Source organism: Cnephaeus nilssonii, assembly GCF_951640355.1.
Source record: "Cnephaeus nilssonii genome assembly, chromosome: 2".
Classification (NCBI taxonomy): domain Eukaryota; kingdom Metazoa; phylum Chordata; class Mammalia; order Chiroptera; family Vespertilionidae; genus Cnephaeus; species Cnephaeus nilssonii.
The window spans coordinates 68,421,279-68,493,367 of NC_137073.1; positions in this window are offsets into that span (position 1 = coordinate 68,421,279).

Consider the following 72,089-nt stretch of genomic DNA (forward strand, 5'->3'; position numbering starts at 1 on the left):
ACAGTCCCTTAGCCCTCTCTTTCACAGCAATTGTGTGTCAGAGTAATCATTCACCTATTGCTCAGGGTCTGCTGGTCAGCCCCAGCATCTATGTAGGTAATTAAAAATGAAAAGAAGTCCTTAAACTATATCAATTAAACATGACCATTTTCTTTTTATTTTTCTTATTTAAAATTGCTAGCACTTCCTTGCAAACAAGTTACAGTATGTGCCAAATATTTTTTAAGAAACATTTTTTTAAAAAGTAAAATATTCACCATTTTATCTCTATTATTATTATTATTACTATTATTATTATTATTTGTTAATCCTTACCTCAGGATATTTTTTCCATTGATTTTTTAGAGAGAGTGGAAGGGAGGGAGAAAGAGAAACAGACTGAAGAGAGACACATTGATTGATTGAGAGAAAAAGAGAGAGAGAACATTGATGTGAGAGAGACACATCTATTGGTTGCCTCCTGCCCACACCCTTACTGGGGCCAGGAATCAAACCTATAACCCCTACAACCCAGGTATGGGCCCTTGACTGGGAATCGCACCCTTGACCCTTTGGTGCTTGGGTTGATTCTCTAACCACTGAGAAATCTCAGAGGAAAGGGAGGGAGAAGATTAACCAAGTAATTTATATACATATATGCATAACCTGTGGACACAGACAATTATGCTGTGAAGGCCTGGGGAGGGAGCAGGAATCGGGTGGAGGGGGTCAGTGGGGTAGGAAGGAGGACATCTGTAATACTTTCAACAATAAAGATATATTTAAAAATTATAATAAAAAATTTAAAAAAGTGCCCTGGCCCATTTTGCTTAACAGTTAGAGCATCGGCCCACAGACTGAAAGGGTTGCAGGGATTCAATTCCTGGTCAAGAGCATGCATGCACCTGGTTTGCAGGTTCAATCCCAGGCCCCAGTAGGGATGTGTGCAAGAGGCAAATGATTGATGTGTCTCTTTCATGTCAATGTTTCTCTCTCTCCTCCCCCCTTCTTCCCCTCGATTCTCTCTAAAAAAAAAATCAATGGGAAAAATATCCTTGGGTGAGGATAAAAAATACAATAAAAATAAATAAGGATAGCCTTACTTGCTTAGTGATAAAATTTTGATACTAACCCAAAGTGTTGGGATATGCTTCCTCTCATAGGATACATCTGTTCCTCTCATAGGATGTACATCTTTTCCACTGGATGAAAACTTAATGACCACTAACTTGCATACTCATACATACACACAGACATATACAACTCTTCTACCTGAAATTATTATTTTTTGAAAGATAAACCATTTTGTTGCCACTATTTTATTCTCTTGCAATCTAGTTTTGACTTTGTCTATTAAAAATACAATAGCAAATAACTTTATCACAAATTTATTGGCTTTTTAAAAAATTTCTTTATTGATTAAGGTGTTACATATGTGTCCTTATTCCCCCATTACTCCCCCATCCCCCCACTCATGCCCTCACCACCTGTTGTCTGTGTCCATTGGTTAGGCTTATAAGCATGCATACAAGTCCTTTGGTTGATCTCTCCCCTTTATCCCCACCCACCCCTACCTTCCCTCTGAGGTTTGATGGTCTGATCGATGTTTCTCTGTCTCTGGATCTGTTTTTGGTCATCAGTTTATGTTGTTCATTATATTCCAGAGTGAGATCATGTGATATTTCTTATTCACCATTATACTCAAATTCTTTTTAACATTTTGTACTTGTAATCCAAACTCTTAAGTCTCCTCTCACTCCACATTTCTTAGCATGATCAATTGGACACTTTTCTTCTTTTAGAATCCCTAGACCTCTCACCTGCTTCAGGTATCAGTTTCTCTTGACTGAACTCTGATATTGTCTTCTTGACTGACCTTGCAGTTTCCAGTTTGTACCCACAGCATCTTAAAATCCACCCTCTCCTACACATGGAGGCTGTAAAACTTAGTGGTCAAGAACTCAAACTCTGGAAACATTTTCTGATTTGAATCCATATTAAGAATTCAGTGGGTGATTGCTAATATTGCTCTGACAGGATACTCATTTTAAAACACAAGTTTGAATAGGTGCAATCAATTGATTTGAATTTTTCAAAAACTATTGTTTCTGTGTTTTGTTACTTGCTCCTGCATAGATGATTGGCATTTAAACTTGAAATTAAAGACCTGTTTGTTTTTATCTAACAGCTGAGACTCCCCCAAACAGTGCTAGTTTTTTTCACCCTAAGTTTTGACATTATATCAAATCCTAGTACATTGCTCCTCATTGTTTGGTCTGTGTGACATTCAGCCAGATTATTTTTAATTTTAAAATCTTCTTATTTACATATATTTTCCTAATTTTTTGCATGATTATGTTTACATCTGAGTAAGTAAGTGTAAGCAAATATAAATTTCTGGCCAAGCTGATAGGCTAGCGGATGACAATAAAGTGAATGAAATTGACTTCATTGGCTGATCAACCATTCATTTTCACATCTGTTCTCTCTTTCCTGACTCCTCTATGGCTATATACTTGTGCTTTTTTAGACTCTTATGAAATGAAGAGTGGCAAAGATAAGCAATGTGACACAGTTCTAGTACACTGTAGTAAGACTCTGTTGAGGGTTTTCTAACTTTATTTTCCTAATAAAAGCTGTAGACATTGCTATTTTGACCTCTTGCTTTTCAGCCTGAATGAGAAAATTAATAAATTGAGCTGAAACAGCTATATTGGTACTGAGGAAAGAGCCAGGATGACTGCAAAGATTCTAACCCTAACATGAATTAACTGCTAAACCAATTCCAGCAACAGTCTATTTCCAGACATGTTTTTATTTTTAAAATGTACAACTCAATCTATGTTAAATAGGTTTTCTGTTGCATAAAGCTAAAAATATTCCTAAATTTTGCATTACTTAAATTACTTAAGACTCAGTTGTTCATCAAGAAAATGTTATAATACACAAACTTCAGAGGAGTATCTGAAGATTAAGTAATAAGAAGCATTTCAGTGTCTTAGCTCAATGTGTGATATGTTATATCAGTAAATATTTAAAACAAAGTAACTAACTTTTAAAAACTGGACTCTGGAAAGGGAAGGGTACTTAGTGAATGTATTTGTGGTAATTAGCAAATGTAAAATAGCTGTCAGTAGGACAGTGAGAAAAGAAGCCTAAAAGATAAAGGGGGAATTAAAAATTAATCATTTTATTATTAATATCTACCATATTACATTGTAAACTCCATAGATCCAAGATGCATAGCTTATTCATATTTTATATACAGTATTTGGAGCAATTAAAATTTCAAAAAATATGTGGGAAATTAAGAAGAAAGGAGAAGGACAAGAGAGACTGGGTGATAGCAACTAGCATAATATTAGATGTGTGCACTTAAATTTGCAAATTCTAATAAGTGTTTTTAGTTAAGTTAATGTAGGAAGAATATTTTATATTCAGCAAAATCTTATGACTATGAAAATTTATTTTCTTAATTATTTTACTTTTTAAGTATGTTAACTAGGCAATCATTGCCTCTACCACTAGATTAGCAAGGATGGGGACATTTCATGACCTTTTGCTTATATTAAGAAATAATAGAAAAGAGTTTACCCATCTAGAATTGTCTAAAGCCTTGGAAAACAGAGAACTAATATTACTTTCTATTAATCTTTTCTGCCTTTTGAAAAGGTCTTTGATTAATAGAGAAATTACAAGTTGAAATTTTCCTTCCTTATTAGTACAATCTCAATCATGACATATACTCTCCCTATTGTGCAATAAAGAATGCTTGCCACGTTAGTATGATCAAAGAGGAGTGAAATTAGGTCAGTATCTATTCTACTCCAACTCCCTCTTTCAGAAAATGGAAACTAGGCATCTTTGTGCAATCACACACTTAATAGAAAGATCTAACAATTCAAAAAGAATCCATATATTACTTGAGGGAAGTAAGAAAACTAACAGAAATGTTTTACTCAGAGTAGTTCTCAAATGAATGCAGAACAGACGTCTGCTATTCAAATCCATATAGCCACAATTCATCAAACTTACTTTCTGAAAAACTATAATCCAGTTGATATTTCTTAAAACACAGATCTTATTCCATGTTATATCTAAGCTATAAAATTTGAACCTAATACATATGTATACATGTATAGAAAGCTTCTTAGTAATCATAGACAATTCATCCAGAGGGCAGTAGTTGGATGTAATTTTAAAATTATGAGTTTCACTCATATTTTGTTGATAGGTCTTGTGTACATAGCACTAGTTATATTCTTTTTGGAGATGTTATTTAAGTCCCCTGCCCATGAGCTCTCAATTTAAAAATGAATGCAACTGGGTAATTTTAGTGAACATGACAGAGAGAGGACCTCTGAAAATTCACCCCACCATAAAATTTATAAAAAAAATGGAGTGGACAAAAAGTATCAGAATCAAAATGTTTAGAAGTCTGGAAATTAACCAAAGATGTTCAGCAACCAAGGTGCATTTAGTCAGGAAGAGTGGCTAAATCTCAGTAAAAGATTTAAAAAATAATAGCCTACATTCCTGATACTAGATGAAGAAAAGTGGGCAAAACTTCATCCTCAAAGAAAATTCATCATTTGACTTCCCTGTGCTTCCCTGAAGACCCAAAACTAAAGAAAGGTCTGTCTTTATTTGACCTGGCAATAAAAACTTCCAAGATGGGAAATTGCTGCACATTTGTCAAACATATTAACACCATAGACGAAGGAATAGCTGCAAAATATGCTAAGGAATAGGATGGCTATCAGAGCTTTGAAAAACTGACATATTCCTGGGAATCTTGAGGCCTCATGTATAAATATAGCTGTGCACATATCAGGAAAGACGTAAGAAAGTCTTAATCTCTCAACTGTGACTGAAGGTGAAGTTCTATAAAAGTAAGAAGTAAATTAAAGCAGAATTATAAACTGTGTTGAAGGCATGCACAAACATTTATAGAATCTCTCACAAAACAAGGAGACTTATTGCTCCCAGACACAAGGACATTTTTGACCAATCATTAGCTAAACACTAAATGAACCAAGTAAAAACTCAGTTGCTACACATGGCAAATATATAGAATTTATAGAATTAGACAGGAAAGTCACTAAACAATAACTACCATATCTATATTTTTAAAAATAAGAACTCAAGTCAATAACCTAAGCTTTCACCTTATGATAGTGAAAAAAGATGAGCAAATTAAACCTAACATAAACACAAGGAAACAAGTAATAAAGATTACAGTGAAAATTAATGAACTTCAGAATAGCAAGACAATAGTGAAAAATATCATCCAAAATAAATTGTTTCTTTGGAAAGATCAATAAAATTGAAAACCTTTAGTTAGACTTACCAGTAAAAAAGAGAGGAAGATTTAAATTACTAAAATCACGAGTGAAAGAAGGGAGGTAGCCATTGATATTACAGAAATAGAATGGACTATATAAGAGTAACGTGAATAATAATATGCCAATAAATGAGATAATCTAGATGAAGTGGACAAATTCTGAGAAAGACAAAAGCTACCAAACTGTCTCAAAAAGAAATAGAAACTTTAAGTAGACCTATAAAATGATTGCTATGGTAATCAAAACTCTCTCTAAAGTATCTTCACTGTAATTCTACCAATTAACAGTAATTAAGAATTAACTACAATCCCCACAAACTCTTTTAAATTTTTTTTTAAAAAAATTATCAAGGAACACTTCCTAACTTATTCTTTGAAGTCAGTATTTCCCTTAATTCAAAACCAATGTTGTGCTAATCGAATGAAGTTTATTTTTCTGACTAGGAAAGTGTTCTGTAATTAGATCTCGGTGATATTTATACACCTTGTGAACATAGTAAAGACCACTGACGTGTACTCTTAAAAATGATGGGTTTTATGGTATGTGAATTGTATCTCAATAGAAGAATAAAAACAAAAATCAGGTAATTGCATGATTAAGTTTCCTTCCAATTCCAATATTTTGCTTTTGTGATGTGATGAAATATACAAATTCTAGAATAACATTTTAATGAAATATATCTAAGACTGAAGAGAGAAGTTTGAAAGAAGATGAAGTAGAGTACTGCAAAGAATTATTTAAAATTAACATGAATGCATGGAGAAGAAAAACAGTATACATGTAAGCAGTATATTCAGATAAGTCAGCTTTGTGGTTTATCCGAGTAGGATTACCATCTGTATCAATATTTCATATAATCCATGAAAGGACACAGCAGATACCTAGCAGAAGAAATTGGAATAGTTCTAACCTTACTAAGGATAGATTTTATACAGTAGACTGATTTAGAGTCTTGGTCTGCCCAACTCTTCTGAAAATAGCTCACCATCTTCTCCTCTTAGCAACATCTTGATCCATTATATGTACTTTCATGACCTTATATTTTCAAATTATTTTTTATTTTATCTGTGTATTGAGCATTACAAAATAGTACCCACTCCTACTTGCTATTTCAACTATATCTGATTATCTAGAAGAAATGAATGCCTTGGAAATGCTCTAGCTTCTTGCTGATTCTGTAGATTTTTTTATCATTTCCCTTCCTTCCTTCTCAAATTTGCTGATGCTCTAAAAATGTCAAGCTGAGTCAAATTAAACAAGAAGCTGCCATTTCCATCAAGCTCATTTAGTAAATCAATATTCAGTAGGGTGTGATTTCTTCTTGGATAATTAATTATATCTTCACACACAGACTAAATGAGACTTTGTCCCAGCCAGTGAATTGAAGAATCCATGGTGAGGGTAATTCAACTAAACTAGATCAATCAATATTCTACATAATGACATGTGACACATATGGTATTTGACACAAATAGATTAGCAAATTTGGCCCAAAGCAAATCTATAGTTAAGTTTTCCAAATGGATTGTTTAATTATATTATTCAGAAATTTTCCTCTAATAGGAAGGGGGGGGGGGATAAAAATATTTTACTCCAAAGAAAAAGAGACTTCTATGCCAAACAGCTTTAATATCTCCCTCATCTCTCTGGATTGCTGGACAATACAGATACTGATAAATAATTCAGGAGTTAAAACAGAAAAACTTGAACTGCAAAAGTGAGGACACATCTAAATGAGTTTAGTTTATAAAAACAATGCTGCAGCCCTAGCCGGTTTGGCTCAGTGGATGGAGCATCAGCCTGCAGACTTAAGGGTCCCAGGATTGATTCTGGCCAAGGGCACATGCCTGGGTTGCAGGCTCGACCCCCAGTAGGGGGCATGCAGGAGGCGGCTGATCAATGATTCTCTCTCATCATTGATGTTTCTCTCTATCCTTTTCCCTTCCTCTCTAAAATCAATAAAAATATATTTTTAAAAAATGCTGCAAATTTATACAACCATTGTAGGGGCTAACAAATATCCATGCTCAAAAAAGTCATCTAAAGTGCATGAGCAAAAAAATAAATCTGTTTTATAATAATTCTGAAATAATCGTTGGATGGATATGCCAGAATTTCTAATTCTCACAAGATTGGATAAAATTTGAACAATAATTCACTAAAGAAAGACAAGTCAATATCAATACAAAAATGTCCCTGGCAGCACACTAATAACATTTTCACAAGTTCTTTTGCAACTAGAAAAATAGAGAACAGCATCAGGACTCAGTGTATATTCTCTTTTATTCAATTTTGAGTATAAAAAAAAATCTGTGGATGTTTTTGTGTGGGAATGAACTGAATATCATAATTTTATTCTTAGGCAGGCATTGTCTCTGTCAGGAACACTTAGCAGCTCTGGGTTTATAATATCAAGGAAATAACCTCAGTAGAAGGATTTAGTCCCTCCCAGTAGTTACAGGCACATCTCAGGCAAACCTGCACTTTTTGTTTTGTAGGGACAGCTTCTTATGATAGAGAAGACAGTGAGGATATTGAGAGGTAGAGCAAGCACACTGGGGGGAAAAAGCATATTTAATATATTGATAATGAGAAAAATAATTTTTCCTGAACAAAAATCAAGGTCATGATGAGTAATAAAAGGAAAGGAGAAAATTAATATAGTTATATTCTGTATTAAGAAAACAAAACCAGATTGTGCAGGATGGCAATATCTAAATTAGATATGCTCACTCTTTCTAATAGACATCTTTAAACTTGAGCCTTGAAAAATTTAACTTAACACTAATCTGCCTATGAAATCCAATGAGATGAAACAAATATTGCAACAGGCAGTTTAAAAAAAAAAAAAAGCCAAAAGCTGAGGGAAAGCAAAATACTGAGTGAGAAAATTAAAATGGGAAATATACCACCTACAAAGCTTAAATGGCTTAAAACATTAACAATGGACAAATATTTAAGAAGGTAAGAACATTTAGGTGACTGAATATTGCAATTATATATGTGTTTAAAATATTAGGAGTAAAAAAAAAATTATATTTGCTTCACCTGGAATAGGGAATAATGTAGTTAGTGTACTAAGTGATGAAATGACTAACTGGAAACAAAATAATTATCTCCTCACCTGGGTCAACAGTTGTACTACATGAAGTAGAGTGAACTTATTGAAAAAACCAACAGCATTTGTTTACTGAACTATTTGGCCACTATGAGGAGCCAAGGTACATAATATTTAGCATAAGATATTAAACAGTATGTGTTAATGTCCTTTACAACTATATATTGGAAGCATATGATTTATAATATACTAGAGGCCCATTGAACGAAGAGATTCGTGCAATAGGCCTTCCTTCCCTTGGCTTCCAGCACTGGTTTTCCTCCGGCACCCAGGACCCAGGCCTTCGCTCTGGCCAGAGTCTGCCTTCTTCGTCTTCACTGCACACTCCGGCCGGTTCGTCTTCGCTGCTTCGCTGCAGATTCCGGCCGGGGTCTGCCGTCGTTGTCTTTGCTGTAGACTCCGGAGTCTGCAGTCTTGTCTTCGCTGCAGCACTCCGCTCCTGTAGATCTCTTCGCGTCCCCTCCCACCCCGCTCTCATAGCAGGTGTCCTGCCCTGCCTGGCCACTCCGTGCCTGGAGCAGCTGGGCGGCTGCCATCTTTGGCCTTCTAATTTGCATACTCACTCTGATTGGCTGTGGGCGTAGCGGAGGTACCGTCAGGTAAATTTACATGTTTCTATTATTAGGTAAGATTTTAAATATAAACTAGAAATTACTTTTAATTTAATCCAAATGAATGTATTTTTAAATTATATGATACTGATTAAAAATAAGCATATTTAATATAAAAATTATAGCATAAACATAGAAATATATAGAAGTAGTGAAAAATAAATGTCATGCCACATTTGAATGACAGTCTGTTTGAATGACAAACAGATTTAATTGAATTGTTGATACCAAAGTAGATTTGTCAATTTTCTTATTGTGTGTACTTCATTTGTCAATGATAGTAACAGAACAGTAGGAGTGCTTTCAAATGCTTTTTAAAAATTCTTTTTCTTCTATGATGAATTCATGCAGCTATAATCAATGCAAATTAGTTCCTGCAGTATTAGCATTTAGTACTTTTCTTACAACATTCAACATATTTCTAACTGGAATGCTTAAATATAATCACAGTTAATATGCTATTGATTGAAATAAATACCGAGAAAAATAAGTGCTAAAAATGACTCTCATATTAATATTTATTCACACCATGTAATCATAATTCTGAACTAAATCTTGAACCTTTCTATCACAAGTCTTATCCAAAACAGATAAGGGTTTTCATTATCTTAAGGGTACACTGTGATTTTTCTGACCTTGTCTTCTTCTATCAAAGATATTTCCTAGTACAATGTCAGACTAATGGAACCATTAATTAATAACACTTATATTATTGCAGCTATGTGTAAGTCTTTAGATGAGGTAGTTTGTTTCCTCTATGTTTATTCTTATTGGAGATCATTTTGTGCAACTCTACTTTTTTGGAGTGTTATAATAATTATCAATTTTATTTTTAAAACTTCTGGGATTTTTAGTATATACGTCATTTGGAATAATAGACATTTTAACAATATGTAGTCTATCAATGGTATATTTCTCCATTGCATTGAATTTATATCCTGTTATTTTATTTTTTTACATTTCTACTTGAGGTCTAGTATTTTTTTTAATCCATAGATTTTCCAATATACATATTATGATGACTATATAATGGAAATTTTATATTTGCTTCTTCAATGTTTATGTTGTATTGTTTATAAATGTTTATTGTAATATTTGGTTGGATAAAATTGGTGAAAGACATAGCCTTGCCTTCTCTCCAATCTTCAATAAAATGGTTTCAATGTTTCTACATTAAATGTATTTTTAGTTAGATTTTTTTGGAGGGGTAGACAGGTCCACCTTACTCTTACTTATCTGAGAATATATAATACTAAAGGCCTGATGCACAGAATTTGTGCAAGGGGCTTGGCCCTCGAAGCCCGGGCTGCCTCGCAGTCCCACCTCTCTTGCCCACTGGTTGTTCCAGAAGGTCGTCCCGGAAGGTCGTTCTGGAAGGTCATTCCGCCATCTAGTCTAATTAGCATATTATCTCTTTATTATATAGGATTAGTAGTAATAGTAGAAGTTGTAGTACTAGTACTATCAGTAGCAGAATTGTGACTGAGTTTTGAATTTTGTCAAATGCTTTTTCTGCATCTCTTGAGATGGTCATATAATCATATTCTCTCCCTAGTGAGTAATAATAACAAAGTCAGCAATGGTTGTTCAATTATGGCTAATTGAACAGTTAATCATAAAATTTGTTGCTCTAAGGATCTAAAGAAGTTCCTATATTTTTTTGGAGGAAATCTGTATTTATTTGTATTCTGATACATAGTTACCAAGGCAAACATATTAATGTTTAGAACATTCTTAGAAAATGTTTTTATTTTTCTCTCCATACTGGTAGTCTGTAATAAGCTGTGTCTGTTATAATATGGGAATTAATTATGCAAAATATGTAAAACTGGTCCAGAGCAACTGTGCAGCATATAGAATTTTATGATTAACAGTTAATCATAAAATTGTTGAAAGTCTTAAGAAGTAATTTTTACTCATCATAAAGGAGGGTCACAGATCGATAATCAGAAGAATATTTAAGACAAATTTAAAACAGCTTTGTAGGAGCATTTTGGAATATTCTGAATCTTATCTATAATAATAAAAGTATAATATGCTAATTAAACCAGTCAGCTGGACCACCTTCCAGACGTCATTCCGGACATGTATTTCTGGACAAAGCCACAGTGTCAGGGGCAAGGCAGAGGCGGCCCCCACGGTGGGCAGGGCCCGAGGGCAGTTAGCAGTGATCAGGCAGGCAGGCAGAATGGTTAGGGGCAATCAGGCAGGTAGGTGAGTGGTTAGGGATGATGAGGCAGGTGGGCAGAGTGGTTAGGAGCTAGTGGTCCCAGCAGTCAGACATGCCCCAAGGGTAAGGTGACCAGACGTCCCGCTTTTGGCAGGACAGTCCTGATTTTTAACCATTTGTCCCGTGTCCCGCGGCATTTTAAAAAAGTCCCGATTTTTGGAAAGAATGCACGACAAGCTAGGGAACAGTGGGAGAACGGGAAGGGAATATACGGTTTTCAGCAGCCATGTGGCTATTTAGCCAGGACATGAGTTTTATATTATTTTTGTTAATTTTATAATGTTAAACTTTAATAATAAATAATTGTTGAGAACTGATTATCGAGAACTGCTTATCAAAGTTCGCATTGTTGATCAGTTGTTAGAATTCGACCACCATTGTTTGGACTTAATGAACAATGGCATTTTTGGGGATTGGCAACGATGAAAACATTTTGTAACTGTCTCTCAGACGATACACATCGTACTGCGTGCTAGTAAGCTAGTTAAACAAGTGATGTCATTACAAATCAGCTATTCAGATAATTTAGGTAAGTAATTTATTTATTTATTTCATAAATACATAAATTTTCTTGAATTTAGCAGATAGTACTCGTATTATTTATATTTTATAGTGGCGGCAAAAAGTCTAGCACCGGCCTTGAAAGTGACACTTACGACTTACGTTACGGCAAATTCAGAGGAAAAATAATACAAGTTAGTATTGTTATTATTTAGAAAGAAATATAGGATTAAAATTAAAATAATTTTTAAAATATAGTTACTTTATAACAATCAAATTAATTTAATTTATAAACTAACAATAAAATATGTTCATGTAATTATGTACCTACTTACTGTGTTTTTAAGCAATATGTATATAATAATTTATAATATAATTTTAAATTTTTTTTTAGATTTTTAACATGAGTAAGAAAAGAGGATGCAAATTCAACAATGATCTAAGAAATGAATTTCCTTTTATTAAAAAAACCAAAAGCGATTACAATATAGACCAAATTTTTAATCAAGAATCCCCCCCCCCCCCCGATCAATGGTGTCCTGCTTTACCAATATTAAAATCTGGTCACCTTACCCAAGGGGTCCCTGATTGGAGAGGGTGCAGGCTGGGCTGAGGGAACCCACCCCTCTGTGCATGAATTTTGTGCACCAGGCCACTAGTCTATAATAATAAAAGCATAATATGCTAATTAGACCTGACATCCTTCCAGACTAGAGGCCCAATGCATGGAATTCATACAAGAGTAGGCCTTCCTTCCCCCAGCTGCTGGCACCAGCTTCTCTCTGGCACCCAGGACCCGGGCTTCCCTCTGGGACCTGGGCTTCCCTCTGGTCACCAGCAGCAGGCACCTGGGACCTGGGCTTCCCTCCCAGCCCTGGCTTCATCCAGAAGGTTGTCCGGAAGGATATCAGGTCTAACTCACTTTTATATGTGATTTTTTAAAGATCCAAATAAACTAAAAGTTTTGCAGAATAATACAAGAGTTAGTCTACTTATAAGTTGGGGAAATGTCCTGCTTCACCCAGGACTCAGGAAGAATCTGCTAGTAAATCTCATAATTGAGACAGGAGATTTTCTAAAGATTTGGAACATTTTCACACAAATTATCTAATCTAGCCTCTACAGTATCTTTAGTGGAAGGCAGAAATTATATGTTCATTTTTGTAAAACAAGATGGAAAAGTGAATAGTAAATATAAAAAGGAACCTTTATTTGCAACAATGCTTGTAACAAATAAAAACTAATTTAAAATTCATAAATAAAGATTATTGGAAAGTCTTATGTGAATTTGATTCATATTTATTAGAAATGTAATAACATAGGATGGTATATCATACTATTAATCATACTTTTAATTTCTGTAAATGAATGCCTTAACATCCAGTTAGGGGACTATTAGCTTCCCTTAACCAAATTGTGACTCACCCATAGACATCTGGAGTCCTTTGTTTTAAACTATATGCTTTAACAGTAATAGTGGATATAAATATTGTGAGGGTGCTACTTTCAAACATAGCAAACCAATTCTGAGTCTGTTTGCCCTTCTTCACCCTTTCCTTCCCACAGAAAGCACAGTAAAAGTGCTTGCGCACAGATCTCTTTCTGGCTTCTGACCAACTCCAGCACCTCCCCCATCAGTAGCCCTGACTAGCTTTTTGTGCTTTTCCCGGGGAGCTATGAGTATAATAAACTAATAAACCTTTACATGTTCTCTCTCTCAGACTCCCTGACCTTAAATTAAACATGGTAGTGCAGAGCATGAGAGTGAAAATGTAATTTCTGGGAGGGGTGATGGGGGATTCAATTTTTATCCAAGGATTCTATGGGGAAAATTAATTCTTGATTTATAATAAGTAGTTCCCATACCTGAATTAAGGTGGTGACAAAATAAAATGTATTATGTCTGAACAAGTATACATTATTGGAAAAACATCATGTAGTTTTCAAAAATCTATATTTAGTGGATAATATCCCTATTGTTTCCCATATATGGATTTTTTATAAATATCTATTATTCTTTGAAGTTCTATAAATTAGATACTATGAAAAAAATTATTTTTCTGGCTACAATGTGATAAATGAAGCCACTTTGCTTCAGCCTCCAGGATCATCAATTCAGTGCTGATTGAGTTGAGTTGCAACTAAGGTGGCCAGATGCTTTTTTATTATGTTGAAGGAACAGCCAAACTGTTAGTCATAGAAAAAAAAAAAATAGCTGAAAGAATAATCAGTTTAGAACAGCTAAAGCTATTTAAAGACATATAAATATTTCCAAAAAATAATCATCAAAATAACTTTTATGGAATATATAGAATTAAATTTATATAGAATTAAATAAATTCAAATTGCAAAATATTGCAAATATGAAATCTAATAAAAATAACAAAATTTATCATGTAAATGACTGTAAATTGGAAATAAGAAATGTACTTGAAGTACTTCCATGGTAAAGGAAATGTGAAAATTTTGCATTCCTCTCACCTTAAAGTTCAAAGTTTAATGTCTGCATGGGGCTGAATGAGAAATATTAGGTAAGATCTTTCAAAATTCACAGTGTGCAATATACTCTATTTTTCTCTGAAGTCTCATTTTATAGGCTATTATTGGAAGCAAAATAGTCTACTTGATGGAGCAATGGACTGATTCAATGTGTCAGATTCCATGTTCCTATCCAGTAGACTGACAAAAAGTCACAGGAATTTAATTTAAAAGAGGGCAAACCAAGCATTGCTTTATAAAGACCATTTGCATGTCATGTAGATTTTAAACAAAAGTGCTTTTGTGGTTATCCAAGCACATAAGTATCTGGGAAACTTAAAACCTGAACATCTTTTTTCCCCTATTAAAATTATACAATGAAGAAAAATATAATATTTTTTTTTCACTGTTAAAACATACACTGAGTGGCCAGATTATTATGATCTCTGAACACATAATAATCTGGCCACTCAGTGTATATCCTATATAATAAAAGGCTAATATGCAAATTGTCCCCTCGACCAGGAGTTCAACCAGCAGGCAGGCCAGCCAACCACCCATGTCCCCTACCCTTGGCCAGGCTGGCCGGACCTCACCCATGCACGAATTCATGCACCGGGCCTCTAATATATATACACACACACTGAGTGGCCAGATTATTAATGCATTCAGAGATCATAATAATCTGGCCACTCAGTGTATAGTATAGTGCGAAGAAAATAAAATAGTATTTGTTCTACTTATGGTTATAAGTTTGCAATATAAAGTGAAGATAAATCTGAAAATAAAGTTTAATGAATAGATTTCTTGTTTTCAAATCATTACAAGAGCTTAATCCACTTAGTGGGTATGGAATTATTGTAATATCTTATACATTTTATTCTTAGAATAGATTTGAGGATTTCTTAGATTTATCCACCTGTATGCCTATAATACATGTATGTATTTGTATATATACAAAATAGAGGCATTCAGTATCAATTGGAAATTAGAAAACTAATGAAGAATACATTAATTCTGCATTAGACTATATATATTGTTTTTGGTTAATCCTCACCTGAGGATATTTTTCCCATTAATAGAGTGGGGCAGAGAGAGAGAGAGAGAGAGAGAGAGAGAGAGAGAGAGAGAGAAAGCATCTACGTATCTATGTGAGAAATACAGACACATTGAGCCCGGCCATTGTGGCTCGTGGTTGAGCATCAACCTATAACCAGGAGATTACAGTTTGATTCCTGGTAAGGGCACATGCCCAGGTTGCAGGCTCAATCCCCAGTAGGGGGCATGCAGGAGGCAGCCCATCAATGATTCTCTCTCATCATTGATGTTTCTATTTCTCTCTCCCTCTCCCTTCCTCTCTGAAATCAATAAAAATATATTTTTTTAAAAAGACACATTGATTGGTTGCCTCCCATAGGCGCCCAAACTGACTGGGGCTGAGGATCAAACCTGCAACTGAGGTATGTAACCTTGATCAGAAATGGAACCCAGGACCCTTTAGTCTGTGGGCAACACACTGGCCAGGGCTAGAATATATTTTAAAGCAAAACAGATATATACACTTATACGTCTTCATTTTATATGTAGTTATAAAATGTTTTTTATTTTTATAATTGTGATCAGATACAAGACACAACTATATATCTTGTGTTTTGTATTGTCATTAATTCAAAATGTAAATTTGGGGGAAATATTTTTTAAACATCACCTGAATGAGAAAGTTCCTCCTATTAAATATATGTTCTCTGTGAGCAGTTACATCCATATTTGGGAAAGAAATGTGGAATATTACTGGCATGGTCAGAAACTGTTTTCACAATCAAATAAATGATATTATTCTTGTCCTTCTGCACATTTGCAGTTTTGTTCTGCTCACCCATTTTCTTTTTGTGTGGTGGTGGCATTGTACCTCTGCCCTCCTACATTCACATTAAGTGCAGCTGCCCCTTTAAATTATAGCCCTTGAAATAAACAAATGGTCAAATAAAGAAGAAATGGAAATGCAGAACAGGGAGCATCATACATGTTAATGTTTCTCTGTTTAGGTATTTATTTTTGAATAGTAAAAAGATGATACAATAAGAAAAAAAGAAGTAATTTGGTTCTGGGGAACAAATTATACACCAATAGAAAAGCTTGTCAATTAAAGAGAAGCTTGTCAGATAAAGAGAAATAGACAAAAAGCAAAATATTGATCTCTATTGCATTAATCAATTGTATGTTATACTTTTCTGTATAAGTTTAACATGTTCTGTTTAATTTAATGGTGAATGGGATTCAAGGTTCTCAGATGACCTCTCTTAACATGTTCATATGAATAACATGTTCATGATATGTTTGTATGGAAAATAATACAATAATTGATGAATAATAACACAAGAATAAACTGTTTCCCTTACTCACAAACTGTAAACCTATTTTTGCCCCACCCTGTATTTAAGAAAATCTCTAAAGCCATTGATGCAAGCTGGAGGGAAAGCCATAAGGAATACTTCTAATGAAGAGAAGTTGTATTTTCCTATAGCAAAACATACACATTACAGTTGACATAAATCAATCATTCTCCCAACACATTTCATTTTCTTACCACTTTCTTAATATTTTTAACTCTATTTTTATTGTTGACACTATTACAGATTTCCCTATTTTCCCCTTTTGCCCATCTCCACACAGTCCTCACTGCCCCCCACCCCCACCCCCCGTCCCCACCTTCCCTCTGGCCATAACTCACTGTTGTCTGTGTCTGTGGATTATGCATATATATTCTTTGGCTGATCTCTTCACCTTCTTTCATGCAGCCCCTTCCCCAACTCCTCCCCTTGGACAGCTGTCAGTTTTTCCATGTAACCATTCCTCTGGTTCATTTTGTTCAATTAGTTTATTTTTTCATTACATTTCACATATAAGTGAGATTGTATATTTGTTTTTCTCTGATTGACTTATTTCACTTTTCTTTCCACTTTTTAAATCTCTCCATCTTTCTCATATACAAGCACTCTTGTTCCCACTCTTGTTCTCATGTACACACACAGTATAATGTAAATATTTCTAATTCATTGATAATCCGGACACGTAAATGTAAAGTGATTTTCCTAAATTTTATTTAGCTTTAACTGATTCATGCATACACACATGCACATGCATACACACACACACAGAAAGAAAAGTATTATAGATTAGAGTAATCATGATGTCCAATTCACCCAATTATCTAAGTTATTTTTAAATGGCTGTAAAACTGATAGATAATATTAGTGTGAATAATAATATGTCATGCAAAATGTAGACAAATTCTCACTTCACAAAAAATACCAGACAGAATAAATATCAGGTTTTTTTAAATCTTCCATTGAGATTTGATTTTTTTAAACTGTAACAGAGAACTTAACAATTTATATCCTAAGGAAAATAGAAAATATAAAATAACATATATTAATTAAGGATATGAGGAAATAGACACTCTCAAATGTTGTTAGTATAAATTAACAAAATCACTTAGTGAACAATGTACTGCATTCTATGAAAATTTTAAAAGTACATATCCTAGGACCCAACAATTCTACCTATTTATAGCAGGTCTAGAAACAAATGTGTTCAAGATGGATGATGCTACTTTTTACTCCCAAGTCCTTTGAAGGTTGTTTTAGAAGAACCATTGGGAGACCTTTAGAAGTGTTTTCCTGCACTTTGAAAGATGGTGTTTTACACTATGAAGGAGAGAAGGGCTCTTTTATTATACTCCCAGTCCTAGCATTTGTAGGTATAAGGGGACCACAGGTTCTTCCTTTAGAGGACTTTTGGGACATGAGAGAGAGCACTGATGTGAGATCAGCTTGGATCTTATCTAAGAGGGCTGCCTGAAGGGAGACCTCAGCAGACAGAGATGGTGGTAAACAAGGAAATGCCCAGAAGTGAAGGAAGAATAAAATAAATTACTCTGAGGAAAGATACTTCATGTTAGAGAACTGAAAGAGAAGGGCTCAGCTGGGAGCCTGTAAGGTGCACAGGAATGTGCCCCAGGAGGGCTAGCGTAACATTTAATTATCTGTCAGTTTCAGAAAGTTCAAACTGCAAAACTAAGTAAAAACTGTCTAATCCCCTTTTATCTTCCCGTCTCCTACTTGACAAATGGTTCTGGCTGAATTTGCTGCTGGCCAGTTGGGGAATAGATGAGCTTGGAGATCTTAAATTTATATTAAGAAAATAGAATCATCCTGCTTTCTTTCCCCTGTGGCTTCAGCCTGGGCCAATCCCAAATGGTTAAGACAAGAAGATTTAAACAATTACAAAATCTTGGCTACAACATAGGTCTGGATATGTTTTCTTCAAAATTGAGATATTTTCATGACTAAACGTGAACAAATGATATTTTATTACCAGAGAATGACCAGTTCAGTCTCAGGTCTGTTTAACTCGTCATCAAGATGCAGAGGATATTTACAACGTAGAATAACATTTAATAAAACATAAAGAGACAAAAATTATAACTGTTTTTATTATAATTCATGCATAATGTTTGTTTAAAACTTCATTTACAAGTAAAAAGAACAAGTTGTGCAATAATACAAAGAAAAGGACCTCATTTATATTTTTAAAATATAGTGATATCTGGTATCAATAGATATATTATATAAATACATATCCTCCACAAATACAAAATGAAAGGCCCTACTGAGTCTCTATTTTAAGCAGTTAAGAGAGGTCTCTTCTGGACAGGAGGGAATGAGTCCTGGGACAGGAGGATAAAGGACACTTGGAGTTGTGTACAGTATTTTTTTTTTGCAGGGATGTATTGATGTATTGATATATTTTTGTGTTTTTATTAATTCATTTAAAATTGTTCAAATGCCCTTGGGAGAACTCTTAAAATTTTAATATTTTGAATTTTAATTATTATAATAAAGATAGATTTAGGAGGTCTTTAAAACTGGCTTTTACAATATTACTTATTACTTTTCTGAATTATCTGATACTCAATTACTGACTATCCATTCTGCAGGTCTTCTCAAAATTCAAGTTTTCTTGACATTTATCTACTGCCTTAAAAATACTTCGTATTCTTTAAGTAACAATTAGCTGGCATTGTAGACTCATATTCACTTGATTTTAAGAAAAAGACTTGCTCACCTCTATTTTTATTCATCAGTGAAACTTTTAAAATTGCTGAGACTAGTCAAATAATTTAGTAAGAAAAAAATGTCAGGCTAGCAAAAGATAATATCAAATAAAAGCTAAGATGACCTATTAAATTTTTTGTACTGTTATTTGATTCATTCAGCTGTGGAACTTGTTTGCTCAAATCTGTTTTATGGGTTAGCAAATCTCCACAGGTAACAAGAGATTGGAAAATGCCAATGAATTTAGGTATCTTGGCATTATCTTTATCAATTCATAATGTGCACTTGCTAGATTTTGAACTTACCCAGAAGTTAACACTGGTATGCACCATCTCAGGTAGGATTTTTCCATATCAAAAGTTAGGAAAACAGAGTTCCAGTATGATTCAAACTCACTTACTTTAAAATGATATTCCCATATTTTCCAGCTAAAAGGAGTTTTAGTTATATATTGACAAACAACATCAATGATTTTTAATGAAGATGGCAGTGACATATCACATGCACATTTGCATGTTATGTAGCATATACAGAAAGACTTTTAAAACAGCTTTTGGTACAATTACAGAGACTGATAGCCTTAGATACAGGTCACATGGGAAGAGTAACTTTCAAAATCTATTTATATTTAGACTTTATATGATTTCTATAATTTCACACATTAGATTAAATTTCACACAGTCTTATAAATGAGATTTCTGCTATGCACTTTTCAAAATGACATCTAATCTTTAGGTCTAGCCTTAAAAATTATTTTATAATCTTACTAAGGCTTATAGAAAATTTATAAAATATGGCATTACATAGAGTTGGTAATAGGAATCCTATATAATAAAGATATAATATGCAAATGGTTATTACGCCATGACTGCGTAACAACGGGATCTGTAACGACTGACTGCGTAACAACGGGATCATGGATTAGCAGGAAGGTGGGGCAGTGAGCTATAAGTGGGTGGAGGAGAGCTACAGGAGGGGGCAGGGCAGCAAGCTATGGTGGGGGCAGGGAGAGGGGGGGGGAGAGGGGAGCTACAGGTGGGCGGGGCAGCAGGCGGAGAGCTACTGGAGGGCGTCAGTGAGCTACTGGCAAGCTACTGGTGCACGGATTTGTGCACAGGGCTACTAGTACCTAATAAGGCTCTGGAAAATTGATATAATAGAAATAAAATGGAAAATGTTTAAGCACAGGCAGAACAGACCCTTTAAAAAGACACATTTTTAAAAAGAATAAATGTTGCAGGTACATCCAATTGAATTGATTGCTCGTTTATTTTCTTCCCCAAACCTCCTTTGGTCTTGTCATGATCCCTGGCTTTTTTCTGGGGCATGGACATGTTCTTTGATGCTTGTTTTGCCAAATGCTCATTCTTGTCAGTGGGGATTCTATCTGTGTAGCAATTTTGGAAAATACCTTCAACAAAATGCTGAAAGTACCCATTTGGCTTCTAAAGAAAGAAGATAGCCTCAAGCAGAAAACAAAGATTTTATTTTATTTTATTTGAGTAGGAAACAGTGTTTTTGTTTTGTGTGTGTGTTTGCTTCAAAAAATGTTTTAAGTTCTGTGTCTCCTCTTCAACAAAAAGCATTTTTTTTCAGAAGCCCAATGACCTGAAACAGACAACAGATAAACTTGACAGTGTTATGTGAAGAATGCATAATGAACTATCTGGCTTAAATTAGTATATTTCCCATACCTAAGAATTGACACCTTTTCATTTACGATATCATAAATATAGTAAAAATACAGATATTTCAGTGCTCTGCATTTATCAAAAGGGTCAGAATCTTTGGGCATTTCCAGCACACTTTGCTATATCATGTTAGTTTTCCAATGAATTTAGTAAACTAGCAGGATATAAAATCAACATATAGAAATCAATGGCTTTTCTATTCACTAACAAATATCTGAAAAATAAATTACAGTTTGAATAGAAAGGCTTTATGTCTTACAGTTTTCTTTTTTCAAATTTTGGTGAGTTCTATATAAATAATGAATGTGAAAAAAATTTTTTTAAATATATTTTATTGATTTTTTACAGAGAGGAAGAGAGAGGGATAGAGAGTTAGAAACATCGATGAGAGAGAAACATCGATCAGCTGCCTCCTGCACACTCCCTACTGGGTATGTGCCCGCAACCAAGGTACATGCCTTTGACCGGAATCGAACCTGGGACCCTTGATTCTGCAGGCCGATGCTCTATCCACTGAGCCAAACCGGTTAGGGCGTGAAAAAATTTTTACTGTATTTTGAAACAGTGCATGGGTTTTCTGTATAGAACATCTACATATTTCTGAAAATATTCACCCTTAACCTTATTAATAAATCTAGCTGTACTTCATCAGCATTTTTACTAAATAACACTTGACATATGCAATTTAAGAAAGAAATATAGTTAATTAGATGCCAAGGGTTAACTACATATTAAGTAATAACCTGAGTTGATTTGTTCTTGGGTCATTAAATATATACTGATTTAATATGTATTTAAAAAGCAATTAAGTTTATACTTGTATGCCAAATGCATGTTGGTGGATGTGATTACACATTTTTCTACTCTTATTTAATACTAGAGGCCTGGTACACGAAATTTGTGCACTGCGGGAGGTGGGGGACAGGGCGGGAATCCCTCAGCCCAGCCTGTGCCCTCTCGCAGTCTGGGACCCCTCACTCCTTACTACCCGCCTGCTTGCTGCTCTTTAGCACTTGCCTCGGAGGCGGGAGAGGCTCCCACCACCGCCACTGGGCTCACCAGCTGTGAGCCCAGCTTCTTGCTATGTGGCACTCCCTCTGGGAGCACACTGACCACTAGGGGTCAGCTCCTGCATTGAGTGTCTGCCCCCTGGTGGTCATTGCACATCATAGCGACTGGTCGTTCTGCTCGTTTCACGGTAATGGTCGCTTAGCCTTTTCTTATATAGATGCAGGTTAGTTACAGGCTATTGATTATTCCTAAATTTCTTTTGCTTTTAAATTTTCATTGGGTTTTATTATATAGCCAGATTATGATAGCATTGTAATGTCTTTATGAAAATTTCTTAAATTCAGCTGAAGTTAAAGTAAACAAATAAGGATATAGATGTATAAGAAAGAATTGTACTAAATTATTTGAACCAAAGCAAAGATGTTATTTTGTATGTGCAGAATTATGTGTTAAATGCTTTTCCTACCAGAATAAGTGAATATTGACTCTTGCTTTCTTTGTTTTGTTTTATTTCCTATCATGTATATTTCATGAATAATATATTGCTTATCATTATTTTCTTCACGTCCTGTAAGTTTCAAGCCTTACCATTGAGAGATCCTAGTTTCTTTCCTAGAATGTTGTTTTATAAATCAAGGGGTCCAAAATTTGCTGCTTACAATTATTTCTTCTCAAAACTAAAATATGAAGAAGGTAGCTTAGTTTTTTTAGAATACCACTAAGCAATTTTAACTTTACTGCCATTATTTACTATTTTGATAGAAGAGTCAAACAATTAAGGGTTTAGTTTGAGTGAAATTTAAAATTTTTGAGTAATTACTGTATTTATTACCATTACTGCTTGTACCCAAGGAAGAATTCAATAAGAGCAGCATGTACAACCTTTACCTTCGTGAATGCCATATAATTGTTTTGGCACAACATATGTGCTTATTTTAACTAAAATTAATATGTTCAAGGGAATATATCAAGTACAATAATATATGTGGGTTAGGTAACTACTGAGGCCATTAAGAATGTAGGAAAATCACACTAACCAGTTTGGCTCACTGGATAGAGCCTTGGTTCACAGACTGGAGGGTCCTGGGTTTGATTCCCATCAAGGGCATGTATCTCAGTTGCAGACTTGATCGCCAACCCTGGTTGGGGCATGTGTGGGAGGTAACCAATCGATATGTCTCTCTCACTTAGATATTTCTCTCTCTGTCTCTCCACTTTGCTTCCACTCTCTCTGAAGATCAATGGAAAAATATCCTCGGGTGAGGATTTAAAAAACAAAGAAAGTAGAAAAATAATGATAAGGAATTGATTCATGAATGTTTTCATGAAAGAGTTGAACTATAAATACTGTTTGGAAAACTTAAGGGGTAGATTATCTTGAGGCAGAGTTGGCAAATATTTTCTGTAAAGGAACAAATGGTAAATATTTTAGTCTTTGTTGCTAAATTATCTCTGTCACACCTTTTCAACTCTGATGTTATAGCATGAAAACAGCCATAGATAATATGTGAATGAATGGGTGCTTTGTTTCCATAAAACTTTATTTACAAAAACAGGTAGGCACTTGATTTGGCCCATGAGTCACAGTTTGTGATCCCTGGTTTATGGCATAGAGAGTTTTAGATAAAATAGTATAACATAAAGAACCTAAATTTTAGAACAATGAATTAATAGGTAGCAAATTCTGCCTGTTGGAATTTAAATTCATGAAGGCAAATATAAAGATGTGTACTTTTACAGGGGTAAACAAAAATAGGTTTATAGTTATGAGTATGGGATAGTTTATTCTTGTATTATTATTTGTTAATTATTATATTACTCATGTATTACAACTGTAAACCAATATTGCCCACCCCTGCATATGAATGTGCTTGTGTGTGTTTATGTCAATTTCAATTTCAAAATGGTAGTTTAGAAAAGATATAAGGAAACTAAGAAACTGAATACTTTGTTGAATGAATCACATTTTATCCAGTTAATAAAAAATACCTTTTTGTTATGTAAATTATTGATTACTGAGAGTGTATACATTAGTTCCTTGAATCGTAAGGTAATTGAAGAATAGTAAGATTTGCCATCTGTGTAAAAATATCGTATATTAGTTATATTATATTGAATCATTTCCCCCTGATGTTTAAATGAAAAACGATGGCTCTCATAGCAAATTTTTTTAGAGAAAGCCTAGCTTAGTCTCATAACTGGTATAGTAAAAAACTGCTCTGGTCTACTGTAAAAAGATTAATCTCTTTGTAGCAGGTTTAATGTAAGAGTTAAAGAGATAAGCTATTTGAGAAGCTAATGCAATCTGTCTGTCTGTAGTTGGTAGTCCCTCAGGAAATTTTACCTTTCTTTTTAATTTACCTTTACATCAGGGAGATATGGCCTAAAGACCACAGAACAAGGAAAAGTTGTTTCTTGTCACACTCTAAAGCAGTAGCGTGAACATTTTATTGCTATATTGAATGGAAATTGACCCTTGACCAACACAGGGGTTGGGGAACTAACCCTCATGAAGTAAAAAAAAATCCACGCATAACTTTTGACCTCCCAAAATTTAGTTGTTCCTCAGTATAAACAGAGTATTGGTTCAGGACCATCATCAATGTTTCTATCTCTCTCTCTCTTTCCCTTCCTTTATGAAATCAATAAAAATCTATTTTAAAAATAAATTATATATATGAACAAACACACAAACTTATTGGTTGTGTTAGTGTATGGGTCCCTTGGAAAACACAACTGGAAGAAAATGAGAAGGGAAATGAAGAAGGGGCAAAAGGGCAAGGGACACCGTCAGACCATGATGATGTTGATCTAAGTAAAAGATGAAAGAGAAAGGGAACACAGAAAGGAGGACAAGAGGAAGGAAAATTAGGTGAAAATATTTATCTGTAGTGATTTGTAAAGAAATTTTATCAAGATCATCAGGTAGTCCTCAATGTCTTTCAACAGAGGAGTCCCTCACCACCCAAGAAGGGGCCAAAATATCCTGATGATACGCAATCACTAAATGGCAGTAGGAAGTAAAACAGTGATAGATATTAGAACACAGCAGTTGCGTCCCTTGGTCAAGTATGTTCTCTTGCATGAAGGATATGAGGGGCATATCCTCAGAGTCACCACAGTGCTCCCTTATATTTTTAATGAAGGTACATTTTCATTAAGCTAGGTAACCAAGCTCACTTTCACAGGCTGCTTTGAAATATGTCTATTAATGCAACAAAATGTTAACTTGAATGAAAAAGTTGGCTAGGAATTCAATCTATATGGCCAGGATTTGTTTTTCTGGAAGGTTTTTAATTAGCATGAACAAATGAAATTTTACCAAATGGGAAAATCTGTACTTGTTTATTTGTTTGTTTTCTTCCTATCCTCTTTACTGAGTCCAATATGTTTGTTGCTAAATTCACTAGAAAAATAAAATAAAGACACATCTATTTCTTAAGATGTATGAGAAAAAATAAGGGGGGAATGTGTGAAAGTTTTGTTCTCTACCTCTCAAAGTTTTTATGAATCAGACTTCTTTTTCCAAATATATTTTGAAGAGGAGTGATATTTATTTTTTTTATTTTAAATTATTTTACCTAATATCTTTTCCAATTATAGTTCAACTATTAAAATGCAAACATTTTAGAAAAATACTGTTAAAATTTATGGTTGATTCATAATCAGTCAAATATTTTGAAATAAAAATTAAAAGTGCCATTATTAAACACTATTCTATATTGTTATTCAAAATATATTTATATTTGTATCCCAAACATTTTTATGAGCATTTTATTTGAAAATCTGTACACTCCTATTAGTGAATTAAAGATATTTAGAGTATGGCTACACTTTTCAAAGAATCCAAAAGAACTGTAAGTACTATATTGTCATATTTAATTATTGTCTGTTTCAAAATACTATGCTTCTATGTGCTGGAATATTTATAAATGTGACTAAAGACAGTAATTCAGGCAGAAAAGACTAGGACAATGATGGGCAACCTTTAGAGCTTGGTGTGTCAAACTTCGCCAAAAAACTGAGCATAACTCGGGTAGTGTGTCACTTTGAGGAAAAAACTAACTCCAAGACTCTAGTCGCAAATGTTTCATCCTCAGGAGCAGCAAATGTTTCATCCTCGGCATGCGACCGCGTGTCATCAGAAATGACTACGCGTGTCAGTGCTGACACGCATGTCATAGGTTCGCCATCACTGGACTAGGAGTTACTGCCCTCATAAAAAAAAAATGCCATCATTTAACTAGTGAAATACAAACTTGACTTAAAAAGAGACTCTGAATTTATATGTATACTAGAGGCCCGATGCACGAATTCATGCACGGGTGGGGTCCCGCCGGCCCGGCCCGATGGGGGCCAATGGGGCTGGGCCGGCCAGAGGGATGGGCCGTAGGGGGGGAGGGTGCCAATTGGAGCCTAGATCAGGCCAGTGGCTGCCGCCATTTGTGTCATAGCCACCAGTCATTCCGGTCGTTCTGATCATTCTGCCATTCTGGTCGCTGGGCTTTTATATATATAGATATGTATGTATGTTTTATTTTATGAGGGATAATCACTAATTCTTTCTTATGAGAAAGTGAAAAGTTGTTTTGTTGTTAAAAGATCAGCCTGGGTTTAGAGCTTATCCAGTTCATATGAACTCTGGAATCTCTTGGGAAGTTTTAGTCTGCTAACCTCACTTTTTTTCAATTGTAAATGGAGATTACAGTGATAACCAAAATATAGAATTCTTTTGAGGATTAAATAAGATATTTGTTAAGAAGGAATAATAGTTCTGAGAACACTGCTAGCATTTAGTAAATATTAACTTTTATTATTATTAATCTTTCTAATGTAGTTTTTAAAACCTAGAGTGTCTTTATATTGTATTACTAGAGGCCTGATGCACAAAATTCATGCAAGAGTAGGCCTTCTTTCCCCTGGGTGCTGGCACCGACTTCCCTCTGGCACCTAGTACTCGGCTTCCCTCACAGCCCCAGCTTCATCTGGAAGGTCATCTGGAAGGACGTCTGGTCTAATTAGCATATTATTATTATAAATATGTGAGGGTGAAAATTATTTTTAGAGTACATATGATTAACAATCAGATAAGTTAAATTGATAGTTTAAAAAAGAATAAAAGTAATAGCAGAGCTGAACAATTTTGGACAGAACCCATATACTCACCCTGATAAATACCATTTTTATAATACTAGAACTTAACTTTAGAATACATAATGTATTGGTAAATGAATATCAATGACATGAAGGCAGTGGTGTAGAGCACTCATTAAGTTTATACCAATTTGCCATATTTTATGTAGAAACAGAATTTGTAAGTGTCTGAATCCAATATACTTTCGTGTAGACTTCTATTATATGATCACAGATGAAATGTATTCCCACAGGAAAATATATATTGACTCTAAGAAATTAGAAAACTCATATCTACACAACTGCAAAACTTCTGAAACACATGTTTATCCTAGATAAACTTTCAAGTACCCTCTTTGCAGCAATTTCATAAGTATTGACAGTGAAGAAAAATTGCAGCTACTGGATTTTTTAGAACACATCACTAAGAATCCATTGCCTGAAGGTTTCTTTGTTTTATCAGCAAGGTTTTAAGAGTAAAGTCTGTTAGATTTTCTTTTTTAAGGGAGCAGAAGGATAGAAAAGAAGGAAAAGGCAAGTGGGGGTGGGATGGGGAACAACACCAAGAAGATAAACCAGGAAGGCAAGAAACTTAAATGCTTTTAAAAAGGCTTGCTTCAGTCTTTTATGATGTATATATCTGCACTGAGCTTGCTGTGCAAGTTGAGTTAATATTATATTTACTGAATTAACACTAGAGAAAGATAATATTCTCTTACCTCTTGTGTCTAGGACAATTTTAAATGCATGACTAAATATTTTATCAAAACCTTTAGCAGAAAAATTTGTATCATTGCTAAAATGAGACATAATTTTAGTAACATCTTAGAAAATAACATTTTAATAATATGTTACCAAATAACATATTTAGTAAGATAATGTCTTACTAAACAGAAAAAAAAAACCCTAGAAAATTCATTTTTTCATATAACATACTAGAGTCCCAGTCCACGAAATTTGGGCATGGCGGGGGGGGGGGGGGGGGGGCGGTCCCTCAGCCCGGCCTGCACCCTCTTGCAATCTGAACCCCCTCGGGGAATGTCCAACTGCCAGTTTAGGCCCGATCCTGCAACTGGCAGTCAGACATCACTCTTGTAATCCGGGACCACTGGCTCCTAACCACTCTCCTGCGTGCCTGCCTGATTGCCCCTAACCACTCTGCCTGCCTGCCTGCCTCGTCGCCCTAACCGTCTCTGCCTTGGCTCTCACCACTGCGGCTTCATTGAGAAAGACATCCAGAATAACGTCTGGAAGGTCGTTAGGCTATCTGGTCTAATTAGCATATTACACTTTTATTACTATAGATATGTCTTTTGAAAAATTTCATTAGAAATGAGATATTTTACAGAAAAAAAGCACACATTATTCACATAATGAATGTTATTTCTCAGTGCACCGGGCCTCTAGTTGAATATAAGTATTTTTCTCTACCCCTCTTGAAATGTCAGTTAATAAGACAGTAAACGACTTATAGTTTTAAAATCGGTATTTTAAAATTCTCAGTTGCTAAGAGGGAGAAGAGAGAAAATTGACCCTCCAAAAATATTAAATGTTTTTAAGAAGTAGAAAGAATGTTGTAAGTTAGGAGGATATTAAATTGAAATCTAAATGCCATTGGGGAGTGGGGGAGATGCCAGGGAGAAACAAAGCAGTTCAAAAGCACAGAAACCTGAGGATAGTGGGGAATTGTATATGGGAAAAACACCAGTGGAATAGTAAAAATAAAAATAAATAAATAAAAAGAATGTATCATTTTGGTCATGTAATGATCTTGGAAATTGTCACTACCAGCCATATAAACAGAAGGTGAACAATTGAAAATCAGTGAATTTTCATGAACCCCTTAGATTCAGGGTTAAAGGTTAAGAGATGGTGCCCACCTGGTGTGGCTCAGTGGTTGAGTATCAATCCAGGAAGCAAGAGGACAAGCATTCAATTCCTGGTCAGGGCATATGCTCGACTTGTGGGCTCATTCCCCAGTAGGCGGCATGGAGGAGGCAGTTAACTGATATTTCTCTCTTATGGATATTTCCATCTCTCTATCCCTCTTTCTTCCTCTCTCTAAAAATCAATAAAAACATACTTTTTTAAAAAGTTAAGGAATGGTGACTCCTATCTCAATAAAGTTGCTTTAAAAACAGCAAAAGTATTTGGCTTGTGGATTGAGCTTTGGCCTTTGGACTGCTCCAGTCAAGAGCTCTTACCGTGGCTGCAGGCTCCAGGCCCTGATCAGGGCGGCCCGCGGGAGGCAATCAGTCAATGTGTCTCTCTCATATTGGTGTTTCTCTTTGTCTCTCCCTCTTCCTTCCACTCTCTCTAAAAATCAATGGAAAAAAATGTCCTCAGACAAGGATTAAACAACAACAACAACAAAACAGCAAAAGTATAGAGAAAGGTATATCACAATAATGTCATTCAGAAATCTGGATCCGCTATATTAAATTCACACAAAGCACACTTTAGAAAAGGGAAAATTATCAAAAATAAAGGGAAGTATTATAATAATGATGAAGAAATCAATTTCTCACATAACTACACTTGAAGAACAAAGCATTAAAGTACATTAAAACACTGCATGTACTGCAAACATAGATAGACCAACCACTTTTTGCTTGAAGACTTCCAAACTTTCTCTCAGTGATTGATTAAGAAAATGCATAAAGATAAAGTTGACATGATGAGCAATATCAACAAACTTGATGTTATGGACTATTACTGAATATTTCATCCCAAAACAATAAAATGCACATTTTCCTCAAACTCATATAAAATATTAGAATAGACCAAATTATGGGCCATAAAAGTCCTTAAGAAATTTTTTAAAAATGGAAACCATGCAGAATATATTCCCAAAACACTATGAATTAAACTAGAGATCAATAAAAGAAAGTTAGATGAAAAATTTCATGTATTTGGAAATTAAACCACACACTTCTAAATAATAAAGCATAAAAAAGGAGTCTCATGGAAATGAAAAAAAAATGTTTAAAGAAATAAAATTGAAAATGCAACTTATAAACAACAGTGTGGATGATGTAATTTCTCAACTAGGAAAAGAAAGATGGGTTAAATGTCTGTGTCCTCTGCCCCAAGAGGAAGAATGCCACCATGTACTATTGGTTAAATGTATTGTATAACTGATTATCTATACTCCCAGAAATATGAATATTACATTAATTTGAATATAGATTTTAATAGAACTATTTGATTCATTTAAATTTGCACTGTACAGTTTCCCTAAAATCTTCAGATGACAAGATTTGTGACCTTTATGGTTTCAGATGTGAATTCTGGGTTTTTGCTGTAAAGTATCTAAATGGAATAAGGTAGGATATTCTTAACAACTAGAGTAATTCTTCATTGAAATTGAGGTAGTTTTAAAACTGGAGTGATATGGATTTCTGGTTTAAGAGTAGCCACATTCATGATAATTATCGAAGAGTATGAACTTGAGTTCACTGCAGACTGAGTTGTTTGCAAGAAACAGTAGCTAAGATCCATGCATAATGGATATGTGATTTATTTCTACAAGATAAGCAAAATTTATGCCATAATCATAATATATTGTCAAAGGTTTAATTATGGAAATCTATATGTTCAACAATATTTAGTTCAGCTTTTATAAATTGCGATGTTATCAGCATATCCTATATAATAAAAGCCTAATATGCTAAGTTTCTGGTCATCTGGTCGGCAGTTCAACCAATCAAAGCTTAATATGCTAATGATATGCTAAGGCCGCTCAACTGCTCGCTATAACATGCACTGACCACCAGGAGGCAGATGCTCCAACCGGTAGGTTAGCTTGCTGCTGGGGTCCGGCCAATTGGGACTGAATGAGATGTGCTGGACATGCCCTGGAGCCATTTCACAGTCCCACCCAGCTGGCCAACCTCCCGCGTCCCTCCTCAGCCCCGATCGTGCACTGGTGGGGTCCCTTGGCCTGGCCTGCACCCTCTTGCAATCTGGGACCCCTCGGAAGATGTCAGAGAGCCGGTTTCGGCCTGATCCTGCAGGCCAGGCCAAGAGACCCCACTGGTGCATGGATTCGTGCACTGAGCCTCTAGTATTGAATAACATTGTTAAAAGAAAGATTCCAGTGAATTATTTATTAGTAGATTTAATCATAACCTTGTTTGTAATAGCACCTTTATAAAGATATAGATGTTTTTCTTGTCCTTAGAATTGATATAGTTGCCATTTATCAAAAAATTTAACCATATATAAGAAAGAGAAAATTACTGTGATTAGAAATTTTTGGGGGGGCAGCGGATCAATATTTTAAAGATTATTTTTACTTTGTAAGTAAATTAAGTTAATGTTATTGACTTAAGGATATGCGTTTTAGTCTCTACACCTTGTTTGTTTTACTTTCTCTTTTTTTGCCCCTCCCCCCCCTGCCATTTATGATATAGGCTATGTTGCTGTATTCTTTTGATTATGGCTGGTTTGGACAAACAAACTTAGAGTTATAATATATGGTCTTGAGAGCAAGTTTTGTTGGTTGCAATTATTCAAACTGATAACTCACCTAAGGGTGATATAAAAGCGAATGCAAGCACCTCAGGAGGGAACCAAAAGAAACAACTATTCTGTACCTGATCACTTGAGTAGCATACCTTTTATACCACAGTAAAGGAAATTAAGCAGAAAGTTATCCAGGGAATATTCCAATCAAATTAAAATATTTAATAATGCACTGACTAAATGTTTTTAATTATTAACCTTTGATGTCTCATAAGAACATATTTAGGGAAAAAACATGTTAAATCAAATTTCTTTTTTAAAATTCTTTATCGTTGAAAGTATTACATATATCTCCTTTTTCCCCCATTGACCTCTCCCCTGCCACTCCCCCCACCCCCCAGCACATGTCCCTCCCACTACTGTCTGTGTCCTTTGGTTATGCTTATATGAATGCATACAAGTCCTTTGTTTAATCTCTTACCACCCCCTCCTATCCTCCCCTGCCTTCCCTCCAAGGCTCAATGGTCTTTTCAATACTTCTATGGCTCTGGATCTATTTTTGTTCATCAGTTTATGTCGTTCATTATATTCTACAAATGAGTGAGATCATGTGATATTCATCTTTCTCTGTCTGGCTTATTTTGCTTAGCATAATGCTGTCCAGGTCCATCCATGCTGTTGCAAATGGTAAGACTTCTTTCTTTTTTACAGCAGCATAGTATCCCATTGTGTAGATGTAGCACAGTTTTTTAATCTACTCACCTGCTGATGGGCACTTAGGCTGTTTCTAAATCTTAGCTATTGTAAATTGTGCTGCTATGAAATAAAAAGCTTCTGCATAGCAAAAGAAACTATCAGTAAAACAAGAGAGTCCACTGCATGGGAGAACATATTTGCCAATGTTATATCTGATAATTGTTTAATCTCCAAAATTTATAGGGAACTCATACAACTTAACAAAAGGAAGGTAACAGTCCAACCAAAAAATGGGCAAAGGACCTAAATAGACACTTTTCGAAAGAGGACATACAGAAGGCCGAGAGACATATGAAAAAATGCTCAAAGTCACTAATCACCCGAGAGATGCAAATCGAAATGACAATGAGGTACCATCTCACACCTGTCAGGATGGCTATCATTAAGAAATCAATAAACGACAAGTGCTGGTGAGGATGTGGAGAAAAAGGAACTCTCATGCACTGCTGGTGGGAATGCAGACTGGTGCAGCCACTGTGGAAAAATTAAAAATGGAACTCCCATTTGGCCCAGTGATCCCACTTCTAGGAATATATCCCAAGAAATCAGAAACACCAATCAGAAAGAATATATCTACCCCTATGTTCATAAATCAAATCTCAAACAAAATATTTCAAGAGGCTTCATAGCAATATAAGATATCCATAAACCAAGGGCAAATGCCTTTTTGCAATTCAGAATGGAAACTTCTCTAAGGTTATTTAGACTTAACAAAGGTAATACACATCAGGACATATACTCTATTATAAAATTTTCCTTGAATCCATTTTCCTTTTTGCTGATATCTATAATATGTGCTTAATAATTGCATAAATGAAAGGTTTCTTTCAGAGTCTAAAGTGTTCCTATTATGGGGATTACAAAGTGAGCTGTATAGGTGAGCTATATTAATCTATGAAGGAGGATGGATGGGTGGATTCATCTACAGTATTCTTCAAGGGGACATAGTAAAATAATAAATGACAAGTAATGATCATTTTCATTCCCATGATTATGTAAATGCTCCCCAGGAGAACATTTATTATGAATACTGTCATTGAAATCACCCTTCCTTCTGTTGACTGGAGCTGAATGCCTTTGAATACCTGATTACTAAGCAGTTCATAACAAGTAACATTGTGATGCTATAAGTAAGCATTGCCAAAAAATGTCACTGTAAAAGTCTTTGTTGTGAGAAATATTTAAAGCAAATATTCAAACACCTGTGTAAGGTGTAGTGCGCTCTTTCAGCATCATAAGTAGCAATGGCTCTTACAACAAATCCAAACATTATTGTGCTGTGAATCATGTAAATAGTTATGTAAAGCATTATTAATCATGAGATTATTTCAGTGAATGATACAAATGGGCTTATAGAAGCATTTCTGTCACACATATACAGGAAACACAAAGAAATATGTTCCTGTTTAAGCAATACTTTGTGTAATCTTAGGTAAAGTGATTGTGAATTATACAATCATATTCTTTCTTGGGAGTGGTTATCTGTATTTCTAAAGAAACCCTATACATTAAATCTAATGAATGCATACAATTTTATAAATACAAATTATATAGGTAATTTAGTTTCCTATTTTGTATAAAATACTTTTGGATGTCAAATAATTTAGTGGACACTATTATAGGATAGTCTACTCAGTTAACCATTTAAAACAGGTGATAAAAACCAGAAGTGTCCCTTTCTGAAATACTTTAATTACATTAGTCAACCAGTCTAGCTATGCATCTACTCTGTGCCAAACATCACAGAGGAAATGTGAAGAAAACAAACCAAAAGTAGAGATTATGGGCATTCTTTGTGATGGGCTTAAAATATTTGGCGACAAAAATAGTCCTTAAAGAATTTAGAAACCAGCTCTATGAGGATAAGTAAACAAGAGTCGGAGGGTGGCATGGATTATATGCAAAAGGAGATACAGAATTTTAAAAAGATGGTTGCAGGTTTCATGAATCAATGTGTGCTGTTAACCTAGTTAGCGTATTGATGGGAAAAATGGAGAGGGATATTTCATATGAGGAATGTGGAATGAGCACATTATTTAGAGCTTTCAGGAGGTCTCATGTGTGTGAAACTAGTGAGTAAGGTTGTGTGATGAGAACCAAGGGACTGACATGGAAAGATACAAAAGAGGTAGGATCAGTAGAAAGGCCATTTAATGGAAGAAAAAAAAATGCATAGCGGAAGATTGACAGAGGCACAATTCATCATAGCTAAGATTTGGAAACAGCCTAAGTGCTCATCAGCAGAAGAATGGATTAAAAAACTGTGGTACATCTACACAATGGAATACCATGCTGCGGTAAAAAAAAAAAAAAAAAAGAAGAAGAAGGAATTCTTACCATTTGCAACAGCATGGATGGAACTGGCGACCATTATGCTAAGCGAAATAAGCCAGTGAGAGAAAGATAAATATCACATGATCTCACGCATTTGTGGAATATAATGAACAACATAAACTGATGAACAAAAACAGATCCAGAGACAGAGAAGCATCTATCAGACCATCAAACCTCAGAGGGAAGGTAGGGGAGGGTGAGGTAAGGGGAAGAGATCAACCAAAGGACTTATATGCATGCATATAAGCCTAACCAATGGACACATACAAAAGGGGGGTGAGGGTATGAGTGTGGGGGGTGGGGGGCAATGGGGGGATAAGGACACATATGTAATACATTAATCAATAAATTAAAAACAAAAACAAACTATCAGCCCAACAATGTGAGAAAGTTGTCTTCTGTCATTCACATCTGAGCAACTGAGATTACTCAAGTTCTGCTGAATGCAGGCCATAGAATAAATGAATAAGAAATGTTTCTGGTCACCTCTAATAACTGTTAACTATATTTTGTCCAAATTGTATTTTTTCTTTCTGTTCTGGGCTTTCTTTTTTGCTTCTTTTTATTAATTAATAGAGCATATATTTAATGAGCATCTATGTTCTAAGCACTGTTTAAGGCACAAAGTAATATACAAGTTAGTTACCACAGTTCAGAGGATCACAGTTTGGGTTTATAATATTCTCTCCCCAGTTTGTTTAGTACCAAGTATCCTCATTGTGTCTTCTCATTATGTTTTTAAATCAGCTTTATAGAAATAAATAGAAACAGATTAACACTGAGATATTTTTGGTGGTGACTTCTCAGTGTTATTTGCTTTCTAACAGGGATCAAATCAAATTTTTAAGATATATGATAAGGTTTTAGTAACTATTGGTCTCTGGTAAATAATGAATAACCATCATTCATAGAATATGAAAATGTAATTTATTATGGTAAGATTTCTAGAGAATTGAAAAAATTGACATCAAAGAGAGGTAAAGAAAGGCCAGATAGTTTGGATGGTTGTTATATCATAGGTGGACAGGTTTGGACTGATCCTCACCCTAATTTGTAACACACATCTACCAGTGGTCTATACATGATACCTTGATTTTTTTCATCCCCTTTATCTTCAGTCACTAAAACTATACCCTCACGTTCCTTAAATGTCATGTAATAAGCTTAGTACATTTGGGATATGCTATAACTAATATACTATAGACTGGGTGGCCTATAAATAATAAGTACTTATTTCTCAAAATATTGTTTAATATCAATATATCAATTGATATACTCATATATTTTTTTCTAGCTTGTTGATCTGGTGAGCTACATTGATTTTCAAATGTTGAATTAGTCTTGCATTCCTACATTCCTGCAATAAATCCAACTTGGTAATGGTGTATATTTATTTTTATTTGGTTTACTATTTTTAAAAAATATTTTGAATCTAAGTTCATAAGAGATATTGATCTGTAGTTTTCTTTCTTTTTTTTTTGTAATTTATTTGTTTAGGGTATCCATATGTATCTCCAGGTTATATGTTTCTCTGTGGAGTACTATTAGGCTACAGAGTGCTTGTCACCCTCAGATAGGACCTGCTGGGAATTTTATGTCCTCAGGTGTTTGTGCAAAATGACACTCTAAACTGGAAGGGCCTCACTCTCTGACCCGTGGGATGGTTGCACAAAACACACTGCCAGGAAAACAATCAGCTGCTTCTGCTCTGCTGTCCTTGTCCTCATACCTGACATAGGAATACATGCTCTGGAAAAAATGGTATTTCACTTGTCATTGACTATGGTGGAGATATCTAATGCTGCCACCCAAGCTATTGAGAATCAACAAGACTCACTGAACTCGCTCGTCAAGTTGGTGACAGACAACCAAATGCCCTTAATTATCTGTTGGTAGAACAGAATGGTGTTCCTGTTATTGCCAACACTTCTTATTGTATATGTATATCAATAATTCAGAGAAGGTGAGACTGAGCTGGAGAAAATCCATACTCAGACAAAATGGTTATCAGCTATACACTGCAGTCTGTCCTAGATTCATTCTTGGACCTTATTAGCTAGCTCAACCCTGGCACTTGGGGTTCCTGGTTGAGGACTTTTCTCCAGGGAGGATTAATCATTTTGGGTTTGACTTTCCTAGTGATCCTGGTAATGTCCTGTCTATAAATGACAAACTCTTTAAGTAACCACCTGCGTGCACCTTGTTCAGTAGCTACCCTAGACTTGACTCCACATCCTAGTTTTAGGAAAGCAATAGTCCTGGATTTTGTATGGATCGTCTGCTGCTTCAGGGCTGAGTAAGGGGGGAAGGGTGGACTGTTGGGAGAGGCCCTCTCATGCACATGGTCTTCCAACTTCCAGTTGACTGTGTAAGGATGACCTTGAGTTTGAAACACTTCCTTTCCAAGAGATGGAGAGGCCACACAGCCTTTGCCGGACTTATTTAATATTTTTCCCTGTTCAGGTGTAATGAGTGCTCTTTGTCTCTGCTTAAAGTTTGTGCGTCATATAGCACCTGGCCAACTCAACTTTTATATCTGTTGTCTGTGGGTAGCAGACAGGGATCTTTCTGCTATAGCACAAGAAGGGTACAAGTAGGGAAGACTTTGGCTATAGGGGGCAAGTACACACTATTGAAACTGATCTTGCAGTGTCTCTCTTCTATGTGAGTAAAGTGTTTCATCCAGTACTTGAATGTGTTGTGTTTTATTTAGTTGGCAACTCAGATACCAAGATTTAGTGGGCAGAATTGTTTAGCCTGGGAGTGGTAACCAGTGCACAGTACTACCTTGATAGATAAATGGTTCAGGATACTCTACTGGACAGAAACTTATATACTGTAGTTGTCTATCTCAATATCTAGAATTCAAGCTCATGAGAGTAACAAACATACCATTTTTAACTGATAAAAACATTTTCAACTTACTTGATAATGACTATACAATGCCTAGCAAAGAATAAGCACTAAAGTAAATTAAATAAGTGAAAAAATATTGATTTTCTTTAAAAATTTAGAGATACAGTTATTTGTTTTAATACAATTTGTTTTAGTACAATTTAGCACAATAAGAATTTTTATGGTTTCATGCGTCATTTTATCTATGTCACTATCATAATTTTCTTTATTGATTAAGAAATTACATATGTGTCCTTATCCCCATCTTACCCCCCAACCCCCCATCCCCGCTCATGCCCTCGCTCCCTGGTGTCTGTGTCCATGGGTTATGCTTATATGCATACATACAAGTCCTTTGGTTGATCTCTCTCCCTTACCCCCACCCTCCCCTACCTTTCCTCTGAGGTTTGATGGTCTGATAGATGCTTCTCTGTCTCTGGATCTGTTTTTGCTCATCAGTTTATGTTGTTCATTATATTCCACAAATGAATGAGATCATGTGATATTTATCTTTCTCTCACTGGCTTATTTCACTTAGCATAATGCTGTCCAGATCCATCCATGCTGTTGCAAATGGTAGGAGTTCCTTCCTTTTTACAGCAGCATAGTATTCCATTGTGTAGATGTACCACAGTTTTTTAATCTGCTCATGAGCACTTAGGCTGTTTCCAAATCTTAGCTATTGTAAATTGTGCTACTATAAACATAGGAGTGCATATATCCTTTCTGATTGGTGTTTCTAGTTTCTTCGGATATATTCCTAAAAGTGGGGTCACTGGGTCAAATGGGAGTTCCATTTTTAATTTTTTGAGGAAACTCCATACTGGCTGCACAAGTCTGCATTCCCACCAGCAGTGCACGAGGGTTTCTTTTTCTCTGCATCCTCTCCAGCACTTCTTATTTATTGATTTGTTGATGATAGCCATTCTGACAGGTGTGAGATGGTACCTCATTGTGGTTTTGATTTGCATTTCTCGGATGATTAGTGACCTTGAACATGTTTTCATATGTCTCTTGGCCTTCCTTATGTCCTTTTTCGAAAAGTATCTATTTAGGTCCGTTGCCCATTTTTTTATTGGGTTATCTTTCTATGTTAATTTGTATGAGTTCCCTGTAAATGCTGGAGATTAAACACTTATCGGAGATAACATTGGCAAATATGTTCTCCCATGCAGTGGGCTTTCTTGTTGTTTTGCTGATGGTTTCTTTTGCTGTGCAGAAGCTTTTTATTTTGATGTAGTCCCATTTGTTTACTTTCTGTTTAGTTTCCATTGCCCTAGGAGATGTATCGGTGAAAATATTGCTTTGGCATATGTCTGAGATTTTGCTGCCTGTGAATTACTCTAAGATTTTTATGGTTTCCCATCTTACATTTAAGTCCTTTATCCATTTTGAGTTTATTTTTGTGTATAGTGTAAGTTGGTGGTCTAGTTAATTTTTTGCATGTATTTGTCCAATTTTCCCAACACCATTTATTGAAGAGACTGTCTTGACTCTATTGTATGCTCTTGCCTCCTTTGTCAAATATTAATTGAGCATTGTGGTTTGGGTCAATTTCTGGATTCTCTATTCTATTCCATTGGTCTATATGTCTTTTCTTGTGCCAGTACCAGGCAGTTTTGAGAACAGTGACTTTGTAATACAGCTTGATATCTGGAATTGTGATCCCTCCTACTTTGTTCTTCTTTCTCAGGATTGCTACAGCTATTCAGGGTGTTTTTTTATTCCAGATGAATTTTTGGAGAGTTTGTTTTAGGTCTGTGAAATATGCCATTGGTATGATAATGGGGATTGCATTGAATCTTTAGATTGCTTTGGGTAGCATGGACATTTTAATGATGTTGATTCTACCAGTTCATGAAAACAGTATGTTCTCCCATCTGTTTATGTCTTCCTCTATCTCTTTTTTCAGTGTCCTGTAGTTTTCCAAGTACAGATCTTTTATCTTCTTAGTTAAGTTTATTCCTAGGTATCTTAATTTTTTTTTTTTTGGTGCAATGGTAAATGGGATTGGTTTTTTTAATCTCTCTTTTTGTAAGTTCACTATTGGTGTACAAAAATGCCATAGAATTCTTGGCGTTAATTTTGTATCCTGCTACATTGCCAAATTCATTTATTAGGTCTAGTAGTTTTTTGATGGAGTCTTTGTGGTTTTCAATGTATAGTATCGTGTCATCTGCGAATAAGGACAGTTTTACTTCTTATTTTCCAATTTGGATGCCTTTTATTTCTTCTTCTTGTCTGATCACTAGAGCTAGCACTTCACTTTCTTAATTTTCAATTTAGCAACTATTTTTTAGCAACTCAATCTTAGTTTTTGTTTTAGCAATTTCCCTGATATCATTCTGGTTATATATATTTTTATAATACAGTCCTATATTGAAACTATATATGAAGTTATCCTAAAATGTTTTACACTGTGGAGTTCTTTCTCTTCAAACTATATTTTTTATTCATAGAACCCATTAATATTGTCTCTTCACTCAGTTCTCTAGAAAAGTTTTGTTTTGTTTATATATTATTCTGAATTGACTTAAACAAAAAAATAGGGGTTGATTTGGCTTTTCTTATAAATTAGTTTATACCCATCCACAATTTTTAGAAGGAATATTCAGAAGGAAAGGAAAAATAATTCAAATTTCAGCCATCTATAAGGTACTAGTTTGGAATCAAATATGCTATTGTATATATGGATGGGTAATAGCCTATAAACTAACATCAATAGAATTCCCAGTCAATTGAACTCAATATGACTGGTTCTATTCAAGATTTTCTCATTCATTTAAAAAATATAATGAGTAATATTTTATTGCAGAAACCTTAATAATCCTAATTCTTTAACTTTATAATTGGTCTTTCAAACAGTGTTTCCTATCAGAATGATAAATTTTACAATTAGAGTATTTTAATCTTTTAGAACCTCTGCATATTTATTTTCAGAATAGTTTGCAGTCTTCCAAGAGCATATTTTTTCTCAAAGTTTTGCTTTTGATAGGTTTGTTTTGTGCATATGTTTCTCTGTGTATATGTGTATGAAGTGAAACATCTAAAACAACAGTTTTTAATTCTCTCTTTACTTACGGAAATAACTCTATGTAGATACTCTCATTTATTATATATTTTAAGGTTTAAAAAGTGTTATATTACATTTTAATACATATACATTATATCATTTTGTTTCCAAACCTGAGAATAATTTTACTCTAGAAATTATTACAAAATGTGATAAATCCATTTTCATCTTCTATTTAAATATGGGAAATTCTCCAGTTTTCCTAATTTTCTTTTCTTGTTTTATCCTTTCCTTCATTTCTATATATCATCGTGAATTTGAAAGCATTTAAAATCTTTAGATGATAGTGTTGGGTAACATAATATTTCGGGGGGAATTATATTGAAATACAGTAATAAAAACACTTGACCTTTCTTTCCCATTTATTTGACACAGCTTTTTACTGGAATAGAAACAGATAAATGTCACACATTTGTGTTTTCACATCTCCAATAGCATGTAACTTCTCAAATAATAACAAATGATATAATTTACTTTTTCATATAAAGGAAAGGTATAATTTTCTTACACAGCAAACTTTCAAAATCAATATAGAGCAGTTTCCTCTGTTTTAATAGAAATACTCTATTTCAGTGTAAACTATAAAATATAGGCAATCATACTTTTGATCATTTTATTTTATTTTGATGGATACCAAATTTGTCTATATTGGACTTTTGAAATTTAAATTACAGATTGCCACTAATTCCAATGACAATTTCCATGAGAACATGAAAACCTTGAAACCAAATGTTAAAAGATGTTTTCTTTCTTACTAAGATTCAGCTGTCTTTTTCATACTGTAACTGTATATGTCACTTTCAGACTTTCAAAGTGTTAAGAGGCATAATAGTGTATGAATCAAATTAGAGCATTAACCTTTATTAAAATTACCCTTGGTCTCTCTGTTTCTTACTATATTTCTGGATATGTTACTATATATATACACTCATATATACATTATATGTATATATTGTATGTCTTTTTCATACTGTAACTGTATATGTCACTTTCAGACTTTCAAAGTGTTAAGAGGCATAATAGTGTATGAATCAAATTAGAGCATTAACCTTTATTAAAATTACCCTTGGTCTCTCTGTTTCTTACTATATTTCTGGATATGTTACTATATATATACACACATATATACATTATATGTATATATTGTATATATGTATATATGTATACATATGTGCATATGTGTATATGTATATACTAGAGGCCTGATGCACGAAGATTCATGCAAGAATGTGCCTTCCTTCCCCTGGCTGTCGGCACCGCCTTCACTCTGGCTGGAGCCACCTTTCTGCTCCGGCCGGAAGTCGCCTTTCCACCTTCCCATGCTTCCCAGAGGCCTGGAGTGGCTGGGGTGGTGCGGAACACCTGCGTTGTCGCATGGTGATGACACAAGCATCCTGCCCTGCCCTTGGCTACTTGGCGTCTGTGTATGCAAATTAACCCACCATCTTTGTTGGATTATTTAGCATACTCACTCCTGATTGCCTGGTGGGCATCATGGAGGTATGGTCAATTAGCATGTTACTCTTTTATTAGGTAGATACAGTATATGTATATATGTGCATATATAATGTATATTTATATGCATATGTATATATACATATATGTACATATTAGTATGAGCAGGCATTATCTAAGAGTGGTTTTAAGAATAACTGTTTTTAAAATGGTCCAGGAACAGTTACCCTAAATCCATCTGAAAATTTTGTGAAATTGCAAGTAATAAAACCACAATGTTTGTCCCTAAAATAACTCCTCAGTAACTAATTGTGTTAATTAAATCCATCAGATTACATATAGAAATTATTTCATAAATAATCCCTATAATACCCTCTGACCCATATGCACTTGTGTACCTAAATGGGTTTTTGCTGAATGTGACTCAAGAAGTAACAGCAGCCCTAGCTAGTTTGGCTTGGTGGATAGAGCGTCAGCCTGCAGACTGAAGGGTCCCAGGTTCGATTCCCATCAAGAGCACATGCCCTGGCTGCGGGCCCGATCCCCAGTGGGAGACATGCAGGAGGCAGCCAATCAATGATTCTTTCTCATCGTTGATGTTTCTATCTCTCTCTCCCTCTTCCTTCCTCTCTGAGATCAATATATATATTATATATATATATATATATATATATATATATATATATATATATCAGCAACTTATGCCATTTGCTCTTGTTTTCCCTTTTTAAAATTCAGATTGTCTTCTTTATTTATTAGAGGTTTTTTTAACTGTACATGTGAGTTAATTTGATTAGAAATTAGAAACATTTCACAGTAGTGCTTTAATGAGCATATTTTCAGAGTGTCATTTCTTGTTGCAGAAAGTCATCGTGCAAGCAAAGTGCCACTTTGCAATTTGTAGCCCCCCCCCTTTTTTTTTAGAAAGGACATTTGATTGACGATTATTAAAATGTCAAGTGTGTGGTTATACACCTCTAATCCCAATTGTATCATGTTCCAGCTCTATGGCCCAATATATGGTCAATGGCAACAATGTTCCTTATGTTACCTATTTTTTTGCCTAAAGTTTTGTTCAACTTGCTTAGATTTCTGGGAAAAAGTGCGATTGTTAGATTCTAGAATCACTTAAAATAGCGGGTTACATATTTTCATAGTGTTAACATTGCTACTCATTTAGTATTTTCAAAGAATAAGATCAATACCCACTTTTCTGAGGCTGGCTTTGCATGGATTTGCAGATATTTTAATTTTTATGTTAAGTTTCTTTAGAAATCATGTTGAGGTTAAAAGTCTCCTCCTAGCAGACTGATATAAAAATTAGAGTAAGAAAGTTACAGACAAGAAGCAAGTTTACTGCAGAAGTGAGTTTGTGAATAATGTAAATGTAGTTGTCTGAATAATATCTATTTTGAGATGTTCATTGGGCATGTAGGACAACATAAAAATATACAATGACTATGAATAAAATAGACTTCAGGTTTTTTTAAGTAATGAAAATTATTTGAAACAAAATGTTATTAAAATTTTATAGACTATGGAAACAATTCACAAAGGTAATATGACTCTATAAGCATAACTAAGGGCTATTGGGTATCTTCTCAAAATCAGACATTGGTACCAATGTTGGAAATAGTAAATTATCCCGATCTGTAATTTAAATAATTAAAATATAAAATTAGCAATTTCAGCTACTGTTACTTACAGTTTTGGGGATTTTATATATTTGTTGTAACAGCCATTTTGCCAAATGAAATGTACTATAAATTAGCATTACAAACAAAACAACAGTGTATTCCTATTCTATGTCTGTGCATAGATTAGCTAATTTCCTAAAACACTCTCCATAGTTATTACTCTGTTATCTGTAGGTTATAGCGCTCTCTACATTCTGGAACATGACACTTGATTCACTCATATAGTCAAAAGTAGATTATAAAAGGGAATAAAGATAATGTGATTTTTGCAAGTTTTGTAGAAACAATATAGATCTTAAAAATATAATCAGGGCAGGAGAAAACAGCATATCTACACTAATAAAAGAGAGACATGCAAATTAAACATCATTCTGCTACACCCACAAGCCACACCCACCAGCCAATCAGGAGCGAGTATGCAAATTAACCCAACCAAGATGGCAGCCAGCCACAGAGCTGGAGCAAGCAGGAGGCTTGGGTTGCCCTGGCAATGGAGGAAGCCAAGCTTCCCACCCACCCTGGCTGGCCCTGGCCTCCACTCAAGGCTACAAAGTTTCAATTATAGAAGATAAATAAATCCAGATACTTGCTTCCAGCTGGCCCTGGCCTCCACTCAAGGAGGCGCTGAAAAAAGAAAAAGAAAAAGAAAAAAAGGAGGGGCTGGGACCTTGGGTTGCTGGGGGGATGATCAGGTCAGGATGGGTCGGCAGGGGCCATTGGGGGTAAGCAGTCTAGCAGGGGGGCCAGTTGGCGGTGAGCAGGCCGTCAGTGGGGGTCAGTTGGAGGAGATCAGGATAGTGGGGGTGCAGTTTGGAGTGAGAAGGCCAGCAGAGGGGCAGTTGGGGGCGAGCAGGCCAGCAGGGAGGTATTTGGGGGCAAGCAGGCCAGCAGGCAGAGTGGTTAGGGGCAATCAGGTAGGCAGGCAGGCAGGTGAGCGGCTGGAGCCAGCAGTCTTGGATTGTGAGAGGGATATCTGACTGCCAGTTTAGGCCCAATCCCTGTAAACCGGCAGTAGGACATCCTTCGAGGGGCCCCAGATTGGAGAGGGTGCAGGCCAGGCTGAGGAACACGCCCACCCACCCCGTACATGAATTTCATGCACCGGGCCACTAGTATAATGATAAAAGCGTAATATGGTAATTAGACCAGACAGCCGAACAACCTTCTGGATGTCCTTCCAGATGAAGCCGCGGCGGCGGGGGCTGAGGCAGAGGCGGTTAGGGGTGATCGGGCAGGCAGGCAGAGGGGTTAGGGGCAATCAGGCAGGCAGGTAGGAGAGCGGTTAGGAGGCAGTGGTCCCAGATTGTGAGAGGGATGTCCGACTTGCCTGTTTAGGCCCAACCCACAGGGATCCCTGTGGGATCGAGCCTAAAACGGCAGTCGGACATCCCCCCAGGGGTCCTGGATTGTGAGAGGGTGCAGGAACAGGCAGAGGGATCCCCCTCCCCCGCACAAATTTCATGCACTGGGCCTATAGTTTAAAATAATGATTTAATTTTCAATCTTATTTACTACATAAAAGCAACAACTGCATTTTATCATTAAGACAAATACTAGTATACATCTTTGAAGATGATACTAGGGATATTTATATTTAATTGAGAACAGATTTTATTTTTCCTGTGATAACTATTTGCCATATTATATCAGTTTATTTTAATACATTATCAGTTTGTTTATAAGCAATTTCAAAAAAGAATGCAAAACATGTCATAGAGTCATATTAATATTTATTTTATTAGTACAGTGAAGTTAAAGCAATGGTTATGGAATTTTTGGTTTTATTTTAATTTATCTGAAAATAATTCCATCATTCTCATGCATGTATTTATCATGTAATTTTATCCAGCAGATATGCCTAAAAGTTTGGAAAATGTAAAAAATTAATTATGTTGCAATTATACTTTCAAATATAATTTCTTCAAGTAGCTCATATTTCACAATTTCTATTATTTGAGATTGTTTGTTATTGATGTTTGAGAATTTCATGACACTACTTTAAATAGACAAGCTTATGCATAGAATCTGTTTCACTTATGCTGAGTTCAGAGATTTTAAACACCAGTACATCCTGCCTTATTATATAAATATAATTGTATTTTTCCATGTGCAAGCTAGGTTTTTACTCAAAAAAGTATTTTTCTGCCTTATAGGTAACTTTTTATAAATTGTTAAATGTAATTAATGTATTTTTACTTTTCTACAATTCACAAAGAATAAAACAAAGAATCTCTGTGACTTGGAATCTACATGATTGTGCTAAGTGTCTACTAATTGGTAAATCATGAACAGGAAAAATATAAGCTAAGAAATGGCAAGGCAAGGATTTCCAGACAGTAAACTTGCACTGATTCTTGTAGCCTGGCAATGCTGAGCCTGAGTTATAATTACATAACTATTAGGACAACCCACCATTTTGATAGCAGGAGCATGTAGGAACTACTGCTTCTAGAAAGCAATTGACACCATTTGCCTTGGCCTCAATATTAGAATCTTGTTTTGCTAATTTGCAGCCCTCATTTTAAATACAGTAGCATCTATCCTTAAGTAAATCAATGACCTGTAAATAATAATTACTTGCAAGTTCAACTATAAACCATTAATCAAGAATTAAGGCTGAGTGATGTCAACAAAGTGGCAGAATAGGAATTTTCTACCATATCTTATCTGAAAAACACAAATTTTGACAATGAGGCATGGACAAGAGTACCTTTGGAAAAACCTGGGAGTCCTGCAGAGAAATTCCAGCACACAGAGCAAAAGACTCAAGACTGTATGGATTGAAGAGAATAAAATAAACAGCTTTACTTTATTTACATCAACCCTTTCTCAAGGCCACACAGCTCAGTGCCAAGAGAAACATCCTTGGCCTGTAGTTTGTCCCACAGGGGATAGTGAGAACATGTGAGTGAGTTCTGTGTGATGCTGCTGAAGAGGTCCGCTTCTTTCTCATCCCATCCAGAATACTGAGGAAAACTGCATGACTGAGGGGCTAGGAGAATAGCAGCCAGAGTTCAGAATATATCAAAGGGATACAAATCTTAATAAACATTTTGCAGACTCCAGTAGGAAGCCTGTCCACAAGCTGCTAAAGATGTTTTATGTGTGGATTTCCCTACTGGCCCATGGACACCCCAATGGTTCACTTGCCTCACCTAAATGCTCCAATTCCATGACTGGATCCATGTGCACATCCCCAGGTGCAATGAATGTAAGCCTTTGCAGATAGCTGGTAAGCATGCATAGAAAGCCAACCTGAGTCTGAGAGATTGGGAGAGAGCACATCAACTTGAACATTTAGAGAAAGACAGGAGGCTATCAGAAGCCAACCTATTTCTGGAGGAAGAAGATAAGGCATGCAATTTTAAGAATTACCACTCAAGAAGGAGCAAGAATTGTGGTACAGGCATATTTACAGCAAAAGTCTGTGATAGCCTCAAAATCTCTAGTAGGGTTGACAGAACATTTTTCTCTCCTGAAGCCAATCAGTAAAGACTAGAGAGGATGATTGCTTCTTCAAATGCAAAGACAATAAAGCAAGACCTCAAGGAACATGAAAAAAAAAAGAAGAAAAAGAAAAATGATGCCACCACAATAATACAGTTATTTTTCAGTAACTGACCCTTAGGAAATAGATATTACAAATTGTTGACAAAGAATACAAAGTCGTTGTCTTAAGAAAATTCAGTAAGCCACAAAAGAATAAAGAAAAGTTAGGAAAATAAGACACAAACAAAATAAGATTAATAGAAATATAGAAATCAAATAAAAAACCAAACAGAAATTCTGTAGTTGAAGAATAAAATAAATATAATTAAAAATGCAATAGAGAGCATGAATAATAAACTTGATCAAGCAGAAGAAGAAATTTATATACTCAGTACATGCCGTTTGAAATTATACAATCAGAGGAAAACAAAGCAAAAAGAATTAAAGGAGGCAGAAAGCCCATGTGAATTATGAGGCACTATCAAAAGTATTATTTGAGTCCTAGGAGAGAAGAGAAAGAAAGGAGCAGAAACATATATTATGGTCACAAACAGAAGTGTGGTGGTTGCTTGGGGGTGGGCGGCCAAAGGGGGTCCTAATATGAGGTGACAGGAGAAGCCTTGACTTTAGTTGGTGGACACATGGTGCTATATACAGATTTTATAACTTAGAAATTCACACATGAAACCTATACGTTCATATTGACCAATGTCACCCCAATAAAATTGAATTAAAAATATAACACACACACACACACACACACACACACACACACACACGAAATAATAGCTCAGAAGTTCCCACGTCTAGAGAGAGATTTGAACACCCAAGACCATGAAGCTCATAAGGCCCCAAACAGATTCAACTCAAAGAGATCTCCTACAAGATGCATTATAATAAGACTGTCTAAAATCAAAGACAAAGAATTTTTAAAACATCCCTTCATGGTGTGTGCTTTAAATACACTAAAATTTTCTTTATCAGTTTTATTTCAATAAAGCTGGAAAATAAGTAAATTAAAGAATTAAGGGAGTATGAGTATGATCACTTTTCAATGTATAAAAGAAATTTAGGTGAAGTGTAAATTAATAAATGAATCACCTTTAAGCATCCTTTTATCTCTGGGTACAATGTATTTGATTTTCTAATTAAGGTTAGCAACCTTTGTCAGGAAGTCAATTGAATCTAAAGTTCTGGAGAAATTTATTTTTAATTAGTTGAGCGTACACACATCATATCTGTCTATAAGAATAAAAAGGGTAAGACTAATAGTAGCAAATTATTTATGGCACATTTGATGGTGTTGTGTTATTTTAATTTCAGGGAAAAATTGGCATTTTAATGTACATACTGAGTTTTGAAATATCCTAAGATTGGAAAATGTAAACAGGAAGTACTTTACAATCAAGAAAATAATACACTCTCTTGTGTAGAAGATGTAGAAGGTGACCTTGTGGCATGATCCAGGATTTACATGCCCCATTGCTCTTTGACCTCTGGGTACAAATATCAGTTTTCCTTCTTTCTAGTAGTGTTATGTTGAGCAAATCACTCAACCACTCTATGCCTCAGTTTCCTTTTCCAGAAAATGAGGGAATAATCATACAGTCTTACTTCATAGGGTTAATAAATGCTGGTATTTATACAGTACTTAGAGTAGTATCTGACACTTAGAAAGCATTATATATTTATTAAATAAAATAAATATAGCACAACTTGTATTTAATTAACAGTGAACATGTTACTAATTCCTTCATATCAGTACACAGAGCTCTAATTGATTTTTTTAATGTTGCTTAATATTCTAAAGATTTTATTTCATATAACTTTTGATGGCTATTCAGGTTATTTATAATTCCCTTATAATAATTACAAATGCTGCTACTGTAAGAATCTCTGTGCAAATAGTAGTAACTTGGTATATAGAGGGAGTATTTCTGAAATTAGATTACTGATCCCAATTTTCTTCACCTGTTCTTGGTGACTTTCAACATCCACTGAATGGACCATGCTATAAAACAGTCTTCCCTGGAAAATTGATCACCGAGTCTGGCTCTAAAGGACTGCATTTGTGAGGCAGAGCTCTCTTGGACTTGACGTATGCTTATCTCTAGACATAGTTTTGCTTTTAAATCTCTGGCAGTTTGGCTGACTTCATCCTATTACTCTATCTTGATGTGTGGCTTTTAGCTCACCTTGACTTTGAACTCCTATGAACTCCTAACTTCTGGGGTCCGTCTGGATTCAGAATGTCTCCTCAATTTGCTACACTGTTTCATTTCCTGCCTTTGTTTATTTCATTATCTCTTTGTATGGCATAAAGCAGAAGTATGTCTGTTATGTTTGGTTTATGTAACTGCAATATTAGGCCTATATAAAGCAAGGGTAATAAAATTTCCCATTTGACAATCTTCTTTCAGTTATCAATATAAATATATAGAACATGATGGATATTGGCTTGTGCTTAGGTGAGGCATACAGAAATATTGTTAAATAATTTAGAAAAAAAAATATTCTGCCTAATTGGTTGGCTTTATTTTTGGAGGAGTAATTCCTGGAATGACAACATTAAGTGCTCTTCTCATAGTCAATTCAATCTTATCATCAAAAGCTTTATTTCATATTTAAACAAATTCTAGAGTTTAGAGGTTCTCCATGAGGTTGATTTAGCAACCTAGGGGTCATTTTTGGTTGTCCTAACTGGGCGGATGCTACAGGTATCTAGTGGGTAGAAGCCAGGGATGCTGCTAAATATCCTGCAACACAGAATGTACCCATAATGCAGAATTCTCCTGCATTATGTCAGTGCTTCAGAGTTAAAGAAAATTGGTGCTATACTGATTAAGGACTAAATTTTAGTTCTGAGAACAAAAAACTTTCCTCTAAATTAGTTATACTTTTTACACATGGAACATAATCTCACTGACATATGTGTCCAAAATCCAGACGTAATATTGGATCCTGTCTTTGGAAGACCCCTAAGGGAAGAAAAAGAAAGTAAGAAAGTGAAAAATATGGAAATGTCCACTATTCCTGTCAGATTGGATAATAAGCTGATGTCAGTGAAGAGGACTAAAGTTTTCAAGAAACCTCTTTGTCTCCATGGAAACAAGGACCTTCATTTTTCTTTCTGAGAAGAACACTATCTTCCACTCAGCAGTAATAAAAACAGGCTTTGAAAACATATTTATTTTCTATTGATGTGAATTTCCTTGGGAAGATAGTCATCAAACCTTTTCTACTTATGGGCCTACTATGTGCTGTTTTCCTGGAATAGTATGGTACAACACTTTTAACTCAGAGCTACTCTATATTGAATTGCAGCTCAGTCACTACCTAGCTACATAAACTTATGTAAGCTCCATAAGAATCCTGTGCTCAGTTTCCTTATCTACAAAATGAGACTAATGATAATTACCCTTTTCCTCGGCCTTTGTGAAAGTAAGTTTGTTAAAACATATAAAATACAAAGAACAGTGCCTTGCACATAATAAGCATTTCATAAATTTTGCCTATAATTGTTTTTTATTCCCATCATCATCATCATCAAGAGTAGAAAGGAAGTTCAGGAAGAGGCTGGTACCCAGGCCATCCTTTCACAATACAGACCTAAAAGCAAATGACATTCTGAAGCCTTGATCATGGCATTAACTCCTAAATTAAAACACTATCTATTGCAATTAACCTAGTCAGTCATTTTCCATTAAGGTGTTTAGGTTTCAGTTAACTTAAGGGAGAATCAAGTGACTAAGCAAAGACACTTTAAAAAAATATATATATATATATTTATTGCTTTCAGAGAGAGGAAAGGAGAGGGAGAGAGAGATAAAAATATCAATGATGTGAGAGAATCATTGATCAGCTGCCTCCTGCACGCCCCACACTCGGTACCAGCCCACAACCCAGGCATGTGCCCTGACCTGGAATCGAACCATGAACTCCTGGTTCATCGGTTGACACTCAACCGCTGAGCCATGCAGGCTGAGCCAAAGACACTCTTGATACCAGTGATATTTGTTTGGGATCCCAAACCCGAGTTGGGGATTGTCCAGTACAACTACAGGATTTCATTGGGCCTATTAACCTTTTGCACTCGGATGTCGAGTGTGATGGTTATTGAATGTATCAATAATTTGAAATATAAAAAAATCCAAATAAATAAGTTTGTATGAAAAGAAACTCCAGTTTTTTTATTCTACTGCTGCGCTTTGTAAAACCTGGGGTATTTAAAAAATTAAATCCCGATTAGAATAAAGGAATCGAGAAAAAAGCGAGTGCAAAGGGTTAAAATTTCTCAGTTAAGAATCAGCTTTTTATTCTTTAATGCATTTTTGTTTACCCCTTAAGAAAGCATAATTATCTCATTTATAGAGTCACTGAAGCTGACTGAAGGTTGTAATGAGCATTCAAAATTAAACACCTAACAGTATTTGTTCTCCTGATTCCAAATCAAGGGCTCTTTTTTCCCCACACTTTGGAAGCATTCTATCACAACTCTTAACAGCAACCACAATAAAAAAAAATTTGGGTCATCGCTGAACTGCAGACTTTGAACCTGATATGTGGTGAATTGAAGTTATACATAAAATAAATCTAGGTATTTTGGGCAAAATTTAACCCCAAAAGTTCTCAGTTGCAATAAAAGAAAATTATTTTCATATATGTTACTATTTTATATTTATTTTAAATATACATAAAATAGTTTGTTTAAGCAGAAATTTTAGTTGCCTGCCAAATATCCATTCTTTTCTTTATCCTTTATAACAGAACCTTGTTTTTACTCATGGGGACTATGTATTCAATTAAAAATTTTTTTTTCTATTTCCCTTAAAAGCTACTGTTAATAAATGTACCATAAGTGGAAATTGTTAGAGGGAGGTTGAGAAAAAATCACTTTAAAGAGGCTGACTCATTTAAGAAAACACTTTCAAACTTGTTCTCTTTCCCTTTCCTTTCCTGCTTAGAATGTAGACTTGCTGGCAGTCATGTTAGACCACGAGGAAGCTTTGAGTATGGAATTAAAGTACTAAGAATGATGATCCATAAAGACAGGAAGAGCCTAAATTCATGATTTACATGGAGCTAGTGTATCAGTTCTCAAGAACTTGTCTCCAGACTTATTTTGCATAAGAGAGAAATACAACTCTTTCATATTTAGGTGGGCCATTTTTGTCTTCAGGTATACAATGCTAAATCAAACCCTAATGGATACTGTTGGTCAAATCACCGATGATGTATATGTCAATCAAAAGGAAGAAAGTCATAATTGTATCTTATTAGCATAATAAAATATAAAATTATAAGACTGCTAACATAGCTATCAAATTACGTGAATTATATAATTTAATCTTGAAAATATATCGTTATAAGTTCTATTTATCTTCATCTTACAGATGAGAATGTTACGACTTAATGCCATAATATGACACAGACAACAAAGGGCACAGCTAAGTTTTAATCCTAGGTAATTCGACTCCAAAACTATTTCCCATAGGCAAAATAACTTTAATTCAGGGCCTTATAATAAAAATATTTGAGATGAATAATGTTAATAAGGCCAGCCAAAAGGGCAAGCATTAAAAATGGTATACACTTAAAGCACACCTGCTAGAAATGTCCGTTTCATAGATTTGATATTCGTGTGTATTATAATTTAAAACTGAATAAAAACCGTTCATACATTTAACTTTTGTGTATTAAGTAAGTCTATTGAGTTTTTAAAATGAAATGCAGCATCAGCTAAACTGTTCCCACTATATGCTTAGGCAGAATGTGCTGCATAAGGAATGATAAGGGTTACCGTGAATATATATCCAAGACACAAAAATTTTGTGGTTTTATTCAACTGTGTTAATACAAATGAATATAGGGAATGGTGCCTTTGTAATGGGGTTCATCTCTAGGAAGGAAGGCAACTCATATAGCCACACATAAGGCTTTGAAAAACTAAAATATTCCCTGGCCTAAAAGGAAATTTATTTGCTTGCACAAATATCCTGTATTCTGTGAGCATTTATAGGACTGGGAGGGGATCATTCCCAGCATACACAAAGCACAATTTATCTGGAGACCAACTCTGCTCATATGGATACAGGGTTTACATTGACTTCATTTCTCAGGGCTCTCAGGAGGCTAAAGATGACATGTTTGTGAATCCAAGGCAGGGCAGATGACTGGTCTATGTCTGGGCCTTCACCTCAAGTATTCTTCTAAGTGAGTGTTAATAAGGGAGAATTGACAGTTTGCTATATTAAATAGTTGTTTATGAGTTATTTGACATAAGAACTTCTAGAGTTACTAAAGGTACTGGTGGCCCTGCATTCTCAAGACTATGTGGCTTCTACAAGCTTAGTGATTTCTAATAGCACATCAGAACATACAATCCTTTCACATAGTAGTTAGAATAATACTTAACAAAGGGTAATAATTAAGATATAAGTTCTTTCTCAAGAAATTATTATTACTCAATAGAACTTTACAGGGGACCCTAATTTACTACCTATATTTCTAGATGTGTGTCTACATTAGTCCCCATTAACACTTAATTTTTCACACATACACATACACTAAAATACTCACTTATACACTTGCACTTACATATGCTTGTGCACAGGGATATAGCCTGTCACATCTTGGTATTACAGCCCTTTTTTTATACTTGATTTAGAAATATGGTAAGCAGCATTGAACACTGGGAATGTAAAAGATGTCACAAACACGTTTTAGGAAAGAGAGCTCAAATCAGGAAACTGCCTAGAATAACAAGAAAGGTGGGGAGGCCTGGACAGTGTGGCTCAGTGGCTGAGCATTGGCCCATGAACCAGGAGGTCATGGTTTGATTCCTGGTCAGGACACATGCCCAGTTTGTGGGCTCGATCCCCAGTAGGGGGTGTGCAGGAGGCAGCCAATCGATAACTCTCTCTCTCATTAATGATTCTATCTCTCTCTCCTTCTACCTTCCTCTCTCAAAAGCCAATAAAAATGTATTTTTTAAAAAGGTGGGGAGGAGGACCCAAACTCTATAGAAGCTAAAATGAGGAAGATATTCCACCAAGTTCAGGTGACATAAGTGAGACACTCAGAAATTTAATTTTACTATATGAATCAGCAGGAAGTATAAAAAAGCACAAAAATAAGTTCCAGGATGTCTAAAAAGACTACAGCAATTGTGAGACCCTATGGGACAGCAGCAATGTCCCAAGCTTCCCATTCTTAAAAGAGGAACTTGAACGAATTTTCTATCATTATTTCCTACTCTATATAGTTTTGCTTGTCTTCCCTTTTGATCCAAGGCATTCTTTCTTTGGTTTAACTGAAATCCATTTTATTTTCACAACAAGAACCTTAAGAGAGGTTCCAGGGTGTGAGAATAAAAGGATGCCAGGAAAGCACCCTCTCTTCAATTGCTTGTTGAAGTAGTTTCTTGCTTTGCCTAAAGACACTGTTATTGCCTCATCTCAGCACTACCTGAAAAGGGGAAATCAATTATTTTCTTGCCTTATCCCCATCACATCACATTGTTTTCAGACCAGAGTCCATTGTGTTTCAAGTTAATAATTTCAAGTCAAATTTGGAAGGAAAAGCACACATATATTTTGAAAAATTGGAAAGACTTTAACATTTTATAGAAGACTAGAGGCCTGGTGCACGGATTCGTGCACCTCAGTGGGGTCCCTCGGCCTGGCCTGCGCCCTCTCACAATCTGGGACCCCTCGTGGGATGTCGGACTGCCGATTTCGGCCTGATCCCCACAGGCCAGGCCAAGGGACCCCACCGGTGTATGAATCCATGCACCGGGCCTCTAGTATGCATGTAAGATCTTTGGTTAATCTCTTCCCGCCCTCCTCCCTCTCCCCTTCCCTCTGAGATTCATCACTCTGTTCCATGTTTCCATGCCTGTGTTTAGAGCATCTGCCCCCTGGTGGTCAGTGTGTGTCATAGCTACCAGTTGAACAGTCGCTTAGGCTTCTATATATATAGATATGCCTGGTCAGTGTTGCTCAGTGGTTGGGCTTGACCTATGAACCAGGAGGTCACAGTTCAATTCCCAGTCTGGGCACATGCCCTGGTTGTGGCCTCAATCCCCAGTGTGGGGCATGCAGGAGGCAGCTGATCAATGATTCTCTCTCATCATTGATGTTTCTATCTCCCTCCCCACCTTTCCCTGTCACTCTAAAAAAAAAAAAGAAGAAAAAAGTATTTTATAGAAGATAAACATCTGTAGAATATATTATATAAATGGATTCTGAGCTCACTATACAGAAAAAAGAATAGGACAATTTTAGATGAAAGAAAATCTTACCTAATAATAGACAAACATGTAAATTGACCATACCTCTGCTACGTCCACAGCCAATCAGAGTGAGTATGCAAATTAGAAGGCCAAAGATGGCGGCTGCCCAGCTGCTCCAGGCGCAGAGTGGCCAGGCGGGGCAGGACGCCTGCTATGAGAGGGAGGGCAGGGGGCGAAGGGATCTATAGGAGTGGAGGACCGCAGCGAAGACAAGACTGCAGACTCCAGAGTCTGCAGCGAAGATGAAGAAGGCAGACTCTGGCCAGAGCGAAGGCCTGGGTCTTGGGTGCCAGAGGAAAACCGGTGCTGGTAGCCAAGGGAAGGGAGACCTATTGCATGAATCTCTTCGTGCAACGGGCCTCTAGTTTAAAATAAAGTGAAATATGGATAAACATGTCAGAAATTCTGGATTCCATGTCCTAATATTAATCATGAGCACCTGAAATGACAATATGATTCATTAGAGCTCATGATAAGATTAGTTGATAAATAGCTTGAATCCACCTATGATAGACTCAGAAATACCAGGAGCCCACCTACATTTATTTATTTGGTGCTAGTTACCATGGTTATTTTTAGCAATTGAAATAAACGTTATTCTACCTTATTGAATTGATTGGCAAGAGGTGTTTGGTAGGAAGGGTAAGTGGATTCCCTGTAGCTTTCATCCGTACCAAAACAATAAATTGAAGCCTCATCCCTGGAAGAATCATAGTTTTACACTACTGTTTAAAAAATTGAAAGATGAAATGGAACTAATGTTTTCCTATCCTTTTCTAACAGCCCCTCCCCAACCTTTAGAGACATAATATACAATAAATATAATTTAAGTGAACTAAAATTCCTTCAACTCTGTGTGATATGCCCTTGAAGGATAGTAAATTAAGGACATTCTATCAAATAATATATTTTTAAAAACATATTTTGTGGATTACTTACCCTGAAAGAAAAAAGAGTTTGTGGAAGAGAGTTATGCTAATTCATGAATTGACTAAGAAGCAAGTTAACTTGGAATAAACAAGGTTTAAAATTTGGTAACATAGTTTATGAACAAACCAGCAATATCTAACTCTTTTTAAATTAAATTTATTTTATTTACATTGGTCAACATGAACATGTAGGTTTCAGGTGTGGGTTTCTATGTTACAAGATCTGTGTATTGCACCAAGCGCCCACCACCCAAAGTCAAATCTCCTGTCACCATATATTAGGCCCCTTAACTCCCCCCATCCCCTTCCCTCTGACAACCACCATACTACTGTTTGTGTTGATGAATTTCATTTTATATTTCATCTATGAGTGAAATCATATGGCTTTTAGCTTTTTCTGACTGACTTATTTCACTTAGCATAATGTTCTCAAGGTATATATCACTTTAAAAAATTCATAGTATGCTCAGTTCTCTATGTATAAAATGCACAATGATACATTAAATGAAACAAGTGAAAAAATTAAACATGGAAAATTATAAAATTTTCTTGACCAAAATTTTAAAAGAATAAATGAGAAACATTTCATGCTCGACGGACTGGAAGTTAAAATATAATTCACATGTCAATTTTTTCACATAGTTGATCTATAGATTTAATGTAATCCCTATCAGAATTCCAGCAAGCTTTTCTGCAGATATTTCTAAGCAGATTATGATATTTATTTGGCAACACAAAATACCTAGAATACCTCAAATAATTCTGAAAAGGAACAAAATTGAAGAACTCACCTTTTCTTATTTCAAAACATACTATATATCAACAGATAGCAAGACACTGTAGTACTGGCTTATTGATAGACATACAGATCAATGGAACAGAATTGAGACTCCAGAAGTTAATCCTTATATTTATAGTTAGTTCTGTGAGTTCAATTGATTTTTCACAGAAATGCCAGGGCAATTCATTGTGGGACAGGTAATCTGTTCAACAAATAGTTTTGAAACAATTGTGTATCCCCATGCACAAAAAGCAACTTAGACTCTTAACTCACAAGAACCATGAAAAACTCAAATGGATTGTGTATGTACATATAAGCTAAAACAATAAAAATATTTTACAAGAAAACATAACTAATTGTTAAGCCCTTGAATTAGATAAAGATTTCTCAGCATAGTTCATAAAAGAAAAACAGTTGTTAAATTGGATCTCATTAAAATTGAAAACTTTTACATTTTAAAAGTCACTTTTAAGAGTGGTGGTGTGTCTTTTTTATTATTTTTTGTTTGTTTGTTTTAAATATATTGATAGAGAGGAAGGAAGTGGGAGAGAGAGAGATAAAAACATCAATGATGAGAGAGAATAATTGATTGACTGCCTTCTGCACACCCCAGCTGGGGATCTAGCCCACAACCCAGACATGTGCCCTGACCTGGAATCGAACCATGACCTCCTAGTTCATATGTTGACACTCAACCACTGAGCCATGCCAGCTTGGATGTTTTGTTTTTTTTAAATCAGAGAAAATATTTATCAGATAAAGAACCTTTATCCAGAAATTGCAAGAAAACCTCTTAGATTTTAAGAAAAAGAAACAAAGAAATGGTGTGTAGATTAAAATTATGTTTTCTGAATCCGTTTACTGTTTCTTTCATTAAAGAGATGCAAGCTTCTCCTTTTTGGTTAAAACGTGCCAATTTATTTCCATGAATGATAATTTCTTTAGGTGTCTCTCTTAGGTTGCATAGCTGGTTGGTAGTAAACAAGGAAATCGGGTCTCCTGATGTCCAGTCTACTTGTTGTTTCCTTTTATTTAAGTATCTAATGTGTTGAATTCCCACAGGCATTTAAGAAAACTTTTAGATCACAAATTTAATCTTCCTTTTTATGTCTTTGAAATAAAATTGATTACAGGAAAAATTATACTACTATACTTTACCAGGTTCTAGCAGTTATTTACTTATTTAAACTATATACAAATCAGTATATAGTTGATATTATAATTAAAATATGTGTTTTATTAGAAATTGTTTGTATTATATTCTAAGAGTCCTATCATTGTATATCCCTTACAAACACTGATTGCTGTGTCAGCTTAGCATTTTACCTTCAATAAGCAGTAATACCAAACTTCATAATTATATAATTTATAATTGAGAAATTAAATGTTCATGAATGTATTCTTATTCTAAGGTTGTTGGAAAGGTATAACTCTGCTTACTGTGGTCTGTTGCTATTTCTTAATTATATGGCATACTGCAGCTTGCTTGAGGAAGCAAACTTGTTTGTAAAATATTTTTATAAAACCCAGTCACAGCAGCCTCTACCCAAACATATGACAATAATTGGGATTGACATTATTTTTATTCTTATACCTAATTTGCTCTTTTTTGGATTCTCATTTAAAAGGGAAAGCACAAGACTCTTGGCATATCTTCTTTCATGTTGATACAGGAAAAGATTGGCTGAATTGTTTTGTCTTTTGTTTCTTTCCTAGTAGATTTTCTCATTATTCTAGTTTCTCCTTAAAAATAAAATATGTGCTCTGTGGCTTCTAGGGAGTTTATATTGTCTTTCTGTGTAGAAGCAGAATATGATTTTGATATATTCACATTATAGTTGGCTTGTATATCAGGGAACAACTCACTGTAGGGCTTTTTAAAAAGCTGTATTTGCATTTAAGAGTGTTACAGTCCTGCTATTTTTAACCTTCACTGACCTGAAATAAAGACCACAACTATACAATAGAAGACATTGCAAGAAAATGTGAATCTTATTTTTTATGTTATTTTTGTTTGTTGTTTTTTCCCCCTTGGAATAATTATGGTCAGTAACCAGACAACAGTAAATTACAGCTTCATTCTGTACTTTCAGTGAATGGCAAAATAATTTCTTCTATTTAACTTTGACATAGATACATGCTGTTCCTCACAAAGAACTGGCCTAGACCCTTGGTTGGCAAACTGCGGCTCGCGAGCCACATGCGGCTCTTTGGCCCCTTGAGTGTGGCTCTTCCACAAAAATACCACAGCCTGGGGGAGTCTATTTTGAAGAAGTGGCGTTAGAAGATGTTTAAGTTTAAAAAATTTGGCTCTCAAAAGAAATTTCAATCGTTGTACTGTTGATATTTGGTTCTGTTGACTAATGAGTTTGCCGACCACTGGCCTAGACTAAATCAATGTTTTCCTTCTCCATGATTGTGGAAATTCAAGCGAAAATTGAACTTATTATCGTATACTAGAGGCCCAGTGCATGAAAATTTGTGCCCTCGGAGGGGTCCCTCAGCCAAGCCTGCACTCTCTCACAGTCTGGGAGCCCTCAGGGGATGTCTGATTAATGGCTTAGGCCCGCTCCCCACGGGCCTAAGCCATAGTCTGGCCTCCCTCTGTGGGAGGTGACCCGAGGGCTGATCAGGGGATGGTGCTGGTGGACAAACAGCCACCCCGCACCCCCACTGATCGCCCCTCCGCCACCGCTGGTCGCCGCTGTCCCCCCTATCGTATCCCTCCCTCTGCCCACTGGCACATGCCTTGGCTGGCCTGGCGCCGCCTGCTTGCTGGCCCTGCCGACTGGTCGTTGTGCCATTTGGTCAATTTGCATATTATGCTTTTATCATGTAGGATGTTATATGACCTGATTGAAATAACAAGAAGCAAAGTATAAGGTCAAATCTACAAAAATCAACCATTATTCTATATACCAGTAATAAATAATTCAAATGTCAAGGGAGAGTAATACCATTTTAGTACATAAAAAATGAAAACACAAAAAATTTTCTCAATTAACCCTTTGCACTCGCTTACTTTTTTCTCGATTCCTTTATTCTAATGCTAACCGTGTCGAGTCACACTCGACATCCGAGTGCAAAAGGTTAAAAATCCAGCAAAGTAGGTGCAAATTTTTGTAGAGAGAACTGTAAAACACTGTTGAAAGAAATGAAAAAATATCTAGATCAGTAGAGTATATTTCTTGTTCATGGTTAAAATACGCAATGTTATTAAGATGTTATTTTTTTTTTTGCATTGATCTGTAGATTCAGCATAATCCCAATAAATATCTCAGCAAGCTAGTTTATAAATATCAACAATTTTTGTTGTTGCTCAGCAATGCACCATATATTTTTTTCTTTTCAGTTTTTGACCACCTTCACCTATTTCTCTCTCCTCTCACTCTCACACCCTCCCCAACCTCTGGCAACTACTAATCTGTTCTCTGATTTATAAGCTTGTTTAGGTTATTATTATTTTTAGATACCACATGTAAAAGAGATCATACGGCATTTGTCTTTCTCTTATTTCACTTAGCATAATGCTCTTAAGGTCTATCCATGTTGTTAAAAATGACAGTATTTTATTCTTTCTTATGGCTGAATTATATATATATTATTTTGTATCTTTTTTATTTTTATTTGTTTTAAAAGTAAGCACATACTCACATTATAGATGTTTTAAGCTTTTTTTTTCAAAGCAATTCCCAGTTAGTATCTATGTTAGCAACATTTTAAAACAGAGCCAACAACAAAAACAAATAATTGTCACATTGTGTTGTTATATATGGTATGTACTGTTGCAAAATCAAAAGCTGTGTGCTCTATAAAATTGTGTTTAACCAGCTTTGAGGCAAAAGGCCTAGAGACCAATCTAGATCAATTTCTTGATCTAGAGACCAATCTGGTTTTCAGTGTGGAAGACTGGATTTATCATCTCAAAAAAAATCAATAACCAGAGTTTACTAAACCTGTGTCTCATTTTGACTCTGTGTATTGTCCTTTTCCAATATTTTCCAGTACATCATCATTGATCTCTTCTGCTCAACTGGTGGATCTCTTACTTGTTTTTCTTATGCTTTGCAGTGGCTTATCCGCTCTCTTTGCAAATATTGCAGTGTCAAATTGTTGTCATCAGGATTTGGCTGGCTCAAGGGTTTCTTTATTATGCATTAACACTGTTTGATCATTCTTTCTCTCTCTCTCTCTCACTTGTGTGCTACCTTCTGAGTTGAGGCTTTTCTTTCTATTTCTTTAACCTTTCTGTCCTCTCCGTTCTTTGCTATTTATTTATTTTTTTACTTTTTAAAAACTCCTTTCTTTCTATTCCATTGTACAATATATGACACATAACCCCATCTTTCCTTTTTTTGCTATTTTAAGTTATGATTTTGCTCTAATCATTTTGGAAAAATTCATTTTTTTATTAACAAGGAATCTTGTAATTTAATGAGAGGTGGCCATGTTTCTGGATGGAACCATCAGGAGAATATACACAGTAAATAAACTCTATGACTCAAACATTATGACTCAGTAAAAAGGCAGCAAGCATCAAAGGATATTTTTATTTCATTTAAAAATAAAAAAATGATTAATAGCTTAGAGAAAAACACATATGCTGCTGAATGATATTTAATCTTTTTTCTTCATCATATGCACGCTATACTAAGAGAGTTACGATAATTTTACAGGGGCAATTAAGTGAAAATATTCCAGTATTGATTCTATAGTGGCACTTGAATCTTACATTTGAACAGGTCTAATTTTATCAGAAATATTTATCTAAGCATACCTCAAGATTTTTCTTTTTATAGGATCTCATGAATGTTATAGTATAATTAGAGTAGCTCTCTTGCTCAACTTTAGTGATGCATCCTAATAAATTATTTTTATTTTATCTGTCTGCTTGAAATGGGTTAGTATAATTAAGTTTGACAAAGGAGTTAGCATCAAATATTAACCTCTAAGAGGATGAAAATAAATAAATAAATAAATAAATAAAATAAATAAAGTCCATTTCTGTTCTTCCAACCACCACTAAAATGAGCCTCATGGATATCTGTCAATTTATTCTCATCCAGCAAGCTTTGCCCATTACTTCTCTAGCCCTTGTTCTGATAGCAGCAATACATCTTTGCTATAGAAACTAACCATTAACAGTTGCATGAAAATGTGTTCAATCAAGGTACCCTGTTCTCTCCTGACCAAGTATCAATATTTAATCTAAGTTTGGAAACCTAAAGTCTCTCTGGAAGAAATGAAATCCTGTGGGATGTAACACAAAAACAAAAGCAGTTTTCTCCGTGATGAATCTATTCATTAGAGTCTCCTATCTAGGTTCCTGTACCTACACTAGGTACTGTCCTTCAGCTTTGCCAATGAGTCTGTGACTTACCTTGTACCTTCTTGTATTTTGGTAGAGAGGGTGATAAATTAGCCAGAGCTTGAGTCTGTTGCTTGCAAGCTAAAACCCTAAATAATAAAAGGAAGTAGTATAATATTGATTTAAATATACATCCCTTGAACACATTTTTCAATGGGGAAAAAAGTTGTTAAAAGTTGTATGGTTTCTATGGAACATTCATCCTCTTTCATTTAACTTTGAGGGACTTTGACTTTGAGTGACTTTATTAGTAGTTTTGCATTCAGTCTCTACTTTTACAACCTAATACAATAAGATAGGTGAAAATCCGTATCCCACTTGGACAAAAGTATCTATTACTCGATTATTCCTTTCTCAAGGTATTTAAACTGAATAGAAAGTGGGCTTTGAACAAAGGAAAGGAGGAATGAAGAAGGTTGCTTTATACGTTTTTTAGTTTAAATCTTAAAATCAGAACGCAAAAAAGTATCTTAGGCCCACACTTGTTTAGTTCATAATCAGGAAATCCACTGACATTATCATTTAAGTTGAAATCTTCTATTCCATACCTAAAGAATCCTCTGTTCTGTGTTTAATCTTCATAATCCTAACAGGACTGGCATCAATTTTAAAGGTGACTTATAATTATCTATATCTATCTATCTATCTATCTATCTATCTATCTATCTATCATCTATCTATATATATATATATGTCTTTATCTATATCTATATTTATATCTATATCATCTATGTCATCTACATCTATACATCTATGTATATATAATATTACAATCAATAGATAATTTGATATATATATGGGCAAATGAATTGAATAGGCTCTATGCAAAATAAAATATCCAAAGAGCCAATAAATACATAAAAAGTGATTATTTTACTGGTCATTAAGGAAATATAAATTAAAACTACAATGTCCTATTACTACTCACCCATCAGAATTGTTAATATAAAAATAAGGAAAATACCAAGTACTGTCAAGGATATGGAACAACTTAAACTCTCATATGCAACTGATAGGAATGTAAACTGATAGAATGTGATAAAATTGATCTATAAATATGCTATGACTTAACACTTTTACTCTCAGATATAGACATAAGTAAATATATACATATGTTCACAAAATGATATGTACAGAAATGTTCACAGTGGCATTAATTATACTGCCCAAGTGAAAACCAATACAAATGCCATCAAAAGTAGAATTGATAAGTAAATTACATTATAATTATACAAAAAATACTATATGAGAATGAATGAATGAACCATAATCACGTACAACCATATGAACACATCTCATAACATAATGTTGATGAAAGAAGTCTGTCTGAAAAACATATATATATATATATATATATATATATATATATATATATATATATATACTAGTGGCCCGATGCACGAAATTTGTGCAAGAGTAGGCCTTTGCAGCCCCAGCTGCCTCGTGGCCCTACTGCCCCTGCCCACTAGTCGTTCTGGAAGGCCATTCTGGAAGGTTGTTCCAGAAGGTCATTCTGCCAGCTGGTCTAATTACTATATTAGCTCTTTATTATATGGGATTATACAATATCATTTACATATTATTCAAAAACAAATATGACAAGTTAATATACAATGATACAAATTAGGCTAATAGTAATGAATGAAGGAGAGTCTATAATGGTGTAGGAGGGGTTCCAGAGTTTCTAGGAAAGTTCAGTTTTTTAAAAAATATTTTTTATTGATTTTAGAGAAAAAAGGAAAGGGATAGAGAGATAGAAACATCAATGAGAGAGTAACATCGATAGACTGCCACCTGCATGCCCCCCATTGGATTGGAGCCTGGAATCTGGGCATGTACACTAACCAGGAATTGAACCAATGACCTCTTAATTCATGGATTGATATGCAATCATTGTTGGGCAAAGTTCTGTTTCTTAATCCAGATGTCAGATATACCAGTTAATTAATTTTGTGAAAAATTCATCAAGCTGTATACTTTTGATTGGTGAACTTTTTCTGAATATATGCTATACATAAATGAAATATATACAGTAAAACAGCCAAAATAAGAATCAGTATAATAGAGTTTGAATGTCTTCTAGGAAACAGTGATTATATGACAATAATAAGCAAAATGTGTTTATTTTTTAATATTGCACCAGTCATTAAAAATATTTCTAAGTTTCTCATCTACTACTTCTATATCTTATTTTGTACTCATTATTGAAATGAACTAAATCACTAGTAATCAAAGATATACTTGTTTGTCAATGCAGAAAAGACAGAATTAGTTCTATTAAGGGTAATGGAGTATAACAGCTTATGAGAAAGGTACAAAACATTAGGATAATACTAAATATTACTACTGTGAGCAATTTCAAACACGTAGGACATATTTTGGTGTAAAATTGCTCAGAATGTATATGATATCAGAGATTTAAAAATGCTCATTAAAAACATGGTCTGAGACATTCATGTTTAGTGGAAATGTACCCCTTCACAATGTGTCTAATAGTCAGTATAGCTTCTATGGAACTTCTTTGGAAAATCAGTATTGTAAATAAATAGGGATCCAAAGAAAACTGATCAGCTCGGTAGTTGTGGCTCAATGGTTGAGCATCAACCTATAAACCAGGAGGTCATGGTTCAATTCCAGGTCAGGGCACATGCCTGGGTTGCGGGCTTGATCCCCAGTGTGGGGCATGCAGGAGGCAGCTGATCAATGGTTCTCTCTCATTATTGATGTTTTTATTTCTCTCTCTTCTTTCTGATATCAATTTTTAAAAATACACATATTGTATATTTATTTTATTAACCCAGTTTCCCATGAAAACAGAGAATGATACAACATTTCCGTAATATACACTGAGTGGCCAGATTATTATGATCTCTGAACACATAATAAATAATCTGGCCACTCAGCATATCTATAGGCCCTGTGCATGAATTCTTGCATGGGTGGGGTCTGGCCAGCCAGGCCAGGGGGAGGGGACATGGGCGGTTGGCCCGCCTGTCTGCTGGTCAAACTCCTGGTTGAGGGGACAATTTGCATATTAGCCTTTTATTACCTAGGATATACACTGAGTGGCCAGATTATTATTCATTCAGAGATCATAATAATCTGGCCACTCAGTGTATTTTGTTGAGAACTACAACCTAAAGCTGCAAAAATGAGAAATAAAATGGTCTCTACTCAATCAGAGCTTAGGGTTTAGACAAAAGCAGCACAAATCCCACAACTGGGTTAATGGGAGTGATGAGAGAGATTGGTGTTAATTTTACCCATTGGCTCCAAAGCCCATGAATTCTAGCCTTTGGAGAAAAACTTTCATATTGGCTTCTGTGTAGTATGATTGAGGACTAGTCTCCAGCTCTGAAAAGTTGTCTGTAAGCCAGCTCTTTTGCTAAGTCTGTACATATGGTCCACTATTCTTTCTTACTGACAGATTCTGAATGCTGGATGGAATATATGGTAAAAAATCATTGAAATCTGGGGTCATGAGCCCATTTTCACATCTCACTTGTTGTAAAATGGATTCCCTTGATCCAAGACAGGGCTGAGTGTAATCAGGCAGTCTATAAGCACTCTTATGATTATGCTGGCAGAGGTAAAAAGAGTAATACAATTTGTATCATAACACCTCTAAGGTGGAAGGTATCTGATATACACTGAGTGGCCAGATTATTATGATCTCTGAATGCATAATAATCTGGTCACTCAGTGTATATCCTAGGTAATAAAAGGCTAATATGCAAATTGTCCCCTTGACCAGCACGCAGGCCGGCCAACCACCCATGTCCCCTCCCCCTGGCCAGGCTGGCCAGACCCCACCCATGCACGAATTCATGCACCAGGCCTCTAATTAATATATATATATATATATACTGAGTGGCCAGATTATTATGCGTTCAGAGATCATAATAATCTGGCCACTCAGTGTACTCAATCAGGCACCAGATGGCTAACTTGTCTCCCCAAAGATGAAGCCATATCTAGGACACAAACTCTCTGCTGTTGGTAGGGGTACGTTTTTATCATCAGGACTTTGGATAATGATACCATATCTTCTAACAAACAACTTTGATTAAGTATTTTTTTTCCTTAAAGATAAGACTTTTTCTTGCAGTTAAATATCAAGTGGTTACATAAGTATTTTTAATTAGTTTAACGTGCTATCTAAATAGGCATCTTAAAATTATAGATTAATTACAGTTCTCTTTTATTTTCTTTATAGTGTTGTGTCAGCTTAAACTTTGTATACAAAAAATATACAGGCAGATTGTCTTTTGATAAAATTAAAATTCATAGTTTTATGCATAATTTTATAGTTATCTTAATTTTAAAAACTTTAATAATTATATCAGGCTAATAAATACTGAATATATATAATTTAGTAGATTAATAAAATTAATAAAGATTGACTTTATACAAAGAAATTAAGATTATATAGAACAAATATGGATCTATGTCTAAAGAGTCAAGAAAAAAAGTAGCAAAATCTAATGTCCCTTCTCAAGTGAATATTTCATATTCCTCCATAAAAATCTACTAGAGGAAACTCCCTTGTAGCAAGCCCCGGCATGAGACCAAAAATATACTATATGTTAATTAAAAGTTGAATGAAAACAATAATACCATAGCCAAAAGCTCTATTTATGCATTGCAGTAGATCATTTTTGTCTCATGTATGTATATACTTAGATTAAAACAGGAAATGTGCTAAAACATCTTTTTGGGATTAAAATAAGATGTCAATAAATAGTTGAAAATTAATGTAATCATCTATTTAATGTTAAAGTGTTTAACCTCATTTAAAATGGAAATGATTAAATTTTAAATTAAAGTAAAATTAAAATTAACATAGAGATTATCTATAATGAAATGTAAATTTTAATAGGTTTATTGTTTTTTATGAATAAAAGTAGTTGGGAGTGTAAGTTGCTACAACTACTTTATAAATATCTTGGTATTATTTACTAAAATAGGATATAGGCAGACCCTATGTCTTTCTAACTGTATTTCTAAATATGCACCCTTAAGAAATGTTGTATGTGCTCCAGGATATATATGCTAAAATGTTCGGTTGCAATTAAATTGCAATAAACTGAAAATAGCCTGCAAGTTCACTAGCAGAAATATTTATAAATAAGTCATGGTTTCTAATAACACATTATAACACTTAAAGCAGGAAAATAAATTAATAGTAGCTATATGCAACATGGATACATTTAAAAAAATATAAGGTTCTATAAAAGAAGCAATTACAAAAAAATAAAGTATTATTCCACTTAATAAGTTCAAAATCTAAAATACAAATTTTGTATTTTAGGAATACATATTTATATATAACTATTACAAATAGTAAATTATTATCACACACATCAGGACTGCGATGGAAGACTAAAATGGAGAGTATTTTGTTGTGAAGTGACCAATAGGGAGCTTCTAGATTCTGGAAAGTTGAATTTCCTTGCAGTTAAATGAACACTTGCTCTTAAGAATCTTTCAAATTGTACCTCTATTTTATGCACTTCTCTTTCTGCAAAATGTATCTTATATTGAAGATAGAGTCACCAAGGCAATAACAACATAGATCAATCAATAGCTCAGCAGATTGTGTGTGTGTGTATGTGTGTGTGTGTGTGTGAGAGAGAGAGAGAGAGAAAGAGAGAGAGAGAGAGAGGGAGGGAGAAAACAACTTCTAGATAAGAATGACTGTGGATTATACCAGGTTTATTTAATACATTAAAAAAATATGTGAACAGTTCCCCTCTTTCTGTAATTTAATAACTATTTATTAAATTATATTCATCATCATCTTTTTTGTTGGTATTTCTGATTTATCTCAAAAACATCCTTGATTTACCTCTACTATTTTAGACATGTTCCTAATAAAATATAATCTTACAAGCCTAGGTTTTAACAAAAAGTTGAATAAAGGGAAAGAAGAAATTAGTAGCATCTATGTCTCCTTAGATCTCCTCACTTTAACAGTAAGATCATTTAACATGTCTTCCCAGAAATGTGGCACTAACTTTTAGGATAATTTATTTTTATCTGAAGATGTGAGGTGATATATTTGTTAAAATCTGCATAGATACATCTGAACAAATATGGAATTTTCTATGTGTTTCAGTTTGTGAATTTATAAAATAGATAAAATAGTGATACCCATCTTATAGGGTTACTATGAGAATTCTAGATTTAAACATGTGAAAAACACCAAAAACTATACCTGTCCCATAAAGCAGAGGTGATCATGACACTTGTATACAACACTTCCTATGTACTCCTGACCTAGTGCAAATAACTATCAAAATTTGGCCCACTTGTTTTAACTCTGCAGCCACATATCTTAATCCCTTCACTAGATTGTTCCAAAGCAAAACCCAAATGTCATAGCTTTATATGTATAAACTAGTGGCCTGGTGTATGGATTCATGCACATTGAAAGGAAATCTGGTATGGGTGAACCATATTTGGGGCCGACAGGGTCCCAGCAGCAAGCTAACCCATGGCCGATTCCACAAGGAATTGGGCTCTCTCCTCCCTCTCTGGATCTGGGGTGCGGGTGAAGCAGATTCGGGGCTGACAGGGCCCCAGCAGCAACCTAACCTACTGGTCATTGCCTGTCATAGCTACCAGTAGAATGGTCGCTTAGGCTTTTATATATATAGATGATTCAATGTATCAGTATTTATCTCTAATGGATCAACCCTCCCTTCTCTTTCTTCTACAGTAATATTTTAGGAATTTAAGTCATTAAAATTAACATCAACAAGAAGACCTTAATAACATTAATATCAATAAATCATTCTATGTGCAATTTTTCAAAATATGTTTTTGTAACCCAAAGCAAAATACACATATTCTAAGTCTGCTTTTAAGTCTGCTTTGGCATCATGGCATTAAAATGGTAGAAAAATGCTCAATATTTAAAATAAATGTTTCAAAGATGAAAAAAAATAATTTTTCAGAATTATTTTGTGTGTCAGTGTAGATTTTCTTAGTGCCAATGTTAAAATTTCCAAATGTCCTACAAATGCAAATAATAATTTTTAACCATCCCAAACTTAGCTTTTAATAGGCAGGTCAAGTTTACATTTAGCAGAAATGCTACAAGCCTGGGGAATCTAACAGCCTGTTTTATTTTTAAAAACCTGTTGTGGAATAGTTTATTAAACTCATAGAAAATAACTAAAACATGAATATAGAAGCATGTTTAATGTATTTATTACCTGTTTGAATCCTTTCTCTTTAAACCCAGCATAATAAACTGTAGGTTTTCAATGTATTATACCAGTTCCTTGAATGGATCAGTCACTCAACAAATAGTTAATCAGAGAATTCGATAATGCAATACTCATGTTAATGCAGACTAGATGATTTTAGACAGTTCTGTAACTAGCTCTCAAATTGAGTATAGAAAGTTGATAATTTTTAATATATCCAAAAGGAAGTTATAACACAGGGTTCTAGATCCTTTGTGATTTTTTTAACTTTGTGAAATAAATGAAAATGTCTAAATATCCAAAGACTCAATACACACACACAGATTTTACAGATATATCAACAGAATTTTAAAACTGGAATAAAAAAAACTTACACAACATTCTTCAAAATATGTATTTAAGGTGAATATATAAATGCTCCATAGTAAATGTTTTTTTAATGATCTAACAATATAGCAAAAGTGAAATGGAAAATTGGTCCTGGTAACTAAATATTCATTCAATTTAAGCAACATTTTTGGTAGCATGAATTATCAGATAATTAGTTAAATTCTTCATTTTATTTTTTGTTGTGTAAGCCAAATCAAAGATGAATCAGATCAGCCAAGATAAAATAGCCCTATTTTTATGGCAATGGTTTTTTTTCCAGATGGAGGAATATTTAAGCTGAGTTCATAAAATTCATATTTTTGTTCTTTCAATTACTGAATCTGAATCTGAAGCATAAGTTGTTCCAAGTGCAGATGTTCTTATTACTAGATTCATCTGAGCCAATAAAGTAAAAAGCATGCATCTAAATATAGGCTTTAATCTTTTATTTACCCTGTTTAGTATACCATCCATATACTCAAAATTTTGCTTTACATTGGTAATTCAAACAGCGAATATTTGTGTACTCAAATGTGTTAACTTTAATTATCTACTTTTAACTATGTAATATCCAAGAAAATATAATGATGCCACATTTTTTCTTAAAAAATTTGAAAAATCCTACCACTACATTATTTCAAATAATATAAATTTAAAAGAGCAGTGAGAATATCCTTTTGCTATTATTCATATGATCTACTTACTGTTGCCTATGCATTGCCCAACTTACACATAGTGAGCAATGAGAACAAATATGGCCCACCTTGACTTCTGTAGCCAGCTACCTACCACTCACTCTTTCTCTTTTGAATCCCTGACAGTCTGTTTCTTCTTCCTTACTATAAATTCCTTTTGTTTTTCTTTTTTCTCTATGTTTTGTCTTGATGATGCCTCTGTGATCCCATAGATCAAATATCTTTCATGATGATAGTCCTGCTACATCCTACCCCATATCTCACCAGTGACTGAATCACACTCCACAATGCTCACCTGATCCATGTGCTATGTACACATATAGGATTGGTGAACTAAGTCATTACATTACTAAATATTTGAATAAGAATAATTTATTCTTTGTACTGAAAGTCATTTCTCTAAAATAAATCATTTAGCAAATCAATTAATTAATAGCTCAGATTTTACAAATATGATGGCAATATAAATAATGTTATGACTTTCTTACTTGGTTTTATTTTATAGGCAAATCAGGTGTGTACCTCAAAATATTTTCAAACATCTATAATTTTAAAGTCCTCCATAAAATAATTTGAATGCTAATTCTAGTTCTTATGTAAATGAAATTTATATAAAGGAGATTTAATCCTAAAAATCTTTCACTGATACACTCTCCCATAGAAAAGATTGCTTTACTATGCACTGTTCAAGTTATACAAGTTTTGCAGTGAACTTTGTTTTCTAGAACATCATCTATATAATCCTGCAGTCCTCTAAAATGCTAAGCAGCTAAAGGGTTAAATAAGACTAAAGAACATGATTTTGATGAAGATTACAGTGATTTAGAAATTTAAACAAAAGAATTTGATATTTATTTTATAAACAATTTTACTCAGTTTTGAAAGGACAAATTCCATAGTGAATTAAGCAAGGAAGAAAATTTCCCAGACAGGTATCTATACTAATAAAAGGGTAATATGCTAATTAGACCAGATAGACCTGACGTCTTCTGGATGTCCTTCTGGACAAAGCCACGGTGGCAGGGCCGAGGCAGAGGCAGTTAGGGGTGATCAGGCAGGC